The sequence below is a fragment of the Camelus ferus genome, chromosome 25 (genome assembly GCF_009834535.1).
Source record: "Camelus ferus isolate YT-003-E chromosome 25, BCGSAC_Cfer_1.0, whole genome shotgun sequence".
Taxonomy (NCBI): domain Eukaryota; kingdom Metazoa; phylum Chordata; class Mammalia; order Artiodactyla; family Camelidae; genus Camelus; species Camelus ferus.
The window spans coordinates 11,982,614-12,054,702 of NC_045720.1; the positions used below are offsets into that span (position 1 = coordinate 11,982,614).

A 72,089-nucleotide genomic window follows, 5' to 3' on the forward strand; every position below is an offset into this window, starting at 1 on the left:
TTGAGTCTACATTTCTTAAGAGACAGACACACAGAAGATGGTGACAGAACCCTGTGGGGGGAAAAACAGTGATGCTGTGTGGTTATAGCCAATAGTAGGAGGTACTGAAAAAAAAAGTCAGCCCACAGTTTGCCATAGATTATCTACTTCTGTCATTGACCTGACAAACTGGTAAGTGCAGTGACAGATTGAAGCCAGGGGTTTGCAAGTCTTAAAGTTCTACACTTAAGATTTGTGTACTTTAGGAACATGCTCTAACTCAATCAAATCGTTCTGGAGTTTTTACTATTCCTTACAATTTCCCTTTAAGAGGGCATAATTTATTTCTTCTTATGAGTTGTATGCTGGTTGTGTAACCAAATTTTAACACTATTAGAGGCCTGACTATTTTCCTTGTTGTTTTAAATAACAAAGGAAATTCTAATTTAGTTCTTATTCAACCAAAACAAAGTAAAACTCCTGATTCTAACACAGTGTTACCCCCCAAAGAGACTGGAAAAGTCAAGCATGGCTGTTTCATTTAAATGCTTGAACTCTTAAATAAGCTGACAAAGAAATGACATATTTCGATTGAATTTATCAAATGTTTATTATTTTTTGCTACCGTTATTTGGGGGTAATTATGGCTCTATAATTCAGTAAACATGCTCTGATGTAAACAACTGTGAAAACTGCATTTCTGAATACTCCAACTGTGCCACAACATAATCAGAAGCAGTAATTTATTACTCAGACTAATAATTAGAAGTAATTAACTACTAGAAGCAATTAGAAATAGTCATTTATTTCTTCACATAATGTAATGAGCTGCTTTTTCAATGCATGTTTGAATATTTAGCAACCAGTAATTACTTTTAGAGGAAAGAAAGAAATGTGCCTGTTTAGTTAACAATCCTAAATCCCTGGCACATGTCATTTTGGCCCATTAACATGGAGGTTTGACAAGTCACTGGGTAGAATCCTGCTGAAAATGAGAGTTCTATGACAAACTTGGAAAGGAACTGATTCAGGAATTCATATTTATTCAATCATTGAATGCATATTTATCACCTGCTAGGTATTATTATGTCATCTGTGTGAAGAACTGGTGACACAAATGTGAACGAGACAGACACAACACCGCCCCCCTCCCCAAAAACACTACATTATACTTTGGAGGAAGATTTAGATAAACGTGGTGTGTAGCATGGTAGAGAAGCATGGGGTGCTGAGGGAGTACAGCCCAGAGAAAGGCTTTTCATTGTGTTTTTAACACCTCACCAGATTTTCCTGATTGGCTTGTAAACCACGGTGTTAACCAGATGAAGGGGAGAGAGAGGAGTTTCTGGCAACAACACAGATGAAATGCCCCTGAGATGGGAGTGAGCTGGGCACCTCCACAGAACTAAAGAAAGACCCTGCCGGCCTCAGCAGACACAGCAGGGCAAAGAGTAAGAGCTGGGCCGGTCCGTGTGCTTGGCTACACCAGCCCCGTTAGGAGTGTAGCCTTCATCTTAAGAACAATGCCGGAGCGCTGGAGGGATCTAAGCTAGGCAATGACACAAGGTTTGACCTTAAAAGAGTTTTCTGGCAGCTAAGTTAGAATGAGGGAACCAGAGGAGATGTGGGGAAGCCAATGAGTATGCTAATAAGCCATTCCGTTGAAAGAAACGGCACCTTAACGACAGAAATGACAGTAATGGATGGGACAGAGAAATATAGACTGAATCATGAGTATTTAGGAGTAAAATTGGCGATGCTTGATGATGGATGGAATAAAAATGGTGACAGAGAGGGAAGGTTGCTGACTAGTACAGCTGAATGGTTGTGGGACCATAAATTAACCTACAAGGATAGCACCAGGTTGCGTTGTTGACTGACGATGCTTTTGGAGATGGGAGTTTGAGGGGCCTGAAGACATCAAGGGGGGCTGCTGAGCAGGCAGAGTATATACCCACCCGTCTGGAGCTCGATGACAGACCTCAGCTAGCGCTGTGCGTTTTGGAATCTCATCGGCATACAGAAAGAGATCCTCTTGAAAGAGAATTTAGAGTAAGAAGAAAATCCAGACTAGAACTGAGCCTGGAGACATTCCATCTACAAACTCCAGCAACTAAGCCCTCCGCATCCCTCCCCATGTCCCCCCAGTTACCTCCCAGGAGCCCCAGTGGTGCCTCATACGTGCTGACATTTCTTCCCCTTCACTCTGTTCAATGATACTCCTCTGCCAAGTCTTTCAAGGGAGGCAACTGCAGCTACTGCAGCTGCTCCCGCCTGATAAAAACGAAATCCTGCTCTTCTTCCTAGGGCCTTGTCTTCTTCCCGAAGCTGCAGACCTTTGAGCTAACCAACAGTGCTGTGCTCTCCCCAGTCTTCACCGCGTTAATGCACCCCCACTAACCTCACTGCACGACTGAGAACGTCCCCCCACCCCCCGAAACTCTGGAGCGTGCATTCTCTCCGCCTGGAGCACCCTGCCTGCTCTCCACCTAAGGATCAGGCAGAGTCCACACGGCAGGCGTAGGGACGATGCCATGCTCGTCTCTTCAGTGTCTCTACTCTTGTCTGTCCTTAAAACCATCCACTCACTGGGCTCGTACACATAGAAACCTGGGGGTGCTGAGGGCATGTTGGTCAGTTCACTGGACGAAACCAGTCCCTGCAGCCCAGTTTTGTTTCAGCCACACTATTCTTCTGGAAAAAAGCCAACATTCTGGTTTGGAGCCAATACCAAGGGAAACAACAGGCATTTCTATAGTGTTTGCAGTTTGTGAATCAACATACTTTATCTTTTTTAATTTCCGTAACAACCCTATGAGGTAGATGTCATTAATCCTCATGACAATGGATGAGGAAATCAAGGCTCAGAGAAGTTCAGTTAATGACTAGAATCACACAGCTAAGGTGGTGGAGCAGTCATTGAAAACCATATCTTATAACTCTCAATTTGGATACTTCTTATTACACCAGGCTCAAGGCTGCTCAAGCTAGAAGACTCATACGGTTAAAAGATTTCTTAGGTCTATGTCACCACAACATGTGAAATCTGAACCATACATAATGGGGTTGTCCAGGGCAAATGAGACTAAGAAAAATTTTGATCTCATCTAGTTATGAAAAAGCTGCAAAATTCAGGGGTGGAGTCCTAATTTCAGAAACAACCTTTTGAGAATATTGAGAGATGATAAAGCATTATGAATTCAGAGACAAAAACAAGTGAAAAGCAAATTATCTAGATCTCCATTTGTTATTGCAGCATTAAGTAGAAAAACGATTGGGCCTGTGTATGTGGTCCATCACTGGAAACAGAATCATCTACAGTGCTTATTAAAATGCAGATTCCCTGGTCTTTCTCTAGAGCTACTGTCTCAGAACTTCTGGAGATGAGCCCCAGTAATTTGCACTTTAAAAGATGTTCAGTGGATCTTTTGCACTTTGAAGTTAGAAAACTACTGGAATAGACCATTCAGGACTGTTTATTGGCCAAGAAGCAGAAAATGAGAACAGCAGCTGAGTGCAGGACAAACTGAATTTTCTTAACATAATGATGTTCCCAGTAAGCGTAAGCCTTAGAAGCCCTTGGAGAAGTTCTAATCCATAGAGGTAGGTGTTACGGGAAAGAAAACTGGAAATTTTAAGTTCCTACTTTGCCAGATCACTCAGAAAAATCACTTATATTCTGAGCCTCAGTCTTCTCATCTAAAAATGGTGAAATTAACTTCTGCCTTGCAAAGTTATTTTAAGTATTAAATAGGATTCGGAGGGTGGGACTTTGCAAAAGGGAAAGCTCTAGGCATAGAAAAGCTATGTGCCTTATGTTTGACGTATGTTTTCGTGAGTTCTCTTCTGTGCATCACCACCAGTAGGAACTCAGCTATCTGTCAACGTCAGAATCAAGTCCATGACCATCAGGTCTTGACGGGGTCTCAATGTCCTAAGAGACGAGTTTCCTATTTTATTTTGTTGCAAAAGATGGATGGCTGCAGGATATCAAGCTAATTCCTGCCAAGGAGAATAAACAGGTAAGAGCCATGCAAACTCTATCTCTACAGTCTTCAGTTTCCCCATTATATTTTCTCCTACGGGTTCCAAAGCTAGGATCGTCTCTATCCCCTCCTCCTAAAAACACAGATTATTCTCTGAAAAGCAGAAGTTACCTTTATGTATTTTATGAGTGATATGCTAAGACACAGTTCTCATGAAGTTTTTTTTAATTATCTTGCCCTAGAACATTTTATTGAAATAGTTACTGGACTCCTAAACATACAACACAATGAGGTTGATTCTACTATAAGAACACCCCAAATTAAGTGAAAAATATCATGAAATGTCATTACTTCATTTTAACTTAGACTGGCTTTCACTTCGTTTTCACCTACCCAGTGTTTCTTCTTGTCCTCAAAACATCTGTATATGCTATTCCATTTCTAAGGTCAGTCAGCAAGCAGTCCCCATCCTGCTTCTGAAAGTGGTTGAATTATTCCACCCCAAATTCCCTTTTATCTCCTTTCACTGTGTTTTCTTGGCACTAGGAAGGAATGAGTTTAATTCAACTAGGAACGAGTTTTGCTACTTTCTTAGGGAGGGAGACAGGTTAAACCATGCAGTATGTGCTTATATGGATCTTGTGAAGCAAAGAGCCTTAGAAAACTAAAGATGAATGAAAAGGAGAAGAAAAAAGAAAAGAATTTCCCTTTACTGAGCACCTTACACACGAAAAGCACTAAAACTTCAGATTTATTGCTTTATTTAATTAAAACCCTGCTCACCCCTCCCACGCCCCACAGGCTTTAATGTTAATCTCTCCTAGCAGGTCCCCACCTTTGGCTGCACTTACCGTGGAAATTTTATTTTGCTGGAAAATCCATCCAAGGAATGACAGAATGAGTTTTTTTTTAAGAACACAAACTGAACTTCCCCGTAACAACCACTTATGCACCATCACTGACTGGCCCCCTTGGGCAGGTATTCATGTTAATATGTGTAGGATGGTCTGTTGCATAACATCCTTGTGGGAACTTCAACTGCTGACATTGCTATGATGAGTTAAACATAATGCTGAAAGGACCCTTACAGATCATCTAATTCATTACCCACTCTCCCACTTTAGAGATGAGATAACTGAGGGCAGCCTGGCAGAGAGGCAGCTCCCAAAACCTTTAAATTTTTCTGTGCATCAGTAGGTACTTAAAAGGGTAGAGAAATTCCCAAAACCCACCCGCCAAGAAGGGGTGACTCCATCTGATATTTCTAGGACTTCTATTTAACCTTCTATTAAAACCTGTTTTAACTGTTTATATTGATTTACCCAGTTGCTTACATCAGTTCTTAGGAAGACTCAATATCTTAGCCCTGAGCAGAATTGAGATGCATTCAAATCATAACCAATCAGCAAAGCTGGCATGATCTGCCCCAGAGCTGAAACCACAGCCATTTGAGCACAGCCTCAAGGGACTAGCCTTCCCAACATTATTTCCATAATTCCCATTCTTCAGGGCGACTGACAAACATCACTACACAGTGATCAGGAGTAAAAGGAAGCAAAGACGGTGGGGTGACATGTGTTTTTACAGTGAGAAGAAGAGGCCTGATGACACCCAGAGCCAATGACAACATGGAGCCAGCCTTGTAATGCTTGGGTTAGAGAGTCTTATTTTCCAAAAGTTTTTTCACTGAAGGAAAGAATGGTCGCTTCCTGTCCAAGCCAAAGTCATTTTGTGTCTGGGAAGAAAAGAAATCCACTGAAACTATGTCCAAAGCACTGGGGGGTTTTCTTGGGAAGATGTAATAAGGAACGTCACAGAGAACCCAAGACTTAAACACAGATAGAACTCACAGGGCTGGAGCCCGGAAGCTGGAAATTCCAGTGACTCTCCGTCTCTCGGAGGCCAGGGGGCGTCTCTGAGCAGCTTCGTGGCTTCTCTCTGGTATCGACTCTATGCTTTCTCAGCTCTCTTGTCTGATTAGGATCTAGCCCAATATTTGAGGCTCAATTCCACATCACTTACAGATAAGCACCTTTAATATACTGACACCTCTGTGTCCCCTCATTCACTTGTACAATGATTCACTTTGGGTTTCGTATCTTCCTCTGTCCAATCAGCAATGGCTGTGGATGGGTTCCAAGGCACTTAAGGAAAACAATTTCAAAGGCTGATTATGAGCAGATCAAAGTAGAAGGGGACGTTAGCATGGCAAACTGATTGTCACCTTCAACGCAACATTCAGCTATGTAAGTGGATTTTCTGAGATCAGTCATTCACGGTTTCTTCTTCCCTTCTTGCCTCAACTCCTTTTTTTTAAATGCTAGAGGATAAAAGAATCAGGAATAAGCCCAAAGCAAGATTTGGGATTCCCCTAAGTAAACAATAACTCAGGAACAGAGGAAATACATCTACTTCACCTAACACACACAAACACACACACCACTACCCACTACCCCAAGTACTTAGCATGTACAAATACACTGATAAACACTTAATAAATATTCACTCAATGACAAATGGATAAATGAATGAGTGAATAAGTGAACAAATAAAATGTGTGTGTTTGTGCAGATGTTAAGTTCGTATAGCTGGTTTTATTACAAAATTCTACAGAAATATTTTTCCCATATGTGATTTAACTTCTCTTCCCTTCCATTGGTGTAAAATGGGGAAGCAGCGGAGAGCACAGATAAAGAACACAGACACTGGAGATGCACTTCCTGAGTTGGATTATGCGACCCTGGACAATTTACTTCACTTCTCTGTGCCTCTGATTCTTCATCTTGAGAATGGGAAGGAAAATAATACTATTAATCTTAGAAGGCTGGTGTGAGGATTTAAAGGGTTAATATGTGAAAAGTTCTTGGAAGAGTTTCTGGCAGAGTAAGTGTTGAACAAGAGTCTGTTATTATAATTAGACACAACAAGCGAGTTGCTTCCATAAATAAAATGTAATTCAACAAATATTTATTGGTATATGTACATCACCGATATGTGGACAACATACATGTGTATGTATACACATGTATCAAAGACCAACATATATGTATGTACATACATACACACACATATACATACATGCATGCATGTCTGTCTGTCTGTCTATCTACCTAGTGGGACCTTATGGAATACAAGGATTAATCAAGGAGCCCAGTGAGGGAGAGAAATGCATAAGCAAATACCCCAAAAAGCTTAATTCAAATGAAAAATGCTCCACGAAAGTGCCCATAAGATTATGAAAAATAAGACTAAGAGATGAATTCTGCTGGGGAATTCTATCATGAATGGCTCAGAAATTCCAGCGGTGAGGAAAGTTTGCCACTGTGTACAAGAACTGAGGTCAAGCCTGGACTGACAAGAGCCCACCCGCAAAGACCAGGAGTGAGAGGCAAAAGAGGAGGAGCAAGGGCAGTGGGGAAGGCTTGGGGGATAATCTGGAGACCGCTCCTGACCTGAGAGTCATGGGGCATTGTCTGGAAGGTTCAAGTCAAATTTGATCCAAAGAAAATAATGCATTCCTCTCCAATTAGAATCCCGGGTAGAACTAATTTTGGCTGAGACTAGCCCAAAATGTGGCCAGGTCCAAAAATCAATGAATTACACTTCCTGACCAAAGATAATAAGCTGGCATTGCCCCTTCCCAATGTTCCATCTCTCACAACCTCCCACAGTCTTTCCTCATCCCATCTGTTCAGCAAATTCCAAGTGCAGCTATTAGCTATCAAGAGAAATATTGATTTGGGAGGTGATAACCTGTGCGGGAGCCCTTTCTCCTTTCCTCCATACAAATGCGATGACATTGTCCTATGGCTCCTCCCATTTAACCGAGCTCTTTACTTTCTGCTTGTGGCCATGGACCCCAGAAGAAATTATCTTCCGTAGACTATGCCCACCCTGTAGGGTTTCTTCATGGGGTTCGGTCGGGTTGGGGGGCAGTTTGTGTAAATAAAAAACTATTTTCCAATTTATTCTCAAGGTTATTTCAGGATTGCTACATCCTCATTTGGAATTGCTTTGCCATGAGCATTCACTCTGTGTCTCTGTCTTAATCTCTAAAGCTCTGTCAGGGTCTCAAAGAAGAAATCTTCAGTGTGTTTAAGAACTCCACATTTTAAAATCTCTCCACCCCACTTAATAGAGTCAGAACAGAAAATGAGCTGGCCTGAGGGCTTGAGAAAAAAGTTGTAAAAATTGTTACAAGGCCTGACTCAAAAACAAATATCATATAATGAAAATAGTATGGCTTCTAGAAATCAGCATGCCCAGCTCTGCGTGGTCCTGGATGTGTGGCTTGACAAATACCCAAAGCACTCAAATGAAAATTCAACTACACAATGTTTGTAATTACCCAGCTCAGTGGTGCTCCAAAGCTTGCCTCTTCCTCCTTAAACTTCTTGTGATAAATAAAATATTCAGCAGAAACAAAGGATCTAGAGGAAGGAGACATGGCTGTGGTGTAATCCAGGCAAATGTGGTCAATTTCCACTCATAATTCACTCACAAATTCTTTACTGAGTTCCTACTTGGAGTGGTTTTCAGGCCCAGTATGGGATACTGTGGGACATACAAAATTGAGACATAGACGTGTAGTCTACCCTCAAGAAGCTTAAAATCTAATACATGATAAAAGATGTATATGCAAAATATTAACATACAGGTCAGAACATAATCTGTAAGGTATATCAGATCAGAAACAGAAGATGTACCAACAATTACTCTGGGATTTCAGGAGGTAAGAGGTTATATGCAGGGGAATCTTAAGTAGAAGGGGGAACCTCTGGGGCTACAGTCTTGTGTGTGGACGTTGGGCCATGCCTGAAGAAGCCTCCCTGGGTAGTAAGAGAGGAGAGTCTCAGCCAGGAGAAGGAAGGTAGAGAGCTCATCTAAGAGCTAGTCTGTAGGGGAGTCTCCATCATATGGATGCAGTTTACAGCGTGTGTGTTTCCATTCTGTGTGTTCAGTAGCATGTTGAGTGTTTACATGTAATGGTTGGGGCTCAGCTGAGAGGTTCTTTTGCTCATTCGGCTAGCAGGCATTCATGTGACTGCATTTAGCTAGCAGATCAGCTCAGGGTTGGGATCCGTTAGAGATCCTGGAATGTCTAGGTTCCTCTCCCTTACCCTCTCCACAGAGTCTCAAGCCCTCTTCTTTTTTATGTGGTCTCTCCATGTTGCTTCTCTACATGATTTCTCCAGTAGGGTAATCAGATTGCTAATATAGTAGCTCAAGACTCCCAAGAAAGCAAAAGCAGAAGGTTCTAGGCCTTTGTAAAACTTAGCCGGGAACTTGTATGACATCACTGTTTGTTAAAAAGAGTCACCAGGATAGCCCACATTCAAGGGGAGGAGACTAGTCAAGGACATGGATACAAGAAAGCATGGGTCAATGGTGGCTATCAATGTAACAGACCATCACAATATGTTAAAGGAATCTTACAGTCACAGCCATTCCATCTCCTAGAAGCTAGAATGCTTAGAAGATAAAGAGATGAGCCTTAAGAAGAGACTCCATGACTACCTTCTAAGCTCTCATCCTCTACCACAAACATTCTACAAAAGTTAGAGGAATTAACTCATGTGCCCTTTCAGAAGATGAAGTTGCTCTCCCCAGCCACGTCCTTGGAAAAGAGCCAATAGTCAATCCACTGGGGAAATGAGAAGGATAATGCCTGGTCACTCCCTTTGATAAACATTCTCAGAAACAAATTACCAGAAGGGCTAATCCTGGCTTCATGCATTTGACGGTGGGTCAGATCTAAACCAAAGTGAAGGATAATAAAAACAGTAAGGAGAATTCTGAAGTGGAAGGGAACACAACTTTCCTGCTTCCAGAGGGGCCAAATAGTTCCCAACTGCCACGTTCCAAGAAGAATGACAAAACCAAGAAGGGAGAAGCCACCCCTACCTCTACAGAAGGGATTTGAACTTGGACATGACAAAGCAGAGGGGTAGAAGCAGAGATGGGAAAAAAAAGTTAAGTTTATCTGATGATGATGTTTTGCAAATAAACCCAATGAAGTATTTTGGTAGATTGTCATGATAGCCTCATTTCAGACACTAATTATCCCTTATCTTCAGCCTGTGAGACTGAAGCCTAGTGACTCTCTGCTTTCCTACCTGGTAAGTTAAGATTAAAACTACTGTTAAGAGCTGAAAAGTAATAGAGTAACCTAGGGCTCCAGGAGAGTCTGAAATTGAAAGAATCCTGCTGTGTTTTTAATATTTCGTTTCAGAATCAGAGTGATTAGGTGGATGGTCTGAAACTGGTTATTAGCTGTATTAAAGTCCATCCAACTTCACAGCAATGCCCATGGCAACTCTAACGTGTCCAGGAGTAGCAGGAGGAGCATGCATCCACACCACCACATTCATCAGAGCCTTTTCAGACAACACAGGAGCCCTGTCAGCTCTAAGGTGAGAGCTCAAGCTTTGACAACAGGAACAGACATGAAGATTTTGTAAAAAATTGTTGTGTCAGTTAGGGTCCCAACAGGAAACAGAATTCCGCTCAAAAGGATTTAACAGAAGAGAATTTATGAACTTTGATGGAATTAAGAGAACCAACGAATGAAGTGCAGGTACTCAGGCTAGCAATATGTCATCACCACCGCTTTGGCTGAAGGGGCAATGGGAAGATATAATGTTACCGTAGTCAGGTCAGACCTGAAACCGTGGAGAAGAAAATACGTGCAGAAACTCTAGTGTAGAAGGATGCAGTTATTTTCCAAATTGCAACACAGAAATAGGGGTAAGGTGAGGATATAAATACCCCAAGCTTTCTCTCCTCAAGCCCCCCTCCAAACTCTCTATTCTCCTAATGACTTATTTCATTGGCTGAGTCAAACCATAAGCCAGAGGACAATGGTGCCCTTAATATAGTCCAAACACTTCAGTCCCAGCAACACACCTGGCTGAGCAGGGGAAGAATGAATTAGCAGAGTGGGAAGATAGGCATCAAATGGAAAATAACCATCACAATCATAAAAAATGGGACAGTGGTGGAGAGTAATTAACATGAGTCACAGCCATAGTAATAGGAGCATAATAAACTCTTTAAAACATGTAAAATTATATTCAATGATACACATAGGAAAACACTGAAAATAATTTTATTCACTCTGTATTACAGATTTATTACATATTTCGGAAGAAATGATGAGTGGAGCTTAAGAGTCATTGCAGAACACTACTTAAAGGGCAAAAGATTTTAACCAGAGGATCTAGCACCACCAAGCTGTGAAAATTTCACCTTCAAAAATAATTATTATAATCCTACGGTTAATTGAAGCAAGTTGTACCTGTGAAAGCCTATTAGATCATAATAATACTCCAAAGAGGAAATTAAACATTAAGTATAAAAAATTGCAGATATAAAACAAAAGAATGATGAGTACAATAAGGAAAGTTTAATTTTTTAGGAAGTTCAGGATATAGATATAGATGAGGATTTTGTTTCTTCTATTCAGTTAAAAATCTATTTATAACGTTTCAATATGTGCTGTTTCTGTCTTTGTTAATGGAGAAAGTGAATACAAAGAATGTGAGTGAGACAAATACTCCTGGAGATTCTGTACAACGACTAAGTACAAGGGAAGCTTGAAACATGCTCCAAAATTGTAACTAAGACTCAAGTTCTTAAAGAGGAGAGTTAACTATGCAAATTCATTCCCTCATCTCCAAGAAGAAATCTCTGATGGCTAATGAAATATAATAGAACACATATTAATATCATTCATGTTTAATAATAAAAACAGAGCAGGTTGATATATCACAAAATGGTCAATAATGGACCAGGTGGGACATTAAATGTGCATCATGACTTCTGATTATATTCATGAGGAAGTAATAGGGTTTGAAATTACCTTCACTCTGTTAACAAGAAACCTGGGATTTAAGAAACAACTACTTTGAGATACTGGACAACATGCATAACAGAACTGTAATCTCTGAAAAAAAAAACAGAAACAAATGAGGTGAGCCCCACCATCCCCCAGACTCTCCACCTGCAGGTAATTTCTGAAATGTGTCAAAGGGGAGGAGGTCCCGTACAAAACATGACCATCAATACAAAACATGCAAGTGAGGAAACAGGTATCAGGGGTCAAGGAGGTCAAAGTCCTAGGATTGCTGGGGCAGAGTGCTTGAGAGGAGGAACCTGCACAGAGAAAAGGTTACCTAAGTCTACATGAGTCTTAAATGCTTGACCGAATACCAAGCCGCACATGTACAGTGTGAAGCTTCTTGAGACTGGACAATGAACAAATTCCAGGGAAAGACCACAGGAGGCCAAAAACTTACAGGAACTCACATAGGACCTGGGATCATTTGAGATCCCACTAGCTAATATAGAGATTTCAGTGAATACATGAAACAGTTGTTGAGGCCTCAGTAGTTGGGATAAATTAGTTTTAGAGTAACGGATATTCTAGACACATCCTAAAACACCTTAAAAGAAAATCTTGAAAGGGTGAGCTGATTTGCAAGTAACTTAATCTCCTGACAGAAGAAAACCTAACATTCTTTAAAGGACTTAAACAAAATCCAGCTGTTGACAACATGAAATTTATAACGTTTCTTATTTAATCAAAAAAATAATAGACACACAAAAAAGCAGGAGATTGTGACCCATGACCTGGAAAAATATTAGTCAATAAAAACAAACACATAAAAACTGCAATGATAATACTTGCAAACAGGAAACTAAGACTGTTATTATAAATATGCTTCATATGCTCAAGTATATAATAAAAAATATGAACATTACTGAGAAGAAAAATGAAATGTATTAAAAAAAAACAACAAAGTGGGACTTCTAGAGATGAAAAATAACAAAAATAAATATTAAACTTCATGGAATTAACAGCATACTAGACACCGGACATAAAGACATAGTAACAGAAACTCTTAAAATGAAGCACTGGAAAAAGACTAAAAATAAATTTAGAGAATCTCATTTACCCTTGGTAAAATGTCAAGTTATTTAACATATATGTAATGGAGTAGGGAGTTCCCAGAAAGGAGGAGGTGATTCAGAAAAAATTATTTGAATATGGGCAAAATACTTTTCACATTTGATAAAAACTATCAAACCTGCAAGTAACAAGATGTTCAAAGAATCTCAATAGGATAAACACACACACACAAACACACCTCTGCATGAAGGCAGATCATAATAAAAAAAAAACAAGTCTTAGAGAATAAAATCTTTGAAACAACCTACATATATATATATTCAGAAAAAGATAAAAATTACAATAGTCTTCATATCACAAACTATGCAAGCCAAAACAGTCAAAATGCTGGAAGATAAAAATATTCAACCTAGACTTCGACATCCTCTGGAAATATCTTTCAAAAATGAAAGTAAAAAAATACACTTTTCTGATAAATGAAAGATGAGAAAGTTCATCACCAGCAGACTTATGCTTCAAAACATGTTAATGGTAAATTCTTTAGGCAGAGGAGAAATGACAGTAGATGTGAATTTGGATTTACACAAAGAAATCAGAGCTCCAGAAAGGGCAAATATGTGAGTAAACATAAAAGACAATTTCTTAATTTTCAAAATCTTTAAAATAAAATTGATGAATTAACACAAAAACAATAAATCAGCAGTGTGGGGCTTAAAATATATGCATGAGCAAAGTGTGTGATAGCAATAGCACGAAAGATGGGAGGAGACTGAAGTGCAGTTACACTTTTTATACATAGCTATGAAGTCATATTACATGAAGACAGGCTATGGTAAGTGAAAGCTGAATATTCTAAAACCTAGAGCAACCATTACAAGATAAAACGGAGATAAAAAGATCAAAAGAATCTTTGAAAAGGAACAAAGAACAGGTGATACATATAGGAAAAAATAGCAAGAAGGTGGATTTACATTCAAATATATTACCAGCATAAATGTAAATGTCTAATCACGCTAATATAAAGAAAATAAAAGAGAAAAACTATATGTTCATTTTATTATATGCGGAAAATACATTTCACAAAATTTAACACATTCAAGATTATAAAACAAAAACTCTTACAAACTAGAAATAGAAGGAAATTCTTCAACTTTATAAAGAATGTCTATAATAAAACCTAAAGAAAATGTCATAGTTAACGGTGAAAATCACTATACAATCAACAAGACAAAGATTTCTACTCTCAAAAGTTCTAAACGCTGTGTTGGAGGTCCTAGCCATTTCAATAAGGCAAGAAAAAAACAGGCACATAGACTGGATAGAAAGAAATACAACTGTCTTCATGTATAGAAGAGATGATCATGTACAAAAAAAATCCTAAGGAACTTAAGAAAAAAAAGCCACTAGAATTTTTAAAAATAAGCCAAGGGATATGATAAAAAGTCAATATATGAAAGTCAGTTGACTTCTGTATATTACCATGAATAGTTGGAAACTGAATTTTTATCTCTTTTTTGTGGGGACAGGTAGGTAACAAGGTTTATTTATTTATTTATTTGTTTGTTTGTTTGTTTATTTTAATGGAGGTACTGGGGATTGAACCCAGGACTTCATGCATGCTAAGCGCACACTCTACCACTGAGCTGTACCCTCCCCCTTGGAAACTGAAATTTTAAAAGATACCATTTTCAATAGTATCAAAAAATATGAATTAGAGATAATTTTAAAAAATATGTACAAGACCCGTACACTAATGTACACAGCAGCGTTATTCATAATCATCAGGTCACGGGTTGCCTGAGTTCAGGCCTGAAGTCATGATGGGGACTGACCAGGAAAGGGCACAAGAGAAACTTGGGGTGGCAATGGAAATATTTTTATGTGTTCTATGTGTTAATTGTAGTGCTGATTACTTGGTGTATTCACTTGTGAAAATTCACTGAACTATATACTTTAAATGGATGCTTTTGTGTATTAATATCTCAAGAAAGTTTAAAAATTGAAAAAAATATTTTAAAAAGAAAAATATGATGTCATTTTGTGAGGAAAGCCTAGATTGCAAATATGGAAGATGTGGACCTAAAAAGCCATATTAGCATAGTTTATTTCTACTGGTCAGTGACTGGTATTTGAATAGCCTTGGGGAAGGCAAAAGTCCTTGGGCTCTGACTGCAAATCGATTGATCTAAAACCTAGGTACTGAAAGTTTGAATAATCAACAAAGATATTCTTTTTCTTTTGATTACTGCTTCCCTGGGTAGGTTTCAAAATATTAGCATTGAAGGTCTAGAAAGATCCCAGCTAAGTGCAGAAATAACCTTTAGGAAGTATAAAAACAAATACAGAAGAAATGAATTAAAAACACAATGGTGAGATCTTAAAATAGGTTTGAATGTAGGTATAGTAATTCCACTTGTGCGTTTGCCTATAGTTTAACATGTGTGCAGCATTTAAAAGAATACGTTATACTAAAGTTGAAGTAGGAATTAATTATTTCAGAGAATTTAATTAATCAAATTTTAAATTAAAAAATTTAATACTCATGAAAATAGGTTTTCAAACTTTTGATTTTTAGATATATGACTTAATAAATTACTATTAAATTACAAACATTAGTGTTTATATCCATGAATAAAAAGTGCCTGAGATTAGAGCATTTACCACTACCAATGAGTAAAATAAAGCCCATCAAAGTTAAGAAATTTAATTGTTTAGGGTCACAAGGTTCTCTGACTCCTGAAGCCATATCTTTCCTAATATATTACATTATCTATTATGACAAAAAGGAGAAGACTATACATATTCTAGGAAGAGAAAGACAATACAAGAAATGATTGAGAAATGGGCATTAATGGTAAATGAGCAGAAATGACCTAAGACAGTATGGTGCAGTAGAAAAAGCAGTGGACCAGAAGTCAGGGGATCTGGGTTCTTTCTGCAGAATGACCACTCACTAGCTATGTGAACTAGAACACGACGCTCCACCTATCCCAGATCATCATTTCCTAATAAAGCACCTGGCTAGAGGATTCCAGGTACTTTCCACCCAGAATCGTAAATGATGGAAGTGGCATTATAACCAACGATGTTGTTCCTCCCACACATAAAGCAATAAGATAGAAAAAAGAAATTTTCAAAAATCAAGGCAACAGAAAATAGAAGTATATGAAATTGAAAGAAAACAACAAATGCAATGAAATTCAAGTCAGAGTTCAACGTAAATACAAAATTCAAAGTAAGTAAGTTCAATGGTAAACGTGTCTCTTAGCTTCCTGGCAGCCAAAGGAAAGAGGGGAACAATCAGCTGTTAGAAACAGTACTGCAGAGTGGTTAAGAGAGCAGGCTTTGGAGTAGGACTTCCCCGATCTACTGCTTCCTGACTGTGAGACCTCAGGTAGGTTTCTGATAAAGAAAGTAAAATGATAATGGGACACAATTCATAGGATTATAGCAAGTACTGACATAAGTCATACTTGCTTGGCATAGTTAATTCACAAACAGTACGGTGCCTTGAACCTGCAAGTTAGTCAATATTAGATATTTTAAATCTACTCTTTACATGAAACAGTATTTGTTTAGGAATAGTAATTCCAGCTGATTTCTATTTTAGAAACACGCTAAAAAAATTTATGACTGTTAAAACCCTTGTTCCTGTTTATTATGAATAAGTTGACTCATACTCGTCTAGAAGCACACAGAAATGAGTGGCAGAGTGTTTTAATATAAAAATCCCGAGAATGCAGCACGGTGCCCAGATCACAGTAAATGTTCCACAATTGTTTGCTGAATGAAAAGATATGGCGCTGACTAACAGTAATATTAATAAACTTAATGAAAGCTAACACATCCTTTTAATAACCCCCAAAGGGTTTTCTTGGAGCTCTTAGTATTTTTCCCTTGCTTTTAAAATCTTTAGTTAAGAAGAGCATTTCTAATAACAGTGAGAACTAAGTGGCCCTCAGCCCCCAAAACTTACTGAGATGACAGGTCTTCCACATGTATTTGGTTCTAAAGGTTGTCATTCAATAAACATTTATGGAGCACTTATGTTGTTCTTCCCTAAGTTTTGAGATGCAAGGATGGATAAGATAGAAGGTCCTCAGGGAGAGAACATCTCAAGGTCAACAAGGTCTACCATGACTTCAAGGAGCACATGATTCAGTAGAAGAAGCAAGACATACACCAATAAATGTATCGGTACAAGGAATATCTAGGTGCCCTAAGACAGTACAGATTAAAAAGCGCCATGGGAACCCAGAAGAGGGTGAGATTACATAAGCCAAAATACTTGAAACCAAATTTCAAATGCGAAGTGTGCAGATGAAAACCTTGTTCCCACACTGCCGTGTCTGTGTTTTGTGTTTTCCATTTCAAGGCTATTGTGAAATAGGTCAGCAAGAACAAATTCTATTAATAGACCCTAATGAAAGTCTCAGACAATTGAAATCCTTCTTCGGTGTTTGACACTTGTCCCAGGGATAGCCTGCCATGTGTCAGCTCTGATAGAACACAACAGCCCATGTTTAAACACTCCATCTCCTCGAGCTGCCTTTCCAGAATGCACCCGATTCATCTTTTGAGAGGGGAAAGACGTGGTCGGATTTCTGAGTCATGAAATCATTCAGAAGGAATCCAGCTACCGCATGCACAATATTGCTATATTAATATTTGATTCAAGGGAATGTGGGACCGGTTATCAATAATTCAGTCATCATTTAATATCAGAGACGTGGAATGTGCCCGACTGTTGTATTAGTTTACACATTAGAGTGACTAAGATGTAGCGTGTTATTGCCACTGTCACATTTCTTATGTTGCACCATGACAGCTGGCTTATGAGGACTGAAATGATACACTTACTCTGCCACCCAGACCCATAAACTATTGGAAGCAGCCAGACCAGCCCTACTGAGAGGAGCTATAAAGAAAGAGAAATGTAGGCTAGGATTCTGTTTTAGTTTGGACTCTTCCAGAAGAATTAGTTCCTGAGATGGGGATTCAAATGCAAGTAGTTTATTTGGAAGGTAATGAAAATACTAGCAGGGGTGGATGAGATGAGAGAGAGAAGGCAGCCGAGTGAGGGCACGTTGTCTGGATGTCTGGAGTTCAATTCCGTGGGGTCACTCCGACAGTCAGCATGAAATACACGCACGGGCTGAGGAAGCTGCGGGGGGGGGGGGGGGGTAAAGACAACAGTCCCCATTAGCTACTGCTTGGAAGTTGCCCCTAGTAACTCTCTGGCACTTTCTATCCACCTACAGGCAGGAAAAATATACCTCAGAGAGAGAGTTCTCAGGCACAGGGATGTTGAGGTTGGCAGCTAGAAAGGGGGAATGTGGCAAGGCACTGATGGGATCTGTCACCATGTCACAACTGGCTCCTCGTCCTGTCCCCACTACCCAGACAGACAGAAGGGGAGGGAACCACTATTTATTAAGTACCCACTACATGCTACACACATTGCACATGTCATGTTACATGTAACCCCACAATAAAGGCGTAGCCCATGTTTTCCAAGTGAATGAACTAGAGTCAGAAGAACAAGTGACTTACCCAAGCTAGCCCAGCGCAGGAAGTCAGAGAGGACAGAGACTCCACCCTGTCCAACCTCAAAGCCGGCACCTTTCCAATAAAGGCGTTAGAATCCCCCGTGCGGCCACATCGGGCCATGCGAAGTCACTGAGATGCGATCTGCAGACTTACAATTTGACTGGTGGTTTCCAAACATTCCCAGTTTGGGCTCTGTTTCCCCTCCTGCCTAGAATGCCTTCCCCTTTTGCATCCGCTTATCTGACTTGGGCTGTGAAGAGGACGAGGGCTCAGGCAAGCAGAGCGAGGCGTGAAGAGGCATCCCACACGGAGGTACAGAGTGAAGGTGGTGCTGGTACTTTTATGGAGCTTGGTAAGTAATCCTCACACGCACCTTAGTTTGATGACAACATCCACGAGCAAAAACCAGGAGGTGAGGATGTGCCTGAGGGCTCAGGGAAAACAGAGCGATTCCTTTGACGGCAGCTGTGGGGGGAGAGCAGTGGAGGGAGAGGCTCGCAGGTGGGCACACGCCTGCACAAGATGGCCTCTGAGAGCCAGGCTACTGACTCTGGTCTCCTTGTGGGGACAAAAAGCACTCTCGTGGGTTTCTGAGCAGGGAAAGTGTCATACACAAAGTAATCAGGCAGATTAATCTGGCAGCCATGAACCAAATGGATTAGAAAAGAATGGATTGGAACTAAAAATGCGGTCGCAAAATACAAGGAGCTTTTAGAAATTTCCCTTGGGTCCCCAGGTTTGAAATTTTTACTGATTCACTTTTTCGCTTTTCTATCTTAAATGAAGGACAAGCCAAGCTAGCTTTGCTCAAATCCTGAGCTTGGTTTCAAATACTTACTATTGGCAAAGGACACTCAGAAAATTCCTTCTCCTTGCTTTGTGAAGTACAAAAATCTAGCCAGTCTCATTTTTCTCACTTTTCACTCATGGCTTTGGTTCACAAGAGACTGTCAAGAATTCTTTTCTCCTCCTTATCAGGAAGTGGCTGTTTTTCCCAGTTCTATAGTGCTAAGCTTTTAAGTCAGAGCTAAAAAGTTCTGGTGTCTGGAGAGCCAAGATGCTAAATGGGGAAACCCATTGTCTCATCTTGCCAGGTGAGTCACAAAACCTTCTCAGGTATAGTGGTCCATGAAGCCCGCTTCAGATGCTAATGCACACATGTGCACACAGAGGCCTGGCTTCTGCATCTATCAACACCATGATGACATGTCAATTCTGCCTTTTTCCGAAGTAAGAGTCCTAAGGGCCATTGGGAAGTAAGAGTCCTAAGGGCCATTGTCTTCATTGGGAAGACACCTCAACAAATGGAAAAGAACAGGACTGTGTTGTTAGACTGGGCCTTTCAGACTTTTAATGAAACTCTAATTTGATATCCCACAACCATTTGGATGCCAATCAATGAGGCAACAGGCAGTAGCCAATATTAGCCTTCCACTACTGATGGAAGTCCAGCTTTTGGCCAGCTAGTGATGGGAAGAGTCATTTATTGCATGAAGAAAGTGACTATCAAATAAATACCAAGAATGATTTTGAGTGGCAATTTTCCACTCAAGCCAAGACTTAAAAACTGACCTAAGCTGAGACTGGAGAAGTCACTGGTATCAGGGAAATCAGATCAAACTGGTTGGGAATTTTCAGGGAGCAGCCTAACCCTCTCTTCCTCAACTGGTTCTCAACAAACTCAACAGTAAGATCATGAGCAGCAGGTAGAGGATCAAAATTTCACATTTTCCATCCCACCCCATGTGTCACCTCATCATCACAGTCCTGGCTTCTGAGTTCTTTCTTGGATGCACGACAGAAATCGACAACTGTGCAGAAGCAAGAGACGAGCTTAACAGAATCTCCACTGTCTGCTAAGCCGGGGCCTTATCTTTACAGATGTGTTTGGTACTGCTTTTGAAGCAAATGCATTTTTATCTTAAAAGTAATCAACTGTCTTCTGTTTGAGTGGCTTGTGATTGAAACCGTTATTTCCATTGTTGGTAAGTGTGAAGGATGGCAGTGTGCACCCGCGTGGTCTGGAGGAGTAAGAAATTTGTCAGACCCCATGGCAGGACCAAGTCCCTTAATATTAGGCGGAAGACAGGATGTACAAGGGGTTCCAGTGAACAGAGGCCCCTCCGGAGGCCACAAGTAGTGACACAGGCTTCTGAAGGATGCAGAAAAGGCTCAAGCTGGATGGACAGCAGAGGGTGTAGACTTACTTCAAGCCTGCTTACTACTGCCATTTCATCCACTCAGCCTTCAGCAGTGACTTTGTCTAAGTAAGCAACTCCAGAAGATTTAAAAAACAAAAGTGTTTTGGTAAATTCACTCCAAGGACAGACCCTTTTCCAGTCCATTGTAACATCCAACAGATGGACAGCAAGGATGGATTTGTTACTAGACTTTTCTTTACAGCCTGCAAATGTGTGTGGCTAATTATATCACCACCTGCGGTTGTACAGATGGAAACATCTCCGCTCCCGCTGGAGCCCGCACCAAGACTAAAGGAGGCTTGGCAGTGGCAGCTACGATCTTTGATGGCCGGGTCCTGGAACGGTTTGGCCTGTTTTCCATTTGCGGGTTCCAAACTACAGCTTGGGTGGACAGGCTTCAAAATATTTCTGCAGGGGTGAGGCTGGCTGGCATGAGTGGCTTATTTGAGCTTGGGAGCCATGGTTCACCATCTTATGATTCAGTATTTCTTTGGATTCGACCAAAGGAAGTGAATTTATTTGATTTATTTATTATTGACTTTTTATTCCATTTTACTGAGCTCAGAAAAATATTAAAAGATAATTATTAAAAATAGGAAATGAGATGAAGGGAGTCAAAAGGTCCAACTTCCAGTTACAAGATACAGAAGGACTAGGGGTGTAATGTACAGCATGTTTAATATAACTAACACTGCTGTATGTCATCCATGGACGTTGTTAAAGAGATATCCTGAGTTCTCATCACAAGGAAAAAGAAAGTTTTCTTTTCCTTAATTTGTATCTATGAGGTGATAGATGTTCACTAAACTTACTGTGGTAATGACTTCACGATGCATGGAAGTCAAATCATCGTGCCGCACACCTTAAACTTACGCAGTGCTTCATGTCAGTTACATCTCAATAGAACTGGAAGGAAAAAAGGGCAAATTTTTTTAAAGACAATTATTAAAAATAGGTGTATCCTGTAAATAAGTTTATTTGTGTCTATTTTTTTTAGATTCCACATGTAAGTGATAGCCTACGACATTTGTCTTGCTCTGTCTGGCTTACTTCACTTAGAAAACAAACTCATGTTTACCAAAGGGGAAAGAGGGGAAGAGGGATAAAGTAGGAGTTTGGGATTAGCAGATACAAGTGACTATGTACCAAATAGATAAACAACAAAAAAACTATTGTATAGCACAGGGAACTATATTCAATAGCTTGCAATAACCTATAAAGGAAAAGAATATGAGAAAGAATATCTGTATATACGCATAACTGAGTCACTATGCTGTACACCAGAAACTAACACAACATTGTAAATCGACTATACTTCAACAAAAAAAAAAATCGGTATGCCATGTATTAGCTACGTCAGTAATAATAGCTAATAGACTTACACCCTTTTGAGAGAGGAGGAAATGAACTCACAGGCATATGTGACCAGGAAAAACCTAGAATTAAGTCCAGACACTGAGTCTATTCAGAGGTTTTCCACCACATCTCAGTGTTCTCTCCCCCTTGAAAGCTTGCTCCCGACACTTAGGAAATTTTGTAGTTCATTAATGTTTGAGCACTGTCTCCTAGATTATTTTATGAAGTTGTGACTGTGTCTCCTAGTAATAAGGAGAAAACAAGTTTCACGTGACGTAAAACTTTTGAAAATCTGAATGCCATTTCAGACCAGAGTTTTCCTGTTTCTGAGGAGGGTCTTCTCAACGTCCTACACATCTACAAAGCACACCAGAATAATAACCTCCCTCAGTTCTGGCTGTGAAAGACAATGGAGGTGTTAATTTCGTGTGCACCTAAGGACTGTGTGCTTCTTTTGAGTTATTGAAAACCAGCTTTTGGTCTATTGCCTCTCTTCAAAACGGTTATTCCAACACATAGCACACCGTTTTCTCAAAACCACTAGGCAGTTTTACAAACATGATGTGGTCAGACATCTGCTCATACCACCTAGTGATGTGAAGATGGAGAACATTCTGCCTGATTCTGGGAAAAATGTACAGTTTATCATTCAGAGTACATTTAACACTTGCCAATTACATTCAACTTCAGGCTTAGCGATTAGTCATCATCACATTCCTTGGGGAAAATGAGACATTATTCCTATTAACATTATTGTTCTAGGATAATAATTCCCATGGACAAGATAAGAAGGGCAAAGTCCCGAAAAGCCAGCTGATTAACCTAAGGTTCCAAAGCAAGTGTTTAATTGAACAAAAAAGCCATCAGACTGAGGTGGCTCTAACGCCATGGTAGCCCACGTAAGCAAAGCAAAACCTAAGCAAGGCCACCCAGCAGCTGCACCTCACTGCTCAACATGTGCAAATTCAGGCTGTAAATGCTGCTGCCTGAGGACCACAGGACAGAGGGGCTACCCGGGGGGAAGGAATCACATCTGCTTATGAGGATATGCAGCCAGGACCACAAAGCCCTTCCAGTAGAACACCTGGATGCTGAGCACACTGCAGAGGGGTCCCCCAAAGTTGCTCCAATGAACATGAAAAGAGGACAGACATGGACAGCAGATCAAAACACAAACGACAGGAGGAAAGAAACAAATCACTGACCTAGAGAACAGTGAACAGACTCTGGCATAATTAAGTTGTAAGATTTAGCCCAACTCTTTGGCAAATCTGTATGCATTTATCCAGCCATTCCTGTGAAAGACCAAAGGGGCACTACTTAAGATAGCAACAGAAATGAGCATAGGACCTGCTGATGACAAAACAGGGGTGAACTGAGTGCCTCTGCCTGGAAAGGAAAGACTGAAGAGTTAGCTAGCTGGTGGCTGAGCTCTGGTGGTTACTTACCAACTTCCAAAACTAGCACACAGAAACGTTATGTGCTAACAATAATAACAACTAATGTTCACCGAACACTGGCTGCCTGCCTTGCCTGGGTTATTTATTTATTATTCACAATCTTATGAGAGCCCACAATTATCCCCACTTAACAGATGAGGAAACTGAACCCAGGAGGGTTAGCAGGTATTGAGTTTAAAATTAGAGTTGGGTCTATTTAACCTTAAAAACGAAGCCATTCCTTATAGCTCTATGTGCATCCTCTAGCCCCCAAAAGTCGTCTAATAACGTATCTTTCTGCTCCTCTCCTCCCAGAAAACCTGGCAGCAATCATGGTTTATAAATAATCGAAATGTCTTTCTTACTTTTCTGGCACTTCCTTGGGGATCCACTTTTAGAATATTCCAATTTCACTCTTGCGAAGTGCATTAGTCACTATGGAGACAGTTAATTCATTGATAAGAGTGGAGATCTTTTCTTAATAAGGAAACAATGGCATATGTGACCCATAATTAGCAGCTCTGCATAGAAAGGCATCCCAGAAAAAAATGTACAACCTGGTGGGGTCGTGGCCTTGGTACAATCTGCTGCAGGGTGTAAATACAGAGCAACCAGTCATGGAAAGTCCATTTGGTAAATCTCCTGAGGACTGTTAAGTACTGGTCTCCCTGGACCTCATTTCCCAGACCCGCCACTCGCACAGCGACAGTGAGCTGCCTGCTGAGCACAAAGTGGTCTCTGTCCACCCCGCCCCGTCATCTCCGAGGGCTTTCAAGTGACTTGTGAGGTGGCCAAACAGTTATTAGGCTTAATTAGCTCCCCCACCAACTGGTGTACTCCCTCCCAAACCCCGTGGCCTACCACACAAAAGCTGCAAATTGCTTTCCGACCTTTGAAGCCATCCCAGGAAGTCCCGGGCAGCCTAAGGAAGAGCTTCCAAGCTGTGCCTTTAGTGCTCGGCATCCTCTGATCAAAAGCCTGGGCAAAGGGCAAGAGAACCAGCCCCCGGTGGGCAGAGGCTCTGGAGAAGCGCTCAGGCCCAGAGCTAATCTGGGCCGGCAGCGGGGGGACCAGGGCCGGTGAGTAAAGCCCAGCCTCTGATGCCCGCTGTGTGGATTTGGCCACTCAGACAAAAATCAAAGCCCTCCTCTTTTCCCTCCTCCTCCTCATTCTCTTCTTCCTTCCCTGGGCAATGCTGGCTCAGCTTCCAAACTCAGAGGACAGCCAAATCAGGACAAAAAAGCTTTCTGCACCTCCTGGGCTCTTTGTCTGGCTGCTGGTTAGGCGGAAGAAGGATGCCACCGGCAGTGGCTGTGTCTGCCTCACGGCTCCAGCTGCTGCCCCTCTGCTTTCAGTCGGCCTCTGAATTCTGGCTGCAACACCTGTTAGCAGTGTGACTTTGGACTTGTTCCTTGACTCTCCAAGCCTCAGTTCCCTTGTCAGATTGCCTGGTTTGCCTTCCAGGACCAGCACTTACTAGCTGGTAACCTTGGGGAAGTAACTTCTCTCTGTACCTTGGTTCACACACATCAAATGAGGGTAATGACAGCTCCTGTGTCAGCGGCAGGAGCTGGAGCAGGGCTGGAGGACAGGAGCTGGAGCCGGGAAAGAGACGCAGCCACTGCTGGTGGCATTCCTCTTCAGCCTAACCAGCAGCCAGTCAGGCAGAGAGCCTGGGAGGCACAGTTTGCAGGGTTCGTCCTCTGCGGTACGGAACAGAGCAGGGAAGGGTGGGAACGGACCTGAGCACCGACCAGCACAGGACCGTATGCTGCCCCACAGGCTTGTCTGCAGGGCTAAATGAGACAAGCCACGTACAGCCCCTCGCACAGGGACTGGCACCTTCTGTGTAATCAGGAGGTGTTGTGACGGTTAATTCCATGTGTCAATTTGACTGGCCACAGAGCGCCCAGATTAAATGTTATTTCCGGGGTTGTCTATGAGGAAGTTTCCGGATGAGATGAGCGCTTGAATCAGTGCTCTCGGTAAAGCACATGGCCCTCCCCAGTGTGGGCAGGTGTCACTCAAACCTCTGGGGGCCCGAACAGAACAGAAAGGAGAGGAAGGACGTTCTAGCCCTTTCTTCCTGCCTCTCTGCTTGAGCCGACTCCTCTCACCTTATTCTGTTTTGCTCTCGGCCTTGGGTTTACACATCAGCTCCCCTGATTCTCAGGCCTTCAGACCTGGACCGAGTTAAACCACCAGACTTCCTGCGTCTCCAGCCTGCAGACTGTGGGCCTTCTCAACCTCCATTAATGCATCAGCCAATTCCCCATATAACTCTCTTTTTATGTAGATCCTATTGGCTCCGTTTCTCTGGAGAATCCTGACTCATACAGTAGGCATAGCATTAATAGTTGCAGCGGTGACAGAACTATGCAGACGGCTAACCCCCACGGCCATGGGTGGGTCCCTGTCTGCTCTGAACAACTCTGTCAACCACTGTAACGCTGCCCTCCTGATTCTTGACTGCAGAACCCCTGTCCCATGTTCCAGCTGCAACGCAGCAACAGACAAACCTAGAACATCCCTTTCTCTGCTTTTTTTTTCCTCCCTTGTTTCCAAAGTCCAGACTATTAATGAAAAGTAGCACAGAAATACGCCAACCAGCTTCACACCAGAATGCAGCCCACAACTGCTGCTACCATCTTGTGTCCCTGGAACACGCTCCTCATGATGTCCCCCTCAGAAGGTCATCCTCACTTGTCTTACTGAATCAAGATCACAAAAAACGTATCTCCCACAACTCAACTTTAAGGTGCAGGAAAATAGTTAATAGTACAGACTCTGGAATTGGGACTGAAACCTGGCTCTCCACAGACATGCTATGAGGACAATGAACAGATCACATAATCTTGTTGAGCCTCATGTTTCTCCATCTGTGAAATGGGTGGTTCTGACCATTAAAAGACAGAATCCATAGAAAGCAATTAGCACAGTAACTCTAACACATTTATGTGCTTAAGTAATATTAGTTATTATTTCCTATTACTGTATTTCTGGCCCCTTAGCTGAACTGTCTTCTTTCATGTCTCTCTTAGGAGAAAAATGCGTCCCTCCATCTTTATAAGTATAAATTCACTTCCTGTTCTCCTGTAACCTTTTTGGATTTCCATCAATTTTCCCTGCTTTTTTCAATATTAATATTTACTCTTTTCTTTCTGTATACAAATGATTTCTCTCCATATTTGTACATAACGGACTGAAGAAAAATACAAATAGCAAACATAAGAAAAGTTTCTTCTTTACTAATAAAGAAATATATGTTAAAATAATTCCAAATGTCTACTTTATATGTACCAAAATAAGAAAAACAAATCCATTCATTCACTCTTTTTTTTCAAATGGCCAAGCACCATGAGGAAAGTAGAGGAAAAACAAGCTTGGGTGATGGCCCTATAAAAGTGACACAATCCTTGCAGAAAGCAATTTGACAAGTGGTAACAGGAGTCATAAAAATGTTTAAACTCTGACCCAGGAATATCAATTTGGAAAATTTATCCCAAGAAATTAATTCTAAAGGAAAAAAAGTGAGTTCTCCAAAATGTTTATAGTTGCCCTAAATATTATCACTTGAAACTAGAAACAGCTATTCCTGAGAGCCTGACTATCCTGCTCAAATGCTGCGTACACTGGGAGAGGATGTGGGCCTGAGACAAGGCAATCATGATGGAAGAAAGAAGAAAGGTTCTGGTGTGGTAGCACTGCTACCATAACTGCTTCCAAGAATTCCACACAGGCCTGAAATAGACCACAGGGTGATGTAAGGAAAAGGAAGTTAGACTCAAACAGCCAAAAAAATAGCAAACAATAAAAAATGTCTCTTTTAAAGCCACAAAACAGAAGTAGGCAGCAGAATTTTGAAATAATTCATGCTACAAGTGGCTAGGTATTATTTGCTCTTATGTCATTTAGCTGATAGAAAATTACTGCCATCTTATTAGGCAGTAAATTAAGAATCAGTGACACAGAGGCAAAATACATGTCCCTGCCATCAAAATGCAGAATCTAGACAGCTACTCACAGAAAACAGCTCTATGAACAAAGAGGAAAGAACAGATTGCTCTGACAAGGCCAAAATGACTGGGACGGGGGAAGATTTCCTGGAGGAGACATCACCTGAGCTAAGAGGAGAACTTAATCCAAACAGAAAGGGGGCGGGAAATGAAATTCCAAGCAGAGAGAATAGCACTGGAAAGCAGCTAATTATGTAAAAGAGTGTGGGGCTGTCCAGAAACTGCAGGGGGTGCCACATAGCTGGATCATGGCATCCTGGAAGGCGGATGGAGAAAACGCCACCAAAGCACACAAGAACCAGCTCAAGAAGGACCAACATGCTGTCAACTGTGAACTCCACATAGAAGGTTCTGGAAAGTCCTCAAAGACTCGAAGAGGAAAAGTGATAAAACTACTGCAGATAAGAGGATGAGCTGCTGATGTCTAGGTGACTGGTTAACGTGAATAGTTTAACAGACTGAATTTATAATCAAGGAGAAAAAGTCAATCTATTCTAACAGAAGAACAATTTCCTTCTCCCCTGCCTACTAATATTCTTAAGCCATGTATCTTTTATCCTAAAACAAGAAAAATGCATTTGTTCAACCATGCTGCCTACTTTACCTACTGCTGCCCAATTTTTCGGATATGTGTCTTATGTTTTTTACTTCTGTACCTTCATTTTTTTTGAGTTTCAAAAATTTACTACTCAACAAGTACATTACATGTTAACATGTAGTCAAAGCCAATTTGTAAAGAAACTACCACAGTTATACCTAAGATTTACTAGTATTCAGTTGTCAAATATACAATAAGCAGAAAAAGATTTTGACAAAATTCAGTATCTATTCATGATAAAAACTCAAAAAGAGCTGGTGTAGAGGGAACATACCTCAACAAAATAAAGGCCATTTATGAAAACCCCAAGCTAACATCATTCTCAACAGCGAAAAGTTGAAAAGCATTTCCTCTACTATCAGGAATAAGACAAGGATGCCCACTCTTGTCATGTTTATTCAACACAGTATTAGAAGCCTTAACCAAGCAATCAGATAAGAAAAAGAAATAAAAGATATCCAAATTGGAAGGGTAGAAGCAAAACGATCCCTATTTGCAGATGGCATGATACTATATATAGAAAACCTTAAAGACTTCACCAGAAAACAACTAGGATTAGTAAATGAATTCAGAAAAGTTGCAGAATACAAAATTAATACACAGACATCTGTTGAATATCTGTACACTAGTAATGAACTATCAGAAAGAGAAATCAGGAAAACAATCTCATTTACAACTGCATCAAAAGGAATAAAATACCTAGGAATAAATTTAACCAAGGAGGTGAAAGGTCTGTACTCCAAAAATTGTAAGACATTGACAAAAGAAATTGAAAACACAAATAAATGAAAAGATATTTCATGTTAGTGGAGCAGAAGAATTAATATTGTTAAAATATCCGTATTACACAAAGCAATCTAGAGGTTCAGTGCAATCCCTATCAAAATACCCATGGCATTTTTCATAGAACCAGGATAGAAGTGTTCTGGGCTGAGAAACTGGAACACTTTCAGTCCTTTCTTGGGCTTGCCCTCATCTCCTGGGGCTTAATCACATGAGGGTCTCTAAGAAGTCCAGTCTAGTTGACTCCATTCATCTTGATCAACAAATGTGTTTGCTAGAACTCTCTTTTGGTTGTAAGTAACAGAGAACCAACTTCAACTTCCTTATGCAAAGGAAATAAAGAGGTTAATCAACCTAATGAAGAGCAGGAGCACACGGTCTGAAGACACTGGAAGAATCACAGATGGGAACCTGCCTGGACTCCCATACTGAAGTCTATCCCTGCTTCTCTCTGTGGGGGCGCCTTTAGTGTTTACCACTACAGACTGGATTTTTATATTCATGATAAATATGGTCCCACATTTTTGGTCTCACTGATTTGGTCACCTGAAACTGACAATCCTCAAGATCTCTTTTGCCACAATTCCAACAGCTCCAAGAAGAGGATTCACTAGCCAAATCTGAGCCAGCAGCCCATCCCTAGACCAATCCACCTGGCCAGGGGGCAAGCCAAGTTATATTATTATGACAATTCCCATGTAAATCATTTGGTCAAAAATATAGAAAATTCCCAGAAAAGAAGGTTGAATAGAAAAGCTCAGGAATTGGCCACAAAAAAAAAAAAAAAGAAGAAGAAGAAAGGGAAACATGCACTAATACATCTATTTCCCTTTGCCACATTCTTACCACATCGCTTGACCTAAGCTCTTCTTCTTTTCTACTCAAAATGTAGCTAAGCTCATTTTTTTATTTTTCTCAGCAGTTTTAGAGCCTCAGCTTGCTCTTTCTGATGTTTACTTTTTATTTATTTATTTACTTACTTATTTAATTGACATATACTTGGTTTATAATGTTGTGTTAGTCTCTAGTGTATAGCAAAGTGATTCAGTTAGACAGATATGTATCCTTTTTCATATTCCTTTCCATTATAGGTTATTATAAGATATTATAATAGGTAAATCTTCCTGTTTATCTATTTTATACATAGTAGTATGTACCTGCTAATCCCAAACTCATAATTTATTGCTCCCCTCCCTTTCCTCTTTGGTAACCTGAAGTTTGTTTTCTATGCCTGTGAGTCTGTTTCTGTTTTGTAAATATGACTTATTAATTTTTATAGTTGTCTAAGTCACTTGCTGACTCAGGGTCACTTATACAGTCCATGGTCATTTTGCACACCTCCCACACCCATGGTCTCACCTCCCTATTTGAAGTCATTGGTCTGAGAGACATAACTCTATTTTCTCTGGATTTTTTACAGTATCCTTGGCTTGATAGTCAAAGGCACTTTGATGAAATAAATCACGTCCATTCATTTCTTCCAAGAACACTGACGTGTCAGGCACTGGGCTGCATCCTGTGAGTAGAGGGGTTGCCACAGGAGGAGAAAGAGATACCCAGAGATGGCTCCTAACAGCCTGGAGAGTCTGGCAGGAGCGGCCAACATGGGCACAAATTAAATAGAGCCAGTATGTTAAGTGCTGAAGATGATCCTGCCATGGTGTACAGGAGCCCTGAGAAAGGAGGAACTAACTCAGGGGAGTCAATGAAAAAAGCAAGAGTCTCTTACACTAGTTTTAAAAATATGCATCTCCTCCTTTTCCATCTTGTCTCAGCAAGGAGACTACTGGAGTCATAAGATCACAGAATCACTAATCTTAGAAGTGACCTGGAAGATTATTGAGCATAAACATCTATCCCGAATCCAAATTTCTCCTGCCAACCTCTCTCTCTCCAGAGGCTTCCCATGATGAGGACCTCACTGAGTTACAGGAGAACAGGCTGGCATGGTAGAGAAATCAAAGGATTAGGACTCAGACTTGGCTTCAAAATCCAAATCTTACTGGCTGTGTGACTATGGACTGGCCACACAGCCTCTCTGAGCCTCCAGTCTCTTGCCAGCTAAATGTCATCTATTACATACCATACTGGGTCACAGGGGATGGTGACTCTAATTACCCACCTCCTTGAGGCAGCCCATTCTACTGCTAGACAAATGGAATCAATAAGAAGCTCACTGTTGGATGAAGATGAAACCTGCTTCTTATGTACTCTGTATGCATTGCTCCCAATTTTGTGCTTTGTACAGGAGAAAGGGGAAAGAAGCCTTTTCACTCCCCTATCTAAGAGTACCTCAGCCTGGACTAAGGTAATATTCCAGTGCCATTTTCCCAGAGCTGTCCTCTCTCTGCTGCAGTGAGCTCTCCTGACTTATCACATTCCTGCTAAATCTCTGTATTTTTCTGAATTCAACCAGCTCAGCCCTTGGAGATTCAGACTGGTGGCCCTCACAGTATCTGCTTATTACAATAAACAGGCTTTAAATTAAATCTCAGGCCCCACAATTCCCTTTCAATAGAATCACACAAAATGGAAGTGTCAAAAGCTAGAGAAAGTATAACTGTTTGACAATTGAAGATAGAACTACGAGCTAGAGGAATTCAAATCAGCTCACTGGGTCACACAATAGATGTTTCTGTTACCAGAAAAATAGTGTATAGGATCTCCTGCCTCTCCAAAATCAAATTTATTGTGTTCTTATAAGATGCCAAAAGGAATCCCATTGACAGATATAAAATATTCAAACCTCAGGCTCTGTGGCTGAATGCCAAGCTTTCAGTTCTCACACACACCACCCTTAGCGATGCAAAGCAAATAAGATGAGGTTTCTTTCGTAAGAGGATGACAAATTTCTTACTGATCCCTATATATTGCAAACTCCTCAGACCAATGGTGGGCTAACCGTCCAATTACTGTAGTGTGTTTTCAAACTGAACACTGAAATAATGTGCCACATTTTACACACACACACACGTATAGGTAGGTAGATAGTCAAATTTCACTTTCTGTCCACATTTCCCAAAAACATTTTGTGGGAGTGTGAAAACAGGGAATCGGGTAGCACACATTAATATCATTTTAAAAATTTAAGGGGAAAGGTAGCAATTTGGAAAATAACTGCAGATATCAGAACATTCCATTTTGCTGTTTATCTGCCACTGTTGTACACCTCAGCAGGTGAGAGTGCATGAGGATCGTGTAATGAGACTGGGAGCCATGGGAGAGACTCACAACTGCCAGTTACGTTGTGTTTTAATTTCTAGATGCTTCTTTCGAAATTGTACATTCATTTGACATTTCCCTTGGAAAATAATGAAAGGAGGAAAATATTTTGCAAAGCTCGTGGGGCAGTTATTCAAAAACCAAAATGCTAAGCAGTCCTGCATACGCGGAAAGAGGTCCTTTGTGGCTGAGTGTGACTCTACTGGCTTTACTATTCTCTGAGTCAGCCCACTGCAATGAGACATAACCCACAACCATAATTAAATGTCATTTAAAACCATCTTTTCAAGACATTTGTAATATAAAATGCCATCAAAAGAAGGAGCTGGCATGGGGGTCATTAATGAGTTAGGTAGCATTAGATACAGATGCCAGTCAGACACCAAATGGGAAAAAAACGGATGTGAGAACCCTTGGAAGTATGAGAGATTTAAAAGGAAAGTGGAAGGAGGAACTCCTGGACAGAGACAAGCAGCTTAGAGGGGCCTTCACTCTGGAGCTATGGCACTGCACCACAGCTGGCCAGAGCACAGGTTTTATGTCTGACTGCCTGAGCAAGACATCTTAATATCTAAGCACTATTTCTACATCTGTAAAATGGGATAATAGCAATACCTAGATCAATGTAAAACCTTTGCATTGGACCTAGTATACGAGAAAAGCACAACTGTAATTAGCTATTGGTGTAGTGAGAACAATAAACACCCCTTAGACTCAGGCAAGGGAGCCCACGTGCGTTAAAGTGCTCTCCTTCTAATTTTCTAAAGACACTTCTGGTTCCTAAAATGGGTCTTAGGCAAGCAATGCCATCAGGTAGAGTGTACAAAGTCTCAACCAGGAATAGCCCCGGCTCCATTTTTCCCTTTTAGGATGCTCTTCAACTCTCTATTCCCACTCCTACTATGTGTGAGGTTGACCAGATGCCCCGTGGAGCTCCAGGACTTCCAGCCTATTAAATTGTCCAGGAATCTCATGGCTGGGCCCTGGTTCTAGAAGGATGGCTCTGGCAAGAATATTGCTCCCATTGGTAAGTTTGGTTTTTCTTTTGCAAGAATCATGTAAGATTTGACCATCAAAATGCCACTGATATGTTGATTTGGGGTGACTCAAGTTGTTCACGTAGACTGGGGACTTATCAAATTTATCTTCTGAGGTTCCTCCAGCCTCGGTAATAAGATGCAATTCATAAAGCTCACTACTCTTTTTCTGTTCCCATTCCAGAAGAAGACTCAAAAAGTTCAAGTGAAACACAGCCAGGAAATTTTAGGTGGTGTGCGATACTACGCCGGGGCAACTTGTGTCAAGCCATTTAATTATTTCAAACTACTGTAAATTACTGGGGAGATGGGGAAGTCCTTCCCAGACTCCCACAGCCCACAGTGGTGAGCACTCCTGAGCTTCAACCAGCCCCAGATTTGTGACGCCTGGATAAGAACTTTAAAAGTCACTAGTAGTCAAAGAATCGAAATTAAAATGATGATTCCATATTTCGCCTACCTGAAAAATCATTTTAAATAATAATTGCAAACACTGACCGAGATGAAGTAAAAGCAGCTATTCCCGATATTGCTGGTTGTCGTATAAAATCGTTCCACCTTTGGGACATCAGTTTGATAATAGGTGTGAAGAGAATTTAAAATGCTTGTGCTCAGTTATACCACTTCTGGGAATCTAGCCTCAAGAAATTATCATAAATATAGAAAAAGCTGGCAACTTTTCTCTACACAGCAGCTGGCCGCCATCTCCTTTTATTTTTCTATCTCGTAAGAACGTCTGGAGAACCGAGTAAAACATGAATTACACTTTAAGCTATTCCTGGTGACAGATATAGTGGATTTAGACATATATCTTATTAGAGCTGGCATTTATTGTTTCTTTACTAAATGTCAAGCAGTGCGTGAAGTGTTTTATATAGGCTAATTCACTTAATATTCACCACAACACAAACCAATGAGCATATCTTAGAGTTCCTTCAACGCCAAGAAACAGAAATCCCAGCTTCCTTGGCTTAAACCATGAGGAAAGTTACAATAATAACAGAAAATCCAGAGGCAGGTGACTCCATGATGGATAAATTCAGTAACACTATTAAGAAAGCACCCAGGGACTCCCATCTTCCTCTCTGCCATCCTCAGGCAGCCTGATCGCTTGTGGTCACAGATGGTCACCATAGCTCCAAGCCTCACATCCACATATAAGTATCTAACAGAAACATCTCCATGTCTCCTTGACCAGAAATGCATTCTATGCTCATTTCTATACTAATTCCTAGCGACTGGCACAGAGAAGAAACACGTGGCCATGCAGAAGATGAGTCACATAAACAAATTTGGATATTGGTTAGAAAGCATCAAAAGACAGACAGGCATTGAGTAGCAACCAGTCATCTCAGGTAGGAGTAAGATATTTATTATATTCATTTAGCAAAAAGGGAAGCCAGTGACCGGGGAGGTTCAGTAACTTGCCTGAGGTCACACAGCTAGTAAGTGGCAAGGCTAGGATTTGCATCTAGTTCTGTCTCTATCTGGAGCCTGTGCATTAGCATTTTGATGCAGTAGTGATGCACAAATGTGTATCCAAAATACAGAAAGATTCTGTATGAGTCAGGGTTCTCCAGAGAACAAAATTAATATATATGATTTATTATAAGAAATTGGCTCACCCAGTTACAGAAGCTGAGAAGTCCCACGATGCTGTCTGTAAACCAGAGACCCAGCAGAGCCAATGGCATATTCTCATTTAAATCTGAAGACCTGAGAACCAGGAGAGCTGATGGTGTCAGTTCCAGTCCTAGGGCAAGAAAGATCGATGTCTCAGCTCAAAAACAGGCAGAGATAATTCTCCCTCATCCCACCTCTTGTTCTATTCAGGCTCACACTGGGGAGGGCAGTCTGCTTTTCTCAGTCCACCGATTCAAATATTAATCTCCTCCAGAAACCTTCACAGCTGCACCCAGAATAATGTTCAACCAAGTGGCTGGGCATCCCATGGCCCAGCCAAGGTTACACATGAAATTCACCATCACAGTTTCTCAGTGGAAATCATTTGCAGTCTTATTGTGTTTGTTGATATGAACTTCCTTTATGCCAGCAAACAATAAAAACAAGTCATAGTATTGAAAATGCATGAGGAAGAAATTGTGTTATTTCCTTTTTGCTTTTGATTGGGAAGTGCTAAATAAGCCAGGCAAGGATACCCATTTCATCCATTTTCTCACTCATTCAACCAGCATGTAAAAGAAAAAATGGAGGCTTGTCCTTCATGAGACATGGGTTCCAATTCCAATTAAATCTTAGCTATAGAAGTTCTTTGTAAATAAGAAATAGAATACAAATGACAGTGATTGTCAATGGTACCAGCAGAAATAGAAATAATAGCAGTTTGATAAGGACAAATATGAAGAACAAGGTCAGTTTCCCAGCACTTTCTTCTCCTGAAACTAAAGAGAACTTTTCTGTTGCCCATTTTTCCCTCCTATCCCCTCCCTCTTTTATCTTTGCCTGCCAGCTTCTGGGACTTTTTTTTTTTTTTTTTTTTTAATGCAGACTAGGAAGGATGGAGAGAGAGGAGCCAAAGAAGCCAAAAAGAAGAAGCCAGAAGAAAAAAGGCCAAAGCCACCTGGCCAGGGAGAGAGAGAAAAAGGTTTGAGGAAGAGGATGCTATGAGTCAGCTATGGAGAACAAGAGGATGAGAGGTTTTGAAAGGAAAGGGGGATGTGGCTCTGCGTGTTGAAATGGATGCTTATTCGTGTTCTTTAAGGGATACTGGCAAAGTTTGTAAGTACTTTGTAAATACTTCTTGTTGAAGTGTGTCTCTTTGAATGTGACTGTGTGCCGAAGAGGAATGTTGTAGAGCCCTGGGATTCAGGTAATAGTAATAGTAACAGGAATAGTTAGAGGAGGAGTAGTAACACTGGCTGCCAGAGGCACATAAACAGTAGAAGTATCAACAATTGGGCAAATCACTTTGACTCTTTGGACCTCAGGCTCCTCATTTGCAAAATGAGAGCATTAGAAATTACTTGTAATAACCTTTAATGAAAAAGAATATAAAAATGAATATACATATGTATACGCATGACTGAGACATTGTATACGCATGACTGAGACATTGTGTCATACAACAGAAATTGATGCATCATAACTGACTTCATTTCAATAAAAAAATAAAAATAAAAGGTTTCACTTTATATGCATGGGAAAAAATATATATGAAGTAGCTTAAAATAACCATTTTATGTTTTTACAATTTTGTGGGTAAGGATTTTGGAAGGGCTCAGCTGGGAGGTTCATCTCTGGTCCCTGTGCCACCAGCTGGGGTGACTGGGGCTAAAGGATTCACTTCTGTATGGTTTCCTCATTCACGTCTCTGGCACACAGACATTCTTTGGCTTCCCAGTCTCTGTCTCTCTCCACATCATCTGGCCTATCCTTGTGGCTTGGACTTCCACATCACAGTGGCCTCAGGAGAGTCAGGTTTCTTAGATGGCAACTCAGAACTCCTAGGAGAAATGTTCTAAGAGAGGAAGTGAATGCTACCATTCTGCTAATGCCCGGCCAAGAAACTGACACAACATCTCTTCCGCCCTATTTTTTTTTGGAAAACAATTTCAGATCTTCCCCAAATTCAAGGGGATGGCACGCAGACCTCACTTCTCGATTGGAAGAATGTCAAGAGTTTGTGTCCCTCTTTAATCCACCATAGAAATTGTCACAGTAAACCTAAAATAATATAATCTTTACTTCTCAAAGAAGAAAACTGAGAATGAGAAAGATGAGAGCAACAACTTACTAAAGGAGGAAGCCTACATACTTAGCATGACAGCAATGAGAGATTTGAGAAAGCCATTCTTCAATTTACTATAGATCTATTCTAGTCAACACAGTCTGATCTTTACATAACATGAGACAAATAGATCTGTGAAACTGAATAGAGACTAGAATGAGTTTAATATATAGGATTTATGACAAAAAAAAGGGAAATTTAATTCACTGGGAAAATATTTTTTTAAAAACCCCGATTCATACCATATCGAAATATAAATCAGAGATGTATTAAGAAATTCAGGAGAAAATTTGGAAGACCTTGAGTAGTGGTGACCCTCCTAAACAAATTAGGGACCCTAGAAACCATAAAATAAAAGATGAAAAATAGAAAGAATGCTTACAGATAGATAAACAGATAGATATTATTCCATAATTTGTTTCTATTCTATGACAAAAATATCATAAGCAAAGTCAAAAGACAAGCATTAGACCAGAGAAAACATCTGTAACACATGTGGAAGAGGGATGGCAAGTCACCACCAAAACTTCACACTCAGCGACAGCTGCCCAGCCAAGAACCACCTTCGTCAGCCCCCTTGCATCAGTGTTGCTTCAGTGTTGGATGCTGTGGCACTCCTAGGCCAGGGCTTGAAGAAGTGGGTAGGGATTCTCCATCCTTCTTTTCCCTTTCTCTAGTTGTACAACAGAGAACTCCAAGGCCCCAAGGATGGCAGGGCCATAATACGGTAAGAATCTGCGTCTTCAGTTGGAAGAAATCAGTCCACCTGCAAACCTGAAATGCTCCCGTTGGACCACTGAAGGTAATTAAGACCACCTTGTCTTAAGCCACTGAAATTTAGAGGTTCATTAGTTACAGAAGCTAGTATTACCCCAACTAATTCAACAAATTTAATAAGCAAAGGGTTAATATCCCTAATACATAAAGAACATCTACAAATGGAATAATAAAAAAGAAAAAATCATAGAAAAATGGGCAAATTATAAAAATAGCCAAATCATCAGTGAGAAAATCCAAATGGATAATAAGTATGAAAATATCTTTAGAACAGCTTTACTAGCATTCAGGGAAACGCAAGTCAAAGCAACCGGTTAGATTAACAACAATCAAAATGGGAATAACATCCAGAGCTGATGAAAATGCAGGGAAACAGGCACTTTTGAAAGCTGATTCTATGGATTACTCCAATTTGGGAGGAACGTAACCTGGAAATACAGATTAAAAAATTTTAAAGGCAAACCCTACTTATGAAGATCAACATATGAAAAAACATACATACAGTAACTACCTAGCATTTGTTCGATAAACAAATTCATAAATGAAGCAACTATAGAATAAAAATTATCACACAAGTCTTTGTAGCCTTTACCTCTCCCTTATTCTACAAAGAAAAATTCTATATTCATCCATTTAGTTTTCCCAGTCCTCCTTCTCTTCTCCTCTGCAAAAGCAAGATTTCTGCTTGATGGAAAACAGACCAACAAGCTTTATGTTAAAAAAAAAAAAGAAAGAAAATTGAGGATATGGGGAGAAACATAAAACTGCCTAAGAATTAATTACAAGAAAGTAGTTCTTGGGAGTGACACACGGATAGACTCCAGAGCAGCCACAAGGTATGAGAGAATTTGGAGAGAAAAGGAAAAGGGATTTACACAGTGTTTCAGTGGATAAAATGGACCCTCCCCACCATGTTCCATGAGGAAGTCAAATAAAGAATGATTATGATTTACTTTTTTCATAGTTTTTGCTTTGGATATTTTTGTTACTGGGATGGTGTGTCCATTCATACAAGCCCACCCTGAGACTGGACCATCTGAGTCCCTGAAATAATGAGGGTTACAATTGATAATATACTGTATCCTCCACTGTTGACACCTGTAATGTGCCCTGTCAGCTCTCAGGACAAATCACAGCTCTTCCATTCAATTAACTAACCTTTCCTGAACATTTACTGGGTATCAGAGATCTACTGAATCACAATCCCTGAAGGCAGAGGTGCCAGAACACACTGGTGTCCTCACGGAGGCATCCAAACTTCCGTTCCAGGGATCCATAAATTGATGCTGCTGTTTTCAAATAGAGACTTAAAGGCTTTGGGGATCAGGAGAAAGTGTAAGTGTTATTTATTTAGCAGCTGATGTGGCAAAACATCCACTTTCATTCTTTATGACTCAAACTCCTTCCCCTGGACACCTCCCCTTTCCTTGTAAAAAAAGATTCTGAGCGGAGCCTGCAGTGACAGCCCATCACATCGTCTGTACTTAAGCCTTGTCAGATGCCAGAAACAATCAGCACCTGTCACTCAGCGGCTCAGGGACTCACATCCTGAACACCAGCAGGACCCCACACGTCGCTCTTGTCCATTTGTAACCAATGGGGATCAACACTGAGAAACAAGGATTGCATAGAAATAAGTGCCAGAAAAATACTGCATCCGGCTCCCCAGGGTGGCCATCCTGGTTCACGCTCTGCAAAGAGACCCACTGGGACTGCCCAGTGACTCTGATGGGCATGTGAATATCAGAGAAAGCCTTTCACAAGCTCCCAAGTATTAGATATTATGGATAGAGAAGCTAAAGTTGTGCACAGGCACGACTTTGGAAGGAGCAGAATAAAATAAAATCCATGAAATGAATGGGAGGGAAGAGAACAGCTTTGGACTTGGTTCAGCTTAACCCCTACATTTTTCATGATGCTGGCATGTTTAGGGCCCCAGTCCCTCCAAGATATTTGCTACTTTGTCCAAGATGAGGAAGTCATTTGACCAATAGGAGTCTCAGCGATGCTAACTATAAAATGAGAATGTTATCACCTTCGCAAGATTATTTAGAAAATTTTAAATTACATATATATTTTGCCCAAAATAGTGTGTGGTACTAGGATCATATAAATAAGGGTTCTTTTCCCTCTGTAGCATTGCTGAATGTTACCCTGCCTGCCACAGTGGGCATTTACTTTCCTAAAGGAGGCCTGGAGACAAGCACAAGACTGAGTGGCCTTTGGAACTGAGCCTTTGTTTCAACAAGTCATTCAAATTCAAGTGCAGCTCCGTGATCTGGAAAGGCTGGAGCTTAGGAGAGCCGGACTCTGGTTCTCCCTTAGCCACTCACTCATCCTTTTCACCCTAGCATGTCCCTATGATCTCTATGTGACTTAGCTTCCTTATCTGCAAGCCAGAGATCTCATAGCCCATTCTAACGCACGGTGCTACTGTTAGGATCAAAATCAAAGAGCAGAGTAGGTGCGACAGCACCCAGGAAATCCTAAGTTATTAAATGTAGGGTAATTATTATTGTTGTCAGTAAAATGAATCACTGGGACTAGATAATCTTCAAAGTCATTTCAAGCTCTAACAAGTTATGACCTCAGTGCCTTTAGCGCACTCCAGGATCCTGAGCTGGCCTCTTTGCCTTTTTAATTCCAGCCTTCCCTCCTTCCACCTTACCTGGTACATACACACAATAATAAGGATATTTTGAATGTGTGGAACATTATCTCCCAGAACAGTAAAAGCCCATTGTTCTTGAGCCATTCGAGTGTGGGCAGCAACTACATCACACGACAGAACTAAGTCAGAACCCCAAGTGCGCTGCATTAGGTCAGCCTGGCCTGCCTGCCCATGACTGATTCAGCGCAAGTCACAACTTCAGGCCTGGGTAAACTCTTCCAAGGGAAAGCTCCAAATCACATTAGAATCCCGGCTTTACACTCTCTGTAGAGGAATGAGAATCTGAAATTGAGTAGCTGTGAGAGATTAAAGATGTCTGCAATATTATTCAGCATCAAAACAAAGAGGAAATCTGACATGCTACCCACGAATGAACCTTGAAGATACCAGGTTAAGTGAAGTAAGCCAGTCTCAAAAGGACTTTTACCATATGATTTCACTCACCTAAGGTACTTAGCATAGTCAGATTTGTAGAGACAGAAAGCAGGATGGTGGCTGGGGGCAGGGAGAAAGGAGAATTATCATTTAATGGGCATGGGGCTTCTGTTTGAGAAGATGACAAATGTTCTGGAGATGGATGTTGGCGATGGTTAGAAAGCAATGTGAATGCGCTTAATGCCACCAACCTGCACACTTCCATGTGACTGAAGCGGTAAGGTTTATTTTAGGTAAACTTCATCAAGTTTTTTTTAAAGTTGCAAATTCTTTGCCGCTCCTCCCATTGTAAAGTGGAGTCTAGTTCCCTTCCCCTTGGCACTGGCCTAGCTTTGGCAACTTCCGTGACCAACAGAAAGTGGCAGAAGTGAGGTTTTGAAACTCCCAAGACTAGGTTGGCAGAGGCTGTGTACCTTTCCTAAGGGCCTCTTTGAACACCTGCTCTGAGGCAGTGGTTCTCAACGTGCGGAGGGCGGAGTTCTCCCACCCCTCCAGCCCTTTGACTTTCCCCTCTGCTCCCTCTTCCTCATCTCACCGCTGAAATGAAGGCATCCCCAAAGCTGCCACCCTCTGCCAGCTCTCATCCCTCTGCCACACTGCCCTGTGTGCTGGAGCCAGGCCTGGGATGACAGACGTCATGAAGATGCCTGGGTGGCAGCAGGGAACGCTCTCACTGGGCGCCGGGCCTTTCCCTGCACCTGTTATTTGCCTTATGCTGTTTGCCCTCGCTCTGCCCCTAAAGAGGTATTAGTATCCCATTTTACAGATGAAGAAACTGGTTCGGGGGGGTCCCTGGCCCACGGCCACACAGCTCATAAACTGCCAGGACTGAAACACAGATCTGCACAACTCCAGAGCCGGTGCTCTCACTAGACTGCAGGTCCCTGAGGTCAGAAACATGTTTTACGATGTCTTCTATCCCCAGGGCACCCCACATAGCTAGCTGGGCACGCAGTAGGTGCTTTGCAACTGCCAAGTGCCTGAAGGAGTCCTACCCTGGCCCACACCTGCCTACAGGGCCCCCGTGAGCCAGGAAGGGTTAACAGCTCCGGCAGAGGGAGCCTGGGTCTGGGCAGCCTGTTCTAAATAATGGGCCTCCAGTATTTCTGCTAATGACATTCTCCTCTCACTGCTTCAGGTTTTACTCACAGGAGTAATGAATTAATTAGTGAATGCGGGTGAGAAGCTCTTTGAAGTTGTAAAAAGCCCCCAGTACAAATGCTAAGAAAAGGGACCAGACAGACTAAATGAGACACCCTGTGAGTGCAGAGCAGCTCCCGGTGGCGGGGCCACCTGCCCTCTGAGGACAGGTGCAGACAGAACAAAGGGAAGGAAGCAGGGACATCCACTGGCACCGTGAACAAACCCAACACCCAGGGCAGCCTTCAGAGGCTCCCCGTCACCTCCTGGGAGTCTGGCGAATGATCCACCTGGTCTGCTCACGCCCATGGATTAGCAGTGGAAGAATCGGAGGCACCCAGAGGCTCAGCGGGAACCAGTGCCATGTCATCAGTGTCCTGGTTTGAGTACCGCTGCAAAACCAATGCCTGACCATCCACCCCAAACCTGGGGGCTCACAGCAGTCATCACTTTCCTAATCTGCAGGTCAGCTGAGGGCAGCTGACAGATGATGGGTTTGGACGGTGTGGTCCAGCCAGGTTCCCCATCCTCTCACTCCTCTCCTGGGACCAGCAGCTGGCTCAGGCATCGTCTCCTCGTGGTGATGGCAGAGGTACAAGGGGACAAACCTACGCACTCAAGCCTCCATTTGTGCCTCAGCTGCTAACATATCACTGAGCCAAAGCAAGTCACGGTAATGTATATTTATTTATTTTTATTTACTTATTTTAAATACAGAAAAATTAAATAACTTGTAGGCCCTACAGCACCAGGCATGGGTCACAGAGCTGGGAGCCTCATCCAGTCCCTGCATTCCCAGAGCTTAAACTCCTTCCTCTGTGCCTTGTTTACTGCTCTGAGGACATCAGCTCTCTGGTTCTACTTAGTGACCCACAGCAAAACCCAAAAGCCCTGCACTTTGTCCGAGTACGGAGCAATAAAGTGCAGGTTGCTATGACCATAGCAGGCTCCTCAGCTGGGCTTGAGAGGAGAAGGTGCCCAGGGACAGGGGGTCTGGTGGATGGGGCAGCTCCTGGAGGAGAGGGAGGCTGATGGTCCCAGGGACCTGAGCCCAGAAAGACAGACATGCCGGGGAGCCCGTCCCTCCTCAGAAGCACACCCGGATTTCATCACAGCTGTTCACAAGCCCTGGTCCTGGCAGGACGGCTCGGGCTCCATCCCTATTCACAGTCCGTGTCAGAGAGAGTGACGCTGGCTGCTGTCGGCAACAGCTGGCCTGTACCACGTAGGGCTCAATCCTCTCGTTGCTGGGACAGGACACCAAGTCTACCTCCTGGGCTTCGCCTCTGGGTGCACACAGTTGAGAGAGAAGAGTGCTTTCCTCAGTGACACCCAAACCATCAACCCCACCAGAATCCAGGTGGTGTGAGGACGCTTGGGCCCAGCATGAAGCCTGATGCTTCCAGCTGGACCTGGAGAGCCTGACCTGAGAGTTCAAATAACAAGGAGCAGCTCCCACAGGCAGCAGGGGAACGGGGCTGGGGGACGTGACTCTGAGGTGAGGGGTGAGGAATGGTCCTGTGAGTCCTGGTCACACCCAGCTCTCTTTCTGCCGAGCCCTCAGCCAGTCCGATCTCAGGTGTCACCTGCACCAGCCATAGTCCTGGGGACCAGCCTTGGGACCTCTGTCATCCCCACACCCTGGAGTGGTCCAGAGGCCCCCAGCCTCTCTTCTGTGACCCTGAACTGAGGCCAACGGTCCTGGGACAGCACAGACCAGTGACTTGAGACTTGAAAAGAGCTGAACCAGATGGCATCCCGGGTCAGCAGGGCTGGGAAGGGGGCCAGAGAGTAGCCAGGACCTACAAAGAGACTCCCTGCAACCAAAAGCTCATATCCAAAGCATCCAAGGGAGGCCAACTTGGGTCTCCCGGAACTGGAAGCAAATGGAGAGCTCTTTGTGATAGTAAAGAACTCAATACCACCACCAACTGGCAGGAAGAAGAACTACAAGCAGCAAAATCTAACGTGAATAGAAGCAATTGAGCAACCCAAATCAGCAGGACCTTCAGAAGTTGTTCTCTAAGCCAAGCCCCATTTTACAAAGGGGGAAACTGAGGCCCTGAGGTGAGAGGAGACTCACACGAGATCAGACTGATGGTGGCAGGGCTGAAGCTTGAACCTGAGAGTCCAAGCTTGTCACTGAAGAAGTTCCACATTAAGGCTGCAGAAACCAAATCCGTTTCTTTACTTTGAAACCAGGAGGAGTTGGGTCGTAAGGTGCCCATGATCACTGTGCAGAGCAGCGTCTAACGTAGATCCCCACTGTCCACACTCCACAAGGGAGGCCCCCGCTCCTGGGCTCAGGGCTCGGAACTCCTGTTCAGGCACGTTGCCCCCGCAGCTGGGTTCTCTGACTGCGACCTTGCACTGCCTCCTGGAGACTCAAAACTGAATCCCGGAAGGTTTCTACTGCAGCCACCTCCTCCCGCCCAATCAAGTCATCAAACTCCTGCTCTCCATCAAGAAGTGAAGGAGGCAGGGGCGCTCCATAAAGAAAGAACACGGGCACCACCATCATCTGCTCACACTTAGCAGTTACAGAGAAAACCAATATTCCCAAAGGCAGGTGTGGAACTTGTTACGTTTCATGGTTCTTCTGAGACTCTTAGAGATGACGTGGGGGAGCTTTCGGACTGTTTAATTAAGAGTCAAGCAGTGTCTGATTTTTCCCACATGAAACCCAGTGCAGGAGTCCACGAGGACCCTCCACGTAGATCCCTGCCCACTGGTTCATTCAGTAATGGGCCAGGTCCTCTCCCCTACACACGGAAATGCCAGGTGGGGACCCCAGAAATCAGAGAACCCCATTCCCAAGAGGACTGCTTTCTAAACTGCCACTAGCCCACAGCCTTATGTACGACCTATGTCGAGCAATGAGTGGCCCCTCTGTAAACAAGCGCTGAATGAATGAGCAGGTTGATCCCCAGAGGGAGGGCATCATGGCACCTACCATGCTACCTGAGACAGACTGCACACCTGGCCTCCTCGGCCGCTTTGTCCCAGGCTGCTGGCTCTGAAAGGTCAGTCATCCCTGGATTCTCCTCACTGGCCACTCTACACAGAACCCCACCCACGACTTCCACACTGATGGCACCCCAACCCCCATCTTCAGCCCTGTCCTCTCTGGAGGACCCGATTTAATGGTGTCATGGCCTTCCTGTATCACTCAGGAGGGCAGTCACTCAATTTATCAGAAAGCCGATGTGCACCCTTCAATTAAACAAACAGGGCTTTATCTTGCTCACATATCAAGTAATCTGGAGGGAAGTGGTGCTGGCATTCATTCAATAGCTCGATAACATCAAACTAGCGTCAAGGCCGCTCTCCTGGCTCCTTGAGGAGGTCCGGTAATAAAACTCTCTTCCCTGCCCAGTTCTGAGTTAACTGAGAAATAAGACAGAAGAGTCAACTTATAGAAAACGAACACATCATTTTTTTCCTGATAACTGGGACTGGAGATTGTGTATTACAAATCTGAGCAAATGGGATCCCTCTTCTTCAAGCCCAGGATGGGACAAATTTACCCATTCAGCTTCACGGGACTGAGGCAGGTCCTGGGACAGAGCTGGGCTCCTGTCAGGCAGCCTCCTCCAGGTAGAAGGGAACACCAGGCGTGGAAAGCAGCGCTCCCCTCCCCCCCCCACACCCTCCTCCAGCTGTGCGCCCCACCACCACACATCCCATGCATCTGTCTCTGTGGTGTTTCCAGAGGGACCACCCTGATATGACTCTCCCCGCTTTACTCGTCCTCTGCACTGCAATCAGCGTGGTCTTCCTGAAGACCACACCTGATCACGTCACTCCCCTCTCCTCGTCACCTAGAGGAAGTGCCTTCCAGCTTGGCATGGCATGTGGGTCTGACCCCCGTCTTGCCCAGCGTGCCTCACCTCCACCCACTCCAGCCCTCAGCTCCTGTGTCCCAGCCGCGCCAGGCTCCCCAGCCTTCCCTAGAAATAGATGCCCTTTCTTGCCTCTTCCTCTTTGCACCTGCTGCTCCCTTAGCCTGAACTAAATGGCCCCATTTTTCTGCTTTCCGCATACAATCCTCTCCATTCTTTAAACCAAGCAAACTTTCTCTCCTCCTTCCCCAGAGCAAGAATTATATATTTGACTCTCCAATAATTATCTGGAATACAAGAGTTGCTCAATAAAAACTAGAGAAATAGAAGCATTATTGAATGAAGATATAACTGGATGAAAAAATGAACTTTTCTACCCAACTAGATTGTAAATTTCTTAGAGACAGAAGCCACGACGTACGCTTTTCCATACCTTGCCATAAACAAAAATGACGACGACCACCACGACGACAATGATGACAATGACGATGACGATGACAATGATGATGACGATGACAATGACGATGACGATGACAACGATGATGACAACAATGATGATGACGATGATGATGACGGACAATGAGCTTCTAAATCCGCAGCCGCTGTGGCCCTCCCATTTCTCCCAGACAGACAGTACCTCCAGGAAAGCTCTCCAGTCTCACTGATCTGTTGAGAGAAATAAATGATAACACGTCAGAGCTACATCTTGCACACACAAAATGCCCTCCAAATGGCTTCATCCCCAGAGGCAGTCCCTGGCTTTGAAGCGGAGTGGCTGCTTAACCACTTCAGCAAAGATGTGTGTTCTGGAACACACCCAGGGCAGCGCCTTGTCATCGCTAAGAAGTCTCAGAGCAAGAAAACATCCCGGCCAAAAGAAACATGGGTAAGTTCAAAATTGCTGGCAGTGGCTAAGCTCTGAGTGACACTGTCTCCCTGGACACCACGTCTGGCTGAACCTGATTCTCCCTTTTGATCAGAACAGGACGTAAGGACGTGGTTTTGGAAGACACAGAAGTCCTTTGTCTCTGAGACAGGGGGCTGGGCTCTCTGTGGGCCTGTGCCCACCAGGAGGGGATGGTGCAGCATCCCCTGTGGCAAAGACTAGAGTCTGGCCCCAGGGACCCGGATCCAACGCTGACCGGCTTGACTGTATGATCCTGCAAAAATCACTCACTCCCTTTTCGTCTCCAAGCCTCTAGGAGGCATCTCTGTTCTCTTCATCTTTCAAATCAGTGCAGTAAAACTCCCACCTTCCCCTTGCTTACTCAGCTCTGGCCATACTGGCCTTTGTGCTGTTTCCAGGACATTCCAGACACACACCCACCTCAAGACTTTTATACTTGCCTTCCTTCTCCCAGAAAATGCTTCTCGCGGATAGCAACGTGGCTCTCTCCTCACAGCCTTTCAGTCTCTGCTGATCATCCTATTTATAATCACAACCCCACTCCCACTCGCTGGCACTCCCTGCCTCTTTTTCCTGCTTTACTTTTCTTCACTGTCCTCACCGCCCTCTGACACACTATACGTTCACTTATTCACTTTCTCTATCTCCCCCCTCCTACCCTATGCCCACGGAAGCGCTAAGAGACAGGGATTTCTGGTTTTTTCATTGCTCAGAACAGTGCCTGGCACATAGTAGGGGCTCAAAAACATCTGTTGACTGAGCAAATGACTTCAACTCAAGTTTACTGAGTACCTACTATGCATCAGGTTGGGATATAGCAATATAAGAGACAGTCTTTCGAGATGCTAAGTGTCTAGCAGAGTAGACAAATAAGACATATATATGTGTGTGTGTGTGTGTGTGTGTGTGTGTGTGTGTGTGTGTGTGTGTGTGTGTGTGTGTGTGTGTGTATCAATCAATAAAACAACGGCAGAAATGGAAAGATGATGGGTTCAGAGGTAACTCGGGAAGAAATAACTCATTCTCTCGGGAGGAGGAGGGAAAACCTCAGAGGCTTCCTTGGGTACCAATTCTTGCTCTGAGCCTAAAAGCTTTTCCAGGGTCAGAGGAGCTGAGAAGGCTGTTTCAAGGTGGAAGGTTTGTTTCAAAAAACACCAAAGGCAAGACTCTGTCATTTGCTAAAAATTTTCTATTATAGGCAAGGATATATACCTCCTAGATTGTTTAGTGGATTTTGAGTGGATGAATAAATAAATGATTTAACAAAAAGAGATCATCTAAGGCATCTTCTGGCTCTACTCCTTTGTATTTTCACGATTCTACGGTATGTTACTAATCCCTCTTCCAGACAAAAGAACTTCCCAACACCCCAGAAGGAAACTCTACCATTATATCCTTCCTTGAGGAAGAAATTCTCCCCAGAAGCCTCAGTTAACACACACATTATAAGAAGCTGATGTCCTGAGCTACAGGAGCAGATTGTTTTATTAAATATTTTGGTGGGCACCTGGATATAATTCTTTTGGTGAAAGAATGAGAGACAGTACAGGTGAATTTTCATGGAAGCAGCAATGGTACACAGCAGGGGTGGCGAACTACAGATTTGTATGGCCTGAGAGCTAAGATGCTTTTCACATGTTTAGATGGTTGAGGGGGGAAAGCAAGGGGGAGGAATCAAAATACTACTACTTCACGACACGTGAAAATTACATAAAATTCAAGTTTCCACTTCCATCAGTAAGGTTTTATTAGAACGGAGCAGGCTAATTTGTTTCCATGTAACCTGAAGCTACTTTCACATCAACGGCGGCGTTGAGTAGTTGCATCACAGACGGTGTGGACTGCAGGGCCTGACACATTTATTATCTGACAGCTTGGAAATGCACAACTGTTAGGTTCTTTGGGGGGAAACAACAGTATCTTAGAGGCTAAAGTTCAGGGTGGATAAGCTTCACAGAGCTTTCAATGGCTAATGTTATATGTTGACTTGGCTAAGCCATGGTACCCAGGTATTTGGTCAAATACCAGTCTGAATGTTGCTATGGAGGTATTTTTTTTTAGATGAGATAAGCATCTAAATTGGTAGACTGAGCAAAGCACATCACCCTCCATAATGTGGGTGAGCCTCATTCAATCAGTTGAAGGCCTTAAGAGACAACAGAACTGGGGTCCCCCAAAGGGGGAAGGAATTCTACCTGCAGATGGCCTTCAGGCTGGAGCCAAAACATCACCTCTTGCCTGTGTACCCAGCCTGCCGGCCTAACCTGCAGACTTGGACTTGCCATCTTGTCTCGCTCTCTCTTCCCATATACTTATCTTACTTACTCGAGTCTTAGATCCTACCCTTGCAAGTGCTGGGATTTTTTTTCTAAAATATTTAAACCAATCCACATACTGTCATTAGCACTAATTTTGTCAGCAAAAGCCCCTTTCAAACGTTCACCATACTAATTAATATTCTGCATATGTAACCAGTGAAACACACTTCTAAAATCACTGTGATAACTAGCAAAGTCCCTGGTATTGATCAAAGGGAAAAGGTAACAAAAGAGACTGTCACAGCCATTTCTGGGCCCAGGGTTTTCCGATTAGACGACTAGCTGTCCGTTCCTCAGAGGCGAATTTCTGATTTATGGAACTGACTGCACCGAGGGTGTGGTTTAAACTAATTAGCACATACATGAAGTTACAATGAGATGCTGAAGTATCTGAAAGTAAATTACAGACATTCTAACAATGGGATATGAGAAATGTCACGTTTTGAAGTCAACTTTTAATCTGCTTTAAAGCCACCATCCCACCAAGATGGCAGGAAATTCAATCCCAGCGGGACCTCCACCCACAACCTTCCTCTTAAGTCTCATGAGGGGCTCAGGAATCTTAGACGGTCTCTAGCATCCCAGAAGGACCTTCTGGTCTCTCCTCCATGTGGCTCTTCTGATGTGCTCACCATCCAAGATCTTTGCCAAGGTTGGAAGCCCAGGGCCTCAGTCCAATTCTAGATGCCCCACACAGCCATGGCCCCCTAAACGACTGGGGCACAGAGCCCACCTGACATGAAGCCTCCATGCTACCCCAGGCTCTCTCCTCTTTCCATTTGCAGGGAGATGCTCTGCACCTTGAACCTCCATCCATCCTTAGGGTGAGAACATCCCAAAGGACTACTAGGGTGTGGCAGACATGGAGCAAGAGGAAAACAAGTTGAATCCTTGAGTCTTGGAGCAGGAAAAAGAGAAGGAAAAAGAGGGAAGGTCTGGACCTAAGCAAACATTTAGGGCCACGTGGGATTTCCCAGAAAGTGTGACTCAAAGAAGGCTTCTCAGAAGAGGTAAATCTAGAGTGGGCATGTGCAAACATCTGGAAGGGAAGCAGTAATTTTATGTTGATGAGGGCAGGGATCAGAGACACATCCGGGCGTGGCAGGGGTAGTGGTGAGTGAAGGTGTCCAGGACTTCACCAGCCCCCTGGCCTTCAACATCACCTCCCTCCTCCCTACTTGTGGCCCACTGCACACCAACACTGGGTGGGATGGTCTCAGCCCTCATCATAAGAGTTTACTCAATTAACAGTGAAAAGCCTACTGGCATCTGAAGCTTCAGTGCTCCTTGTCCCTGCCCATCCATGATGTGAAAATGCTGCCCTCACCACAGCCACAAAGAGAGGCAACACTGGCCCCACAGGGAGTCAAGCCAAGGAAAACAGCCGAATCAGGCTGCAGACAGCATCTCACTTTCCCCGACCTCCCAGCCCTCACCCCACTCCACCCAGGGGTCCCTGGGGGTACCCTTGAGCGTCTCTCCCCCTGCATCTCTGCCTCTCACTCCATAAAGCCCACTGTGCACCTGCTCTATGTGAGACTGGCAGGGCCGGAAGCCAGGAATGGCCTGCCCCACACTGCTTCCTTCTGAGATAGCAAAGCTTCTGTGATAGTTAATTTTGTGTGTCAACTTGTCTAGGCCATGGTACCCAGCTATCTGGTCAAACCCAAGTCCAGATGTTGCTGTGAAGGTATTTTTAAGATGGGATTAACATTTAGATCAGTAGACTTTGAGTAAAGCAAACTACCCTCCACGATGGGGCTGAGCCTCACCCGTTCAGTTGACGGTCTTAAGAAAGAAGACTGAGGTCCTGCGGAGGAGGCAGGAGTTCTGTCCCTGCATTGCCTTTGCCTTTGAGCTGCCACAGCATCTCTTCCCTGAGGCTCCACTGCAGCTTCTGGACTCGTCGGCCTCCATAACTGCATGATGCAATTCCTCAAGACAAATGTGTGTATCTCTATAATCCTACACAGAATGTGTATGTGTGTATATACATGAACACACACACACACTCACACACCCCACATCCTATCTATTCTGTTTCTCTAAAGAACACCAATACAGCTTCCAAGAGGAAATTTTTTAGTATACCTCTCTCTTCTCACAAGATCAATTACTCCATTTTATGTTGAGAGGTAGAAGAGGAAGGAGAACAGAGTAAGAAAATGAGGGAAAGGAAAGGGTTTTTCAACAGATAAAGGAAGAAAAGGGAAAGGAAGAAAGTATCTGGTGGCCAGGAAAGGCCCCAGGTCAGTTCGGGTCCCCCAGGAAGCAGACGCCAACACAGTCCACGGTGTGAGAGATTTCTTTTAGAAAAAGATAGTAAACGAGGATATCAGTCTTTTTAAAAAGCAAGCAAATTTAAATCAGCATTTACAGTCAATAATAAGTTGATTATTCAAAAAAGCCCTGGTGATTAATTTGGGATAAAAACAAGGCTGAATGCAAACAACGGACAGTAACATGAGAGATCAAAGGAGGGAAACCAGAGTTACGGGAATCCAAGATCCTTGCATTGCTCAGGAGTCTAGAGACACAATTTAACTTAGACTTGTTTAATGAAGATGCACATTAAAATTAAGGGTAAGCACTAAAAGATTAGAAATATATAAAACATAATTTACAAATAGGAAGAAGAGAAAGAGGAGACCAAAAAAAAATCTCAACTAAATTAAAACACAGGAAAGGGCTACAGGGAAGAAGCATAAAAAATGTCAAATAGAAAACACATACTAAAGTGGTTGGACTAAGTCCAAATACATTACTAACCAAAATAAAATGTAACCAAAGTCCTCCAGTAAGTCAAAATGGCTATGAGGTCTGGGGCAGGAAATGTATAAGGTAAGCCTGGAACACCTTGTTACACCAGAGAGCAAAGAAGTTATCAAAGATGACAGGGGTCCTTTACAATAGCCAAGACATGGAGACATCCTAAATGTCCATCAACGGGTGACTGGATAAAGAAGAGGTGGCATATTTATAAATGGAATACTACTCAGCCATAAAAACCGACAACATAACGCCATTTGCAGCAACATGGATGCTCCTGGAGAATGTCATTCTAAGTGAAGTAAGCCAGAAAGAGAAAGAAAAATACCATTAAGAGATCGCTCATATGTGGAATCTAAAAAAGAAAAGCAAACAAACAAAGCACAAAACAGAAACAGACTCACTAGACATAGAATACAAACTTGTGGTTGCCAAGGGGGCGGAGGGTGGGAAGGGATAGACGGGATTTCAAAATTGTAGAATAGATAAACAAGATTATACCATATAGCACAGGGAAATATACACAAGATCTTCTGGTAGCTCACAGAGAAAAAAATGTGACAATGAATATATATATGTTCATGTATAACTGAAAAATTGTGCTCTACACTGGAATTTGACACAACATTGTGAAATGATTATAAATAAATAAAAAATGTTATATTGTTAGAAAAAAATAAAAAGATGACAGGGGCCACATAAAAAGATTCAGGACCTCACTCCAAGAGGTCCCCGTTGTCCAAAGATGGGACAATTTGAGCAACAGTAAGAAAACTAACTGCAATGGAGGAAAACACAGAAAAATACACACAATATCCAGACACATAAAACATAATAGCAAATACATTAGCAAAGAGCTGCAATACATTACAGTGGTAACTGTTAAATAGTCATAGTTAAGGGAATAAATTCATTTTTTAAAAACTAGTAAATAAAAGGGGGAAATCAAGCATTCATTCTGCCTCTCCTGTATAAAGAATACCTCAAGGCATCAAATAATTGAGTGGAGGAAATTTCTCCTTATAGAAGAATCCCAGCTATTAAATGAAAAATAGTTATAAAATTAGACTTATTTTAAAAGCAATATAGAATGACCATTTTGCAACCCTAAGAAAGTAACGGATCCAGTGCAAAGGCTGGCAAACCATTTTTTAGAAGGCCAACTAAGTCAATATTTCAGGCTTCACAGGTCAGACCATCTTCGTCAGGGTTACTTAACTCTGCTGTCCCAGCTCAAAAGCAGACACAGACAGTATATAAATGAACAGGCATGACTGCATTCTAATAAAACTTTATTTACAAAACCAGGAGTGATCAGGATTCAGCTCACAGTGGCCACTGTAGTTTGCTGATCCCTGTCCTGGCCGTGATCATCAGTTTTTGCTAACATCACAGAGACAGCCATACTGACTATGTTTCCAAGTACAGTGCAACTAACTTGAAAAAAACAATAGCAAAAGAAAATTATAATCAGAAAATATAAAATATACTTCTAAAAACCTCAAAGATCAAAGGAGGAATCAAGATGGAAATTAGAAAATATTCACAACACAATGATAACAAAAACACTAGGCCAGCAAACGTGTGGAATTTACCTACCACTAGCACTTAGAGAGACACGACAGCCTTACATGCTACATTAGAAAAGAAGAAAGATGGGACATTAATGAGCTAAGCTTGCAAACATTTAGGCAAAGGACAACAGAATAAATCCAGGGCCAAGAGAAGAAAATATTAATAAAGACAAGAGGAAAAGTTAATAAACTGGAAACAAAAATACACAAGGAAAGCCAAAAGCTGATTATTTGAAAAGAACAGTACAACAGACACAGCAGGAAAACCAGTTAACAACTCACATTTCAAGCAGGCTGGATAGAGAAGAACCAAGAAATTTCACATTAAAAATGCTACAAATGACAGATTAGAAAGACCAGAAAGCAAGCCAGTGTTTTGTCAACTAATGACTGCAAACAATTAGGACTTTTTTCTAGAAGTTCTCAATCTTCTACATAGGTATTTATAATTCTTTCTTTTGTTCAGAATCCACTATTTTCTACCCGATTCTTTCTCTTCAATTCTCCCCCTCCAGGGAGCCTACCCAGACTCTCAGTGGAGATCTCACCTCCAATTGCCACTGGGGGAACAGAAACCATTGGATGCAGCCCCCTCGCTCACTTCCCTGAATTCACTAACCCACCCGGCCTGTACCTGTTTCATTACAAGCTCAAACCCTTGCAACCATGTTTAAATATGCCTTTTCCTAGCCGCCTTCTTGGTAACTAGCCTTTTCAGTTATTTCTTCCCAATGTTTCTCCCAGCAGGTCTTTTTCACTCCACAACAACTTCATTATCACACAGTTCAACTAGTGCAGCAACCTCTCATCCTGGCTCTCTGACTCATCTTTTTCCCCAATTCACCATGGTAACCATGGACGATTTAATTTCCCTTCAAAAAATTAAAGACAAAAAAAAAAAAAGGCTTACTGTTCTCAAGTTCCAAAGTCATCCACCGCACCCTCCTGCCGGTCAGGTGAAGACCAAGCCTTGGCAGTGGCCATTCAAGCCTTCACCTTCCCACCCACATGCTGCCCCTCTTCTCACTCCTTCCCTTCCAGGCCCTTCTATGGACTCACTCATTATGGAACCTCCTCTTTTGTTCCTTAAGGACTTCCCTCCCAGGAATCCTCTTACACACCCAACTTCTCCCCCAAACTCCCATGAACTTCTCTCCATATAATGGATTTAGGGGCTTCACTTCTAGCATACTTTGAGTGATTTCTCACGCAAGCCAGTAATTATTATTTCATCAAATATTTACTGAGCATTTTCACCTTAAGACCTATATCCAAATATTTATACCAGCCCCATTTATGATAACCCAAAACTAGAAACAACCTAATGGCTTTCAACACTAGAAGAGACAAATCGTGCTATATTCATAGAATGGAATACTATACAGCAGTGAGAATGAACACTCATGATATAGGCTGTGTATATGATTTCATCCACATAAAGTTCAGAAAAAGGCAAAACTAAGTGACAGTATTAGAATCAGGGTGGTGGTTACCTTTGATGGGGATCAGAGGAGGGGTTGGTAACTGGCAAAGGGCACTAGGGAGGCTTCTGGGATAACAGTAGTTTTGTTTCTTGATCCTGGTCACAGGGTGTGTTCCCTTTGTGATAATTCATCAAGCTATATAGTTATGATTTGTGCACTTTTCCATATATGTTAAACTTCAACAAAAAGTCAACTGAAAAAAAACAACGATCACTTACTATGCGCCAGGCACAGGGTTATAGGCACTGGAAACACAAAGAGATAGTAAGTTCCTCAAGGACTGGAAGCCGAGTGCAGAAGGCAGGTGAGGAGACAGGACAGGCATTAGGACACGGTGAAGGAGCAATGATGGAAGTAAGCACAGAATGCAGCATTCAATTCTGGGAGCCTCAGTTTCCTCAACTGTAAAATGGGGACCATATTTCCTACTTCACTGAATTACATAAGGACCCCAAAAATAACATAGATGGGCATGCTCCCCAGAGTGCCTGGGGCATAGTAGGTGCTCATTAAGTGGTTCTCCATTCTGAGTCTGACTCTCAGCGTGAATATTCCAGGAAAGCTCTACAGACAGCAGTTTCTTACTCTCTGCCTCCGTCCCCACTCACACACACTCACACACACACATCAACATCACATGCATGCACACGCACTACCAGTCATGGCTTCCTGGATTAAGGCAGCACTATAGGATATCACCTATATGTGGAATCTGAAAAAACAGTACAAATGAACTTATTTACAAAACATAAACAGACTCGGAGATAAAACAAACTTGTGGTTACCAGGGTGAGAAGGGGAGAATTGAGGGATAAATTGGGAATCGGCAATTTGAAGATACAAAACACTATATATAAAACAGATAAACAACAAGGTCCTACTGTATAGCACAGGGAACTATATCCAGTACCTTGTAGTAACTTACAGTGAATATACATGTATAACTGAATCACTATGCTGTACACCAGAAACTAACACAACAGTGTAAATCAAATATACTTCAATTAAAAAAAAAACCCAAAAAACAAAAACTTTCTTCTTCATACCAAAAAGAAAAAGAAAAAAGACAGCAGTAGAAAATATGCATCAAACTTCAAAGGTGTCTGTGGTCACTTACTCTCATTTCTAAAAGTGCCGAGGTTCCCATGCACACCCCTCTGCAAAGTCCTGAGCTGCTCCCGGCCAGGTGTCCTCCTCTGCTGGAGCCGGTGGCCCCAGGAAGGCCGGTGAGAGGTCCGCCCTGACGAACCTGGACAAGAAATGCGTGGCGTCATCTCCGGGCACTGTCTTTCTCTCACCGGGATTGAAGAGCTTTCCTGTCTGAATGAAAACAGTTTTTGAAATCTGCCTGTGTTCGGAAATGAACAGGCCCTTCCAGAGGAGGTGAGTATGCGCGAGGCCAGCGCCATCCTGCCGTAGGATCCCATCCGGCACCATAAAGGGCCATCCGGCTCCGTCTGATCCCATCCCGCCCCCTCCGTCCCCATCCGGCCCTATCCGGTCCAGTCCCGCCCCCTCCGCAGCCTCCGGGGCCCGCCCTTCGTCGGCGTAGGGCCGTGGCCCCGGCTCTGTGCGCACGCAGCACTCCGCCATCCAGCGCCGGGCCCTGACGCGCCCCGGGCCCGTGGGCCGCAGTCAAGGCGCCCAGTCTGGAAAGCCATGACCTCGAAGCCCTCGCTTCGCAAGGACCGGGAGCGGCGCGTGGCCTGTGCGCAGGATCCGCAGACGCGAGGCCCCGGGGGCCCAGCGCGCCGCCTCCCCACAGTGCCCTGCATCCCGCCCGCTGCGGCCCGCGGGGAGATGCCCCATGGTGGGTACCACACCAAGGTGCGCGCGCACGCGCGCAGGAGCTTCACCCTGGAGGAGCTGAGGATGGCCAGCATCCACAAAAAGGTGGCCCTGCTGCTTGGGATGTCGCTGGATCCAAAGCGGCGGAACAAGTGTACCGAGTTGCTGCAGGCCAACTTGCAGGGGCTGAAAGAGAACCGCTCCAAGCTCATCCTCTTCCCCCGGGAAGCCCTCGGCCCCCGAGAAGGGAGACAGCTCTGCTGAAGAGCTCAAAGTGGCCATCCAGCTGACTGGACCAGCCGTGCCCGTGCGCATATGGAACGTCTACAAGAAGGAGGAAGCCAGTCATTGCAAAGGAGGAGAACTTCAGGACATTTACCAGCCTCTGCATGGCGTGTGCCAACGCACGGCTCTTTGGCGTCCAGGCAAAAGGGGCCAAGGAAGCTGCAGAGCAAGATTTTGAAAAGAAAAAATAAAATGCTGTTGGCAACTTATGAAAACAAACAAAAAGGAAGTGAATGGGAAATGTGTCTGGGCTCTGCAGGGTTTGGAGGCTGTGGTCCTGGTTGGTTTCATTTGACAGCAGTCTCATGAGGACTGACAGCTAAAACAGACAGTGACCTCCGTCGGCAGATTGCAGAGTTGCTGCATGATCGTGAACAAGTCCCAAGGGTGTGCTCGGGGCACGGGTCGCTCCTTCCTGATGCCATCTGCCATGTCTCACTGGAGAGGCAAATATGAGCGAGTGAGCCATGGAAGGGGAAGGAAATTCACTACAGCAGGGCCAAGCCCAGGTATCTCTGCCAAGAGCCAGGGAGGCACCTTAATCTCTTTGGTGCCCCTCCAACATCTTTCTCAAACCCCACGCCTTCTTCCCATCTCCCTCCCAAAACCTCAGCCCCCATCTTCTCTCGGCCATACTTATAAAATCACCTCCTCACCCGTCTCCCCAATCCCCTTCCTGCCCTGCCAGCTACTCCTCTTCCCCACACCCCCTCAAGCCCACCATGCTCCCTCCGAATTTGGCAGGTTGCCCTGCCTGGAATATTCCACACCACTCTTCACCTGGCTACATCCTGCTCATGCTTCAGATCTCCATTTCCGTGTCACCTTCCCAGACCTCTTGCTGACCTCCATGCCAATCTAAGGTGTCCCTACTCCATCATTTTCTCCCCTAGTAGCCATCACAGTGTGTAAGTGTCTATTCATCTGTGTATTTGTGTATCTGTCTCGCTCGCAGCTAGAATATAGACTTCCATTCACCGCTCTGTCCTCGGGGCCCAGCACATTGCTTCAGACACAGTAGGTGCTCAGTATTATTTGACTGATTGGATTATTGATGCATTGATGAGTCTCTGGAACGGGAGCATTGCCGAACAACTTTAAGCTGAAAAAAAGAAAAAGGCTTTTTCCTTCGTTAGTGAAAGAGGTTTAAGGAAGCAGTAGGAGAATTATGCTGCTTTGTACAGTGAAAAGTTATGGCAGCTGTGTGAAAAGAGCTCAGAATAAGACAGACCTGTTTCTGCCAGGCATCAGCTGTGTGAGCTTCAGAAAGTGACTTAACCTCTCTGAGCCTTCGTTTCTTTCTGACAATGGGGAAAAAATAATGCATTTTAGGGTTATTGATAGGATCAGATGAAATGAAGAATATGAAACTGTTTTATAAAATCAGAAAGCACTGGAAAATTCATGGGGTCTGAGTTAAGACAGTATCAGGGGAGGCAGAAAGTAAAAGAAGTGTGCAAAGCCTGTCTGAGATGCAATCCACACACATAGACGAACACGGGCACTGCACTCTGTTGAGTAGTGTTCCTCAGAAGTTCACATCCACCTGAAACCTTATTTGGAGACAGGATCTTTGCAGATGTAATCAAGTTAAAATGGATTAGACTGGGCGTAATCCAGTGATTGGAGTATTTATAAAAAGAAGGAAATGTAGACACAGGGACACAGAGGAGACCAGGTGAAGGCAGAGGCAGAGAGTGGAATGGTGCATCTACCAGCCAAAGAATGCCAAGGATTGCTGAAAAGCCACCAGAGCCAGGAAGAGGCAAGGAAGGATCCTCCCCTAGAGCCTTCAGAGGGAGGATGGCCCTGCCTACACCTTAATTTTGGACTTCCAGCCTCCAGAACTGTGAGAGAATGGGTTTCTCCTGTTTTAGTTTGTGGCGCGTTATTACAACAGCCCTAAGATACTAATACACACACACTTAGGACTTGCCATTTTGAACGCCTGCAGATGGGACAGATACTCCACCTTTGCCTGAGTGAGTGAGTCTTTGTAACCAAGGAAACAGCCCTAGTGCTTAGCCTAAAAAAGCTCTCAGGAAGATTTCTCTTCAAAAGATAAAGAACAGAGATGAATCGTTCCTCTTGAACGGCCTGTTCTTGGATGATCCTTGTCAATCTTAATGCCCCAATTCCCTGCCTGCATTTAATGCCAACCCAGACTGTAACAGCAGCCAACCTGGCTTTCCCTGTTGCTCGAGGTTCAGCAAACATCTAGCTTTTCCCTCCTTGCTTTGAACCACTTGGGGAACAATTCCATCACAGGTTCAAACTGACCGAGGAACAAGTGGCCAGGAACGATTTTTATTTGCAGCCCTAAGCAAGCAGATTCTGTACCAAGGACCATAAACTGGCCAGATGTCTTGGATCAGGTGTCCACACGTCATCTTCCCAGCAGGACACTAGACTGTGGGTTTCCCTTCTTGATTGCACGTCACAGATCAGAGCCTAGAAGTGCACTCAGCACGTAGCCAGGATGGGAAGGAAGCCCCCACTCACCCACTACGCCCACAGCTGGGTGTTAGATTGGAATGCCCCTTCCCTTCACCCGCTGGCCGTGAGGAACACTTCTCCAAACCCTTCAGAAGCCCTTTGCTCCTCGCATCTCCGCTAAGAGGTGGAATGAGTTTCCTGAACTCATTTGTGAACAACAGCCATTGGTCCATATTTCTCACTAGGGAGGAGTTAATCCTTTAAAAGTGTGGGTCCTAGCCTCTTTCTCCTTCCATCTTCACTCAGACCTTTGGGTCGAAGGGACCTGAGCAAGTGTGTCTGCTCTGCAGGTACAGAATTTGCCTTGGGGAGATGAGGGTGTGGATGGGCAATGAGCAAGCCCACTTTGGCTCTCTTTGTAACCTCAACTAATCTTCATCAATAATGACGGTGGCTTTTTAGTTTCCACACCTTAGTCATTTAATGATTTATCAGCTGGTTCAGTACATGTGTGGTGAAGACAAGCGCTATTTGGCGGGGCCTTCCGCTACCCTGAGATACAGTTGATTCTCATTATTAGAAATAGTTACGTTCTGTAAAGTCACTGCAAACACTGAATTAGCAAATACTAAACTATTGCTTCTAGGGGGAACACACACACACACACACACACACACACACCTCACATAGATTATAACCTTAAATCCTAAAAATAACTCATGTTGGTTTGTTCAGTTTGATTTTTTATTTTACAGAAATGAAAGCAAAGTTCAGAAGTGTTAAGTGACTTGCCCAAGGCCACCCCACTCACAGGGCCCAGAGCTGGGTTCACACCGGTCCGACAGGCCAGTGTCAGAGCGTCTTGCCCAGCCCTGCCCATCCTGGGTTCACCCTCTGCTCTTCTCTACACAAGAGCTGAAACGCAGGCAGACCGTTGCTTTTCTCCACCTCAGCTGAGCAGGTGCGCATCAGGCAACTACGGGTTGTTTTTTTGCTGCCCTGCACGGGTCAGCAAATAACTGCAAAGTGCCAGGAGGAGGGGTGGATATAGCTCAGTGATGAAGTGTATACTTAGCATGCACGAGGTCCTGGGTTCAATCCCCAGTACCACTACTAAAAAATTAAAAATTAAAAAAATTAACCACTCTCCTAGCAGGAAAAAAGTGCCGGGAGTATTGACTTGAGGGTTACAAATAAATTTTAGCTAATAGGTGAATTCACAAGTACGGAATTTGTGAATAACAAGCATCAACCAGATACTGTCTTATTGCTCCTAATTACTCACTGTTCTCATGATAAAGGGATTCTGCATCCTCACCCCTATCATCTGACTTTGCAGTGCCTCCCTAGGGGGAGGGAGGGCTATATGCCCCTGTCCATTGCCCTCAGGCTTGGCCATGCGACTTGCTTTGGCCAATGAAATGCCTGTGGCAGTGAGCTTCCTTATGGTTTTACTCACTTTTCTTGCACTTTTTCCTCTTCCAAGAGCATGCTGTGTCCCAAATGAGGCTGCTCCTGCCTGGATTCTGGAATGAAGAAGACACATACGTCACAGCCAACATGTAATACAAGTGAGAACAGTCCCTTTGGGCTTGGAACCCATTGAGATTTTAAGGTTTGAAACTTCAGTCTAACCAAGCAAAATCTAAGATAGACCCCTGAAGTGGTGAGTAAACAGTCTTGCTATTACCTTATCCTGTTGGTTAAAGACAATAATTCTCTTCTGTTTAAATAGTGGTTGGTTACAATTTTACTCTTCACTGTCTGAAAATCCATAAAGAGGAAAAGTCAACTCCATGGCCTGGAGGACAGAGGCCAGGACTTACTCCCACAGTAGCCCGGTATACCAGGTCAGGTCCAGCAGGAAGCAGACACCGCGAGGGGATCAGGTGTACAAGAGATTCATCACCGGTGACAGCTAAAGAGGAAGGAAGTGGAGAAGACTAGGAGAGTCTTCTGACAGCGATGCGGGTCTGACAGCTGGGAAAGGAGGCAGCTGAGCAAGGACTGGGGAAGAAGAGCCTCAGACTGCAGCCCAGTTCTGGGAAAATGTGAACCAGGATGATGGGGAGCCCCAAAGCCACAGCTGTTCATTAGGGGAACCTAATGGCGGTGAGCAGGTGCTCCGGACAGGCTCGGTCACTGTCAGCCTGGAGGAAGAGGGCCTCGGGGTTCGTGGGTCGGCAGCTGGAGGTGGTCGGTCAACTGTGCTCTGCGAGGCAGCTTCTCTCGAGGGAGATCTGGGCAGTGGGTCTCTGTGGCTTCCATGCCTGGTCCGAAGCAAAGGCCTGCGCTCTGTGGAGCCCAAATACAAACGGTCTCCGACTTATGATGGTTTGACTTAGGATTTTGCAGCTTTATGATGGTGTGAAAGTGGTACTCATTCAGTAGAAACCATACTTTGAGTTTTGTCTTTTGACCTTTTCCGAGGCACGATGGTCTCTCGTGATGCTGGGCGGCAGCTCCCGGCAGCCACGGGGTCGCCAGGGTAAATGGCGGTACACTCACAACCATTCTGTACCCAGACAACCATTCAGTTTCTCACTTTCAGTACAGAGTTAATAAATTACACACGATACTCAATACTTCGTTGTAAAATAGGCTTCGTATTAGATGATTTAGCCCAAGTATAGGCTAATGGAAGTGTTCTGAGCATGTCTAGGGTAGGCTAGGCTAAGCTATGATGTTCAGTATTAAATGCATTTTTGACTTAGGATATTTTCAACCAATGATGGTTTTATCTGGACGTAACCCCATCATAAGTTGATAAAGACCTGTAGATATGGAAAATGGGCCAGATGAGGGATATATCCAAGATTAAGTCCAAATGACATGTCCCCCATAACTCTTCACTGGCCACCCTAACACATGTAATAAACTCAGCATCTGGAATATATTTCTATTTCTACAAAGCACTCAAGGACTATGTCATTCCATTACCCTCAGAAGCAAATATCAAGGGACTACTGATCCTTCAAAGAGTGGGGAACGCTCTCATTCACAGTGATGCGGCAGATACAGGCAGAACCTGAATTCAGGCGATGCTCATGGCCCTATGCCACTGCCACTTCCTTCCGTGAGGTGTATGCACTCTCCAACCAAAGCCTTGTGAACTTGACTGCCCCGCCCACGCTTACCCATTTCCTCCTGACTTGGAAGATGTATGCACATAGAATCCGTAAAAGGTCACAATATCTCCTTCCACCTCCTTATTTCACATAGAAGGCAAATGACGCCCAGGCAAGGGGGAGGGGGGAGGGGCGAGGGGGAGCACACCGTCCAGTGGAGATAAGACCCCAGAATTTCGTAGTCTACCCAGGACGACCAAGAGGAAACAGAGGCTTGGATTTCGAGACTCTGCGTAGGGTGTGGCGTTCATGTTTATTGAGCATCTGCTGAGTGCCCATCATTGCCGTGGGTCCTGGGAACATGGATGAGAACAGGGGCTGGAGACCCCGATCTCTCGGAATTTATGGCTTCAAAGCTTTCCCAGGTGTGGCTCGAAAGCGCAGCTCCAGGATTCCCTGGTGTGGCTCTAAATCCGCAGAAGTAAGAACACAGCCTTTCCCTGCTGTGTGTGAGCTCCCAATTTTTTTCTTACCTCGGTGAGGTCAATTACTCTCCCGCAGTTCTGCAGGAAAGCTTTTCAAGACTCTAAAGTCACCGCTCCTATTAATTACTGTATCAGCTGTTTTACATACCCTAATCATCTCCCCATGGCACAGACAATGGCCTTTTTTGAGGTTTTTTTTTTTTCTTCATTACTCTTCCTGGTAAAAATAGAAAATATGAATATGAATGTATTTTAAAGCTTTTTCAGACTTTAAACACAACACGAGTGCCATCTGCTGGTGAAAAATGAGAACTCGCCGTATTGACTTCGACAGTTTCAACTTTAAAAATCCTACTAATGAAACTAATGATGATAAAAGTAATGACATACCTCAACATTACGTGTAAGATGCCATTTAAGCACTTAGTGCATTCCTCTGCTAAGTGAGTCAATTCCCATAACGTAATTATTCTAAAATATTCATCATGAATACCATAGCTAACACTTGGTAAGAACTCGTTGCATATATTATCTCATAAAATCTTCACAACAACTATATTTGTTGGGCTCCGTTACTATTCGTATTTTAAAGATTAGGAAATAAAAGCACAGAGAGAGGAAGTGACTTGCCAAGGAAGTAGATGGCATAGCCTGTATTTGAGCTCCCACGGACCTGCCTTCCATTCTGCACCAGGGTTCTACAGTACACTTAGTGAAGGAGACAGAGAAGTATTTGAGGACATAGAATGAGTCGCAGTTTGCGAAGCACACATAGGTGCATCACCTTGGGCAGCCTCCTCAGCCACCTCGTCAGAGAAGCTGTTATCATCCCCGTTACAGATGAGGAAACAGAGAGGTTAAGGGTCCCACCCAGATGTCACACTCGGAAGGGAAACAGCACTTGAACCTGGGTCTGCTGACTCTGGATTCCAGGTTATACCCCCCACGTGGTGCTGCTCATCAACCCCTCACCAGTGAAGGAGAAGGAAGTCTTCTTAATCAGATTTCATCCTCTCTGGGGTCCAACAGGACCAGGCACCTTCTCAGAGGACAAATATGAAAATGCTTTGCTTTCTGAAGGTTCCCCACAACAGGAGCTCCAACAACAGGACCTGAGCTCCTCCAGAAAGAAGATCCCTCCCCGATCCTCCCTGCACCCTCGCCTGCTGGGTAGGAACTGCTCAGACTCTCAGCCTATAGGCAGACCACCCTCTACAGACACACACAGGTACACACAGACACACAAACTCACACACATTCCCTAACACTGGCTGGTTCAGAAGTTAGCTTTTCCTGCGTCTCCAAGAACAGCAGGTATCACACCGCTAATCCTTGGTGTCTCCCAAGCAGCACTTTACATGCATTGTTGGTGATTCATTGATGGCTAAGGAATGAATAGGATGGAGAAATCCCGATAACCGTGTATGGTGACAGGTGATAATTAGACTTACCGATCATTTATAATGCATAGAAATATCGAACCTCTGTGCTGTGAACCTGGAACTAACATAGAGTTATAGGTCACTTGTATTTCAATTTTTAAAACGTTTTCAACAGTAAACCATTAATAAGCAAAAAAAAAAAAAAAAAAAAAAAGATGGAGGACTCCCAAGACCACAGCCATTTGGAGTCAAGCAAGTAGGGTCAAAGAACACCTTCGCCCTTTACAGAAAGTTTTAAGCCTTCTTATTTTTTTATTGAAGTCTAGTTGATTTAGAATATTGTGTTAATTTCTGGTGTACAGCATAGTGATTCAGATATATAGATATAGATTCTTTTTCATATTTTTCACTATAGGTTCTTGCAAATTATTGAATATAGTTCTCTGTGCCATACAGTAGGACCTTGTTGTTGATCTATTCTGTATATAGTAGTTTGTATCTGCTAAGCCCAAACCTCATCTCTAAAATAAGGATAATAAACCCAAGCTCTGGAAAATTCAGTGAGGATTAAAGGGACATCACACTTGAAAACGCTTCATCAAGTATTAAACCCTGTGTATGTGCCAAAGAAAGCGGTTCTTGAACGATCCGGCTTTGTGAATTGCAGATTCCTCCATGAACTATAAAGCTAGCTGAAAACTACAGAGACGTGAAGACCCGCTGTGACTGTGTTATAAGAACAGATGTTGTCACCATTAGACCAGAAGAGCTGGGGTTCCACAGTGAGGCATCAGTTCCACAATTTACTGAGTACTTCTGTGTTCCAGGCACCATGCTGGGGGGGGGGGCAGTCAAAATACCCCCGGCTCTGGGCTTAAGGCTCTCACTGCCCAGCAGGAAGACTGCACGCCTTCCGCTGCTCTCACACTGACACCAGGAGGACCGATGGGTGTTTGCAGAGAGGCCAGCTCCAGCTCCCGCTCAGTGTGGGAAGCAGCTCAGTGCATCAGCAAGGGGGCCGCATCAAACACCTCTGGGCTCCTCTGACTCTGCCTCTTACATGCTGTATGTCCTTGAACAAGCTACTTATCCTGTCTACTATGTGAGTATCGGCCCAGATGATGGATTTAAAAATATCTAAACAGTGAAGTGCTGAGCAAATATTGTGGCCAAGACCACGAAGATTCCCTAGTATCATCTTCCCCTTCTTCTGTAGCTGGAAACATGGCTTTTCAGCATGAAACTACATCTCCCAGACATCCTTGCAGTCCAGGGTCGTCCTGTGACTGAGTTCTTGCCACTGTGATGTCAACAAAGTATCACGTGGTAACTTTTGGTAGTTTCCAGGGAGCTTCTTTAGAGATAGCTTGTCCAGCCCCTCTGCCCCTTCTTCCCACCTTCCTCCATGCTGTTTGGAATGTGGCTGTGACTACTGCAACTCACTCCTTCTTGGGCCATTAGGACAGTGGTTCAACCCCAGGAAGAGTGGAGTGGAAGCTAAGAATGGCCACAGTCCCAAGGACTTTGTGGAGAAAGCCACCGTGGCTGTCCTGGATCAGACTGCCTGTGGATGTGCACAGGAGACAGAAATAAATACCTATTTAATCCACTGTCATTTTGAGTTTTCTGTTATGCACAGCTGAACTTAATTCTAGTTAATGTAAATACAGTTTGCTATCCTGACTTGCCATGCCAGAATGGCCTAACAACAGACATTGTGCAATAGAGTGGGATGGATGAATAAGAAAGTCAATTCCTACTACAAACAAGACTCAAGGAAGTTCTGTACAAACTTCTGTTAAGGTTATTTTGTTTTCTTACCAGAATTCCTGTGTCTCTGCCCTCTCATGTTCCCACGGCACCTCAAACACCACTTCTGTTATATAGCACAGACCCCACAGCATTGTCATCATCTGTCTCCCACCTGTGGGCAGGGAGCACGTCTCAGCTCTCTTGCAGCCTTCTGAGCATGGTGGGGGCTTTGGGAATATAATTTACTTGCATTATTCATGATATGGTTGTTTTCTCTCATGAATCCTACTACGTACATGAGTCTCATGCCCATTGGATTGCTAGTCCTTGGAATCCAGCTGATGGAAGATTCTTTTTTGCTGAAGAGACCGTCTTTAGTCCATTGTATATTCTTGCTTCTTTTGTCAAAGATTAGTTGGCCAAAAGTTCGTGGGTTCATTTCTGGGCTCTCTATTCTGTTCCATTGGTCCATATGCCTGTTTTTGTAACAATACCATGCTGTCTTGATGACTGTAGAGGAAAGTTTTCTTAAAGGAGACATTGGAGCTTGGTCTTAATGGATAAATGGAAGTTATCCAGGAGAAGAGTGGTGAAGGCATCTCAGGCAAAGCACAAAGTGCAGAGGGAAGATGCTGGTGGGAACCCAGGGCAGGCACCCAGCAGGCCCTCCTGCCGCAGACCGCAGAGCAGCTCCTGGGAGGGGAAAGCCCCCCCACCCCTGCCAGGTGACCCTCACCAGCCTTCAGAACACGGCTGTACCTCCGGGTTTCACTTTCCAGGGTGACTGAGGATGACGTGGAGCTGCTGTGGGCTCCCCAGTGGTTTTTCCCAGGGACCGCTTCTGCATCTGGGGTCATTGCCGGTGAGTAACAAGACAGACAGGCTTCATAGATGAAAAGTGAAAAGATATCAAAGTGCTCAAAGCAGGAAGAGGGGCGTGTGGATAAAGCAAAAGAGAAGTGAGTGTTAGTGATTCCCTTTTTGGAGACAAAAGAAGGGTTGGGCCTGTGGCCTCCTTGCCTGCCCTCCTCAGCAAAAGGAGAATCTCAATCTCACAGCTGTGTCTACCCCAGAAGCCCAGTGGAAGGTCCTTAGAGCTCCCCCCTTGGTGTTCCTGCTCGCTCTTCTGTGTCAGAACTGAAGCATCCCTTTCCACAGAGTGTGGGGACACAGCTTTGCAGGCTCTGAGAGCCACTCCCTGCCCTGATCTGCCTTCCAGAAATCCAGGACCCACTCACATCTTCTCAAGCCTGCCCACACACTCAACCCCTGGCCTGGCTGCAACTCCACTGAGCCCCCAGGTAGAAACGGTCTAAGTAAAAAGAAGGATAATGCTTGGAAGATTAAAACGCGCCTGTCACGTGTATACTCTTTCGTGAGGATTCTCCCAGAAGCCCTTGTGGAAGGCATGTTGATCCACCCTGCTCAGACAAGAAATTGAGGGTTGAACTAATTGTGCTGAGGCTCCTAGCGAGCCCTGGACCACTGCTACTAGGAAGAGGAGGTGTCCATTCCTGACCCAGAAAGTCCCATCTTTGCATTACGTGTACGACTAAAGATACTCGTTGTCAGCCTCCCAGCTGACACCAGCCTGTGCCCGGGGCCAGGGGAGGCACCAAGAAAGAGGAGGCATTGCCTTTGCCCTCGAGGGCGAGGACATCTGAGAACGCCTGCTGTGTGCCAGGCACTGTGCTGGGCACCTAACATGAACTGTCTTAAACAGAGAGTCCCTTACAACAACTACAGTGAGGTCCAGATTATCACACTATTCTGCAGACAAGGAAACAGAGACTCAGGGAACTAAAGTGATTCATCAAAGATCCAAAAACAAGCAAGTAGAAGATTCAGCCCCAAAACCTGTGTTCTTTCAGCTATACAGGCTAGCACCACTGGGAACAGTGCCGATTCCCGGGCCCCGCCCCAGACTGGCTGAATCGGAGTCTCTGAGGCTGGGACCCCAGTCATGGGCTTTTAAAACCATTTCTCTCCATGATTTTTGTGATCGGTGGAGTATGAGAACTCGGACCTTGACAAGGGCCCCCGAGTTAGGGACTCACGGCCTCTGTGCCTCAAAGATCCAGGAATACTAGGACAGTAAGCCAGGATTTGTCACCAGGAGGCTGTGACAGGAGAGGCTGATGGCACAGCTGTTAGAACATAGTCTCGGGGACCAAATGGCTTGAGTCTGAATCCTGGCTCTGCCAACTATGAGCTGTGTCACCTCGGGCAAGCCACATGCCTCACCTTAAAAACTGGGGTCAAAACAGGAAGGTTGTTTGGGGGATTGGATGAGTTAAATGTGTAGAGTTTAGAACAGTGCCTGCGCAGAATAACCATCCAAAATGCTGCCGTCATTGTTACATAATCAGTTGCCCCAAATGGCATAAGAAAGAGGCGAGTATTTGACACCGTGGTTCCTGCAGAAGGAAGTCAAAGGGCAGCGTTCCAAAGGATCTGGACGGATAAATACGGAAGGGATTAAAGAACTGCATTTTCTTTCGTTTCTGGGAGGGTCTGACGTCACTGTGTGTTACTCCTCAGGAAATGTCACCCAGAGCAAGTCACTGCAGTCGAGACAGATCGTGAACCAGTCTGCGGGCCTGAATCACAGCTTCTCCAGAGTCTTCAGGTGAGGAAGATGACGGCTAGTTCTCCTTTAAGATGCAGACGACTGTCCCCAAGAAGGGAGCTGTGTGTGCTCTTGATGGCCACCAGGGGGCGATAAAGGGGGGCTTAATCGACCTTAGAAAATGTGAAATGTAGTCTTAGATTCCTTGAAGATTTGGGTTGTTTCCTACTGATTTGTTTTCACTCATGCTATCTTCTCTACTTAGAGTGGCCCCCCCTTGGCCCCTTAACCTGTTGTCAACCTCCCAGCCAGCTTCTTCATATTCAATCTAAGCTCGGAACCGCCACTGTGCTAGGGGCCCTGGGAAACACAAAGAAATATAAGGCATTGCCCTCACCCTTGAGGACAAGGGCATTTAAGGAGTGATTGCTGTGTATTAAACACTCTGTTGGAATCCTTACAACTATAATAAAGTAGATTTTGTATAATCGTTTTCAAGACTTAGTCCAACAGGAATAAGATTCTGGGCACTATTACTAAAGTGCCAGGCACTGTGCTAAGCACTTTATGTGATGATTTAGCTCATCCAATTCCCAGAACTACCCAATAAGTAAGTACGGCTATTATACCCGTCTTACAGCAGAAGAGACTGAGGCTTAATGAAATTAAATAACATCCTTGCCCAAGAACATAGAACTAGTAAGGGGGAGGGAAGTCAGATATGAGCACATGGAATCCAGTTACAGAGACCAAAGCCACACTCTGGCCTCCCCACAAGTCCTTCCACAGAGCCTTTGATTCGTGCCCACACAGTACTCTCTCTTCTCTGAATTCTGATCTTATTTATAGCCAGTCCAACAGGAATTTGTACTTATTTCTTCTCTCACACACACAGGTAAATTCCACTCTCCCATCCTATCCCCACCCCATGCCTGTCAGGTAAAGAGTAAGTTCCTTGAAGCCAATGACCCTGTCTCATCCTTCTTTCTACGTAACTATCATTTATTGAGCACCTCTGTGTCTGAAATTGTCATGCGCACATTTATTCTTTAGATTTGTGGTTTATTAGTCTCCACATAACCTTGAGAAGTAAGTAGTATTTTCCGCACTTCATAGCTGGAAGATTAAGTTTTGGAAGACACAAGACTCTAGATCACTGTCACCTACGCTGGCAAGCAGAATATGCAGGGCCCCAAAGCCTGTGAGTGACCCTAAGCTGCTTCTGCCCCCGACCCACCCACCATCCCCTCCCCTACCCCCCACCCTTCATAGAGCTGACCCAGGCTGAAGGAAGGCCTCGGAACATGAGCTTGCACACTTCAGTTAAAGTCCCTGGTCAATGGTTGACAAGTTGAGCAGGTTGCTTCACCTCCCTGGGATGCAGATCAAAGGCATCATCCATCAGTTCCTGTCCGGGTACAGTTCCCAGATTCAGGCTCGCTTCTGTTCTCAGTCTTGCTCCTTCCTCTTGGGATTCCATGTTGAGATGTCCCTAGTTTAAGAACCATGTCATATTTACCATCAGGTCCCTGGAGCCCAGCACAGAGCCTCACACATTGTGAACCCAATATATGCTTAGTGAATAAATGGACAAATCAATAAATTAATACATCTAGTCCCTTGGATACTCTGTACCCAGGTCTTCTCTGTGAACTAGCTTGACCCCTTCCTGTCAATTTGCTGCATTCAATTCCATTGTGCAAATTTGGACCACAAAAAAACTCTCTGTCTTACTCTCTTTTCTTCTCAAAACTCAGTCCTGCCTTTTGAGAAGAATTCCACAGAACTAGGACGTCTCACAGTCATTCCCACTTTGGAAGCCTATTAAGAGAAGTAATACCTGATCTATCCCTTGAGTCTAAGACACTGGTAAGGGCCTAAGGGACAGTCTGTCTGTCTACAGCACTGGTTCTGGAACACAGATGCAGGAAGGGTTTAGACATTTTTCAAAGTGGTGGTGGTGGCAAGAGTCCAACGACAGCATGGAGTCAAAGGGGTTATCTCAGGCGGCAACGTTCCGGCAGCACTGCCCAGGGCTGACCTTCGCTATGGTTGCTGCTGCCCAGCCTCCCTGGGTCCCCAGCCTGGTTCTCCAGCCCTCTCCCATCAATTCTGTGAACTGCTTACTCAGTGTACTCCAGTGAATTCTAAACTTAGGCAGGGTTTCCATCTGTAGCTTGAAAACCAGGGCAGAAGCTGCCCAGACGCTCACCATCCACATGTCCTGTATGTAGCTGTATAACTGAATCACTGTGCTGTACGCCGGAGACTAACACAACATTGTAAATCAATCATACTTCAAATAAAAACCCCACGGACCCAGGTCTGACTCCTGGCCCCACTACTTACAAAGTCACTTCACCTCTGTCATCCTCGGTTTCCATATCTGTAAAATGGGTATATTCCTACTGCACAGTAAGCTCTGAGGATTAGCTACAAATCCAGCACAGGCGTAAACACAGTGGATGTTCCCTAAACAGTAGCTCTCTGTCCTCTCATTTTTGTCCTTGCCCAACTTTGGGCCAAAAGATTGACAGCCCAGTGGAGTTTGTTGTTATTGTCATTTTCGTTATTATTGTTTTTGTTATAATTGTTGTTTTTTCTGAGCCTGGGTAGGGATTGGGGGGTGTAGGCAAGAGGTGTGTCACAGCCTTATGAGACATAGAAACACCCTATGTGGAATTTGTTATAAATAGAGAACCTTGGGCTCCACCCATAGAGATCCTGATTCACTAAATCTGGATTTTTCCACCAGCCTATAGGCCGTGCTGACCCAAGTGGTCACCAGACTGCCGTCTGAGGAACTCTGCCCTTCGGTCATTCGATTCCAGCATCAGACTGTCCACCATAATCTTGAATCGTCTCAGTATTTTTAACAAGTTTTAATTCATTTTTATTCCCATCAACATGCCTTTGTAGCTTTAAGTAAATCTATTGTTAAAACATATTTTTTATCCGTACCTGCAACACAAATATATCACAAGGAGAAGTGACAGGTGGTTAACAGGTACACGGGCCCCGGAGCCAAAATTGCCTGATTGAAATCCCGTCTCTGCTGCTCACCAGCTGTGTTGGTTTGGACCGGCTCCTTAAAGCCTCTGTATCGATACGCCGTGGGTCCAGAGGGGTAGTAAGAGCAGCGCATCATGAGACTGTTGTGATGATTGAATGTTTTACTATAAAGCACTTAAAACGGTGCCCACACGAAGTAAGCACTCACAAAATGTGGTTATTCTTATTAGGAGAAATTTAAAAATATAGTATCACTTGCTATAAATAGAAAATAAACACCAAATACATGCACCACCCAGAAGTTAGTAAAAGGTCATCCATAAACCATCTAAAACCATCTGTGTGTCACCAGGGGTGCATTCCAGACTTAGGCAAACGCTACCCCCAGGAAGTGCCAAGTAGCATGTCGAGTGGGCTATTATGGGACAGACTGACTTGGGGGCTGTTTGGGTTCTGTTTCAGACCTACGTTTGAGTTTCCAGCTTACCTGAGAGCTGAACATGTCTAGGAAAAACTTCCTTTGGAATCCGCAGTTGTGGTTCATCCGGACGCAGCCGGAAGACAGCCGT

At 43.6% G+C, this 72,089-nt stretch overlaps 1 long non-coding RNA gene and 1 pseudogene across 1 annotated transcript; one reads left to right on the forward strand and one right to left on the reverse strand.

The window, feature by feature from the left end:
* Positions 1-21,439: 21,439 nt before the first annotated feature.
* On the reverse strand, positions 21,440-46,329 carry LOC116659852. Its single transcript, XR_004315208.1, has 3 exons — positions 46,125-46,329; positions 34,704-34,831; positions 21,440-21,533 (listed from the first exon to the last, which is right to left on the reverse strand). It is a non-coding gene; the product is annotated as an uncharacterized LOC116659852 (long non-coding RNA).
* Positions 46,330-56,103: 9,774 nt separating this feature from the next.
* Positions 56,104-57,007, forward strand: LOC102524161 (annotated as a pseudogene).
* Positions 57,008-72,089: the final 15,082 nt, after the last annotated feature.